Consider the following 72089-nt stretch of genomic DNA (forward strand, 5'->3'; position numbering starts at 1 on the left):
TCAGTTACAAGACCCCAGTCAACTGTGCAAAATCATCTACACTTGTATGGGATGTCGGTCACATATACTAGGTGGGTTCATCATGGTGAAGCTATGAACATCAATGTTATTGACTACGTGGAAGTAGCAGATCACCATCTTGATCTGCCTGATGCTCAGGTGGAAGAGGAGGAGGAGGTGGTGGTGGCGGAGCCAGTGAGTTTGACCAACATTGAAACAATGCTACTAAATGCTCGTGCATTCCGTGAACTTTCACCTGCAGAAGAAAAATGGTGGGCCCGCATGTTGGAACAATGCAACGTTGCTGTCACCCCAGGAAATAAGCTGTCAGTATTCTCAGCTATGGTCACCTTTCTTCAGGTGAAGACATCTGAGCGGATGACCAACAAATCATTCGATGCGATGGTGGCTGCTTTCCGCGAATCTTTCCCAGATGCGTTTGAGCTGCCACACACCTACAGTAAACTGAAGAATTTCCTTCGTGCAGTTGGAATTGGATATGATATGATCCATGTTTGTAAGAATAATTGTGTTCTGTTCTGGAAGGATTATGCCAACTTAAGTGAATGCCCGAAATGCAAATCATCAAGATGGAAAGATGGCGATGCTGTGAACAGGATTCCTCATAATGTTCTGAGACATTTTCCAATTACACCAAGATTGCATAGGTTGTTTCATGATGCTGAAACAAGAGAGGATGTACTGTGGCATTCTAGGAACCAGGAGTACAGAGATCAGAATGTAATGAGCCATCCATCTCATGGTAGTGAGTGGAAAGGCTTCAATGATAAACACAAAGAGTTTGCTGCTGACCCGAGAAACATTAGACTTGGCTTAGCCTCAGATGGATTTAACCCATTTGGCCACCAGAGCGCCACATCTAGCATGTGGCCACTGCTTGTTATCCCTTACAACATGCCTCCAAATGTCTGCATCAAAGAATCAAAGTACATGATGGCCTTGATCATCCCAGGTCCAAAAAGTCCTGGAAAGGATTTTGATATGTTCATGGAGCCTCTTGTGGAGGAACTTCAATAGCTATGGAAGAGTGTTCTCACTCGAGACCTATATAGCAGCCCACCAGCTGATTTATTTCTGCGTGCTATTATAATTTGGTGCATCCATGATTATCCGGCTTTGGGCACTATGTCAGGGTGAACGACACATGGTTACAATGCATGTGTTCGCTGTGACAGGAATCCGCTGTCATACGCAATACTTAGCAAGATCTGTTACATTGGACACCGCCGTTTCCTTGCCAAGGACAAGCCGCATCCTAGAAAATACCGAAGACATGTGTTCAATGCAAAGCATGAAAACCATGATGCGCCAAAGAGGCTCACCGCCGATGAATTGCAAGTGGAATTAGAGAAGGTCAGGCATATTACACCAGGAAACCATCCTGGTAATGGTAGCGGGAAAAGGAAGCGTGGCAGGGTAGAAGAGAGATTATTGTTTAACCGCAGGTCCACTTTGTGGGACTTGGAGTATTGGAAAGATTTGGATCTAAGGCATAATCTTGATGTGATGCACATCGAGAAAAATATATGTGACCACATTATCGGCACACTTCTTAATATTGAAGGCAAGACGAAAGATACCTTAAAATATAGGATTGATTTGACACACCTGGGTATCAGAAAGGATTTGCAGGTGCAAGATGAAGGTAAACCACGGGATATGGCACCAGTTGTGTACGTCTAGGACAAGGTAAAAAGAAAAGAATTCTGCAAAGACCTGTCACGTGTGAGATTCCCACATGGATTTGCTTCCAACCCTGAAAGGAGAGTCAGTGCAGATGGAAACAAGGTACAAGGGTTGAAAACTCATGACTGCCACGTCCTACTTCAAAGGGTTTTACCTGTTATCCTTAGAGGATTGGGTCGCCCTGACTTATACAGAGCAGTTACAGAGTTGGGACAATTCTTCAGGGAACTCTGCAGTAGGAATATCAGGATAGATGCTTTGGAGCGTCTTAGAGACAAGATACCAACTATCCTATGCGACCATGAGAAGATATATCCTCCAGCCTTCTTTGATGTGATGGTGCATTTGGCTGTTCATCTACCTGATGAGGCACTACTTAGAGGTCCAGTACAGTATGGCTGGATGTACACTATTGAAAGGCGGCTAGGCACTTTCAAGGGCTATGTTAGGAACAGAGCTAGACCCGAGGGTTCCATTTCAGAGGCCTACATTGCTACAGAAGCGTTGACATTCTGCTCAAAATACATTGAAATAGCTGATCAGCTTAGCAAAGAGGTGGGTGAAGACAATCCCGGCCTCAATGTTTTCGATTATTCTGTTCGAGTTACAAGGAAGAGTCGACAGCAGGACAAACCTAAAGATTTGGACAAAATGGTTTGGTATGTGTTGAATAACTGTCCTGAGATACTACCTTATATCAAGTAAGTGCAGTACTGCAGCTTATACATCGTAATCTACTGAACTTGCAGCACATTCTTATATATTTAGATGTTTGACGCAATCACTATGTTGTGCAACATCTACAACGAGGATTTACTGCCTCAAAATCCAACAAACATTGACAAACTGGTTATGGCAGGATTTGCGAAATGGTTCAAGAACCATGTAAGCTTTTGAAGTGCACTGTCAGTTTTTTTAATATATTGAGTACATAAGATGATCAGCTTGTCTATTTTCTAACCATAGGTTAAGAAGATGCGGTAGGATGGGCAGGCAGTTGATGATGCCCTTTACTCACTAGCAATGGGCCCTGATACTCGGGTAAGACATTATGAATCTTGCGTTGTTGGAGATGTGCGCTAAAACACCCTTGCACGAGATGAAGGTAGGAAGACACAAAACAGTGCCATCATGAGCACGGATACGTATGACAAAGAGACAACTAAAATGTATGCTAACATAACAGACATTATTTAGTTGCAGTATATCTCCAGTTTCAAGGATCATCGGTGTGTGGTTCTGTTGTGCTGTCATTGGTATAACCTGTTTTCCATGATCGCAAAACCCAGAGCTGATGATTATTTCAAATCCATCAATGTCAAGGTGGCGTACCAGACCAACGAGCCTTTTATTTTGGCAAATCAAGCAACACAGATATTTTTCTTGGAAGACACATTTGCACGTAGTGATGACCGGAGAGTATTGCAAAGGTTTGAGCAGAGGAATTCGTTTAATGAAGTTGCACAACAAGATGATGCTTACACTGCTCCTGATGTACAAGATAACACAGATGTTCCTAATATCTTTGAGAACCATCACGTCAATGACGCTGGCGAAAAGTTTGCCTGTCGTGCTGTGGACATACAAGAGTTGATCAAGAAGAAGCCAACGTTCGAGGACGTTGAGGACGAAGAAGAAGATGACACCGTGGGGAATTACGATTCAGACTGATACACATGGCGAAGATGTTGACGCTGCTGCTACGGATGATGATTACATTGCTTTTGTCGTATTTGCCTGTCAGAAGAAGTTTTTTATCTACTATGTGAAATTTTGTTTGCTATGACAACTGAAACCTGATGAACATGTTGTTTAATATTTTGCTGTGAGAACATCACTTGTTATGTATGCTAATTTGTGTTTGGTGATTGTATGACAACGAAAACATGATGACATTGTTGTTTAGTTGTACTCATATTTGGCCGTGAAACTTGAATTTGATGAGATAGTTTGCTGTTGGACTGCAATTTGCTCGACGTCTTCGAATGAGAGCAAAGCTGACTCGACACGGCCTCTGCTATTTATTTATTTATATGAGCAAAAGGGGATACCCCCTGATTTCCGTTAATAGAAATCATTATATGTTCACAACACTACGCCCAGCCTCTTACACTGGTTTCATTCATTACTAGTTTCAGCAAAGTGCTCATGTTGTAGCCACCGAATACATCACGAGTGCTACATACACTGCAAATAAAGAGACAATCATCCTATAGAGCACATCGATTTTGCCCATTATCTTCACAAGCTCTTTCATCTCCTCATTGTTGTCAAGGCCGTTCAGCAGCTGTTGCTTGGCCATGATCAGAGGAACTGCATCTTTAAGCTTTTGCTTTGCATCTTCCTCTTCTGTCGTTCCTTCAGTTACTTGTCCAACACCCCAACCTGCTGGTATTGGGATTCCTCGGTTAACCAAATAATCAGCGTAGTTGCATTCCCCCACATCAGCAACTTCCCAGAAATACAAATCACACGAATCTTCCTTTTTCTACACGAATCAAATTGGTAGATCATCAACCAAACTATTAAAAAAATCAGCAACTGAAAGCAGCAGAACAACACTTAAACATATTATTACCCCATGATTCGGACATTTGTAGAAGACTCGGCCAGGGTTGCGGATTGTGGTTGAGACGCGACGGATGACTCTGCGTGATTTGCAGCAGTGGCACCACACCAACGACAGCGGTTTGTGATGAGCAATCGACTGCGGTGTGCGTGCCGGCGAGGGTGTGATGAGACCCACAGGCGATGGTACGGGTTGCGACTTGGCGCATATCTGGTTGTTGCCTGCTGAAGAGCAGGTGGACGAGTAGCCAGCGGACATGGTTGCTGCGGCCAGAGCTTCTGATGCTAGGCAGAGTAAGTAGAGAAGAGGAGAAGCGAACGTTGGATATGTCAGTTTCATTACTTGCAAAGTAGCATAGCACCATATATAGTCATAGTCTAGGTTTGGATTCGAACCAGCTACAGGAGCATGTCTTTCTTTTTTCTAAAACTCGGCAACGTCTCATTACTGGTACACTAGCTTGTTCTGTACGCCTTCCCAAGTCTTTAATTTTCTTTCCCTTTTTTTGCAAGGAAGGAAGGAGGACAAAATTGAGAGTTCCTGGGACTCGAACCCAAGACCTCTCAGTTGAAAACTAAGGGTTGTAGTCACTTATGTGGCGAACATTCCCTGTGAGGAGGACGGCAGACGAACGCATTTTCCTCGCAGTTTTCTTCCTATATATAAAAAGTATGCTACTTGGTGTCCGCTTAGTCAACAAAACGATTGTGCCAACCTTGACCGTTGGATTGACATTCAACGTCTGTCGCGTTTCTTCAGTCTCTTCTTCCTCGAGCCGCCAAAGCCAAACCAGCGCTGGCGGGACCGCCTGCTCCCACCTCCCACGGCTGGTTGTGATCTGCCCCGGCTCCTATTCGTTCCCGTCCGAGGCCTCACCATCGTCCTCCGCCTTGGTTCGCTCGCCGCGGCGCCGCCCTCCGGTGTTGTCAACATGGTCAACAACTGAGAGGAATAAGGAGATGAATGTACATGGTGAGGATGACAGTAGGGACCCAGCAGCGCGCGCAGTAATTTTGTTTTTTCGGGATGGAGAAGGGTATCAACTGGGTTGTGCGGGACCCGTGGCCCGTCTAGCCCAGGCTTTTATTTCATATGTTTAGCAAATGGCCAGCCCAATTTGTTTTTTTTCCTTTCTGAAAATTGCTAGCCAGCTATTTTGTTTTTTGCAGAATAACCAACGTAGGCCTACTTGCTTTTCTATGCCCTGCTGGGCCGGAAATCTTTCAAGATGAGGAGGGATACATTTTGCCCAGAAAATGGGCTATAAGTAATAAGAAATGGGCTATAAGTAATAATAAATGGGTTGTAAAATGAAAAAAATACAGCAAACATACAATTAGTTCCAAAATACTGTTTTCCTTTGGATTTTGATATGTTAAATTTCATTGTTTTTGTGCGCGTAAAATTTCATTGAATTTAAATTAAGGTATATTTAGATTTAAAATTAATTTGAATTTGGCTAGAAATTTCAGGTTGTATGCTGTTTGGGCAGATTTGGAGGCTGACTTGTGGGTCTACTAGGTTGAAGTGTACTTTGGCTTTGTCAACTTAGTCCACAAACGATTCTAGCAGTAGTGATCATTGGATGTTAATCCAACGGCCGTGCTGCTTCTTCAATATCTGATCTTCTTGCTCCAGCCGCCCAAACCAGCTCCGGTGGGACTGCCTGCTCCCGCCTCCCGTGGCCGGTTGTGCTGCCGCACAGGCCGCACCGCCCCACCCTACTTCATTGCTGGCCAGGCCATTTCTCTACTCACCCACACCTCCTGTTATTTTACCGCGACGGCAGCCGGACCAGTAAACCCTCGTACTCCCCACCGCGTGGGCAACCATTGCCGAGTCTTCCCCGGCTCCATGTCCTTCCCTTCCTAGGCCTCGCCGTCGTCCACCGCCATGGTGCTGTCGGCGCGGCCTGGTCAACTTGGTCAACGGACGACATCCATCGGCCGTGGACTGTACGTGCAAAATAATGATTCCTCCACCTAACAACTGGGACCCACCGGAAGGGTGTCTGTATTTAGCGAAAAAAATGTTCCCCCCGCTGACATGTCAGACCCACCAGCTATATCTTTGCACGCAAGGAAGTGCCTCCTTATTACGCACAAAAAAATGAATACCCCCCTGCTAGCTGGGACCCACCATAGTGGGAGGATGACTTGTGGGCCAACAAAGTTGACGGGGATGGAAGGCTTTGTCAACTTAGTCAATATGAACGATTGTAGCTCCAGTGACCGTACGATATCCATCCAACGGCCGTAGTGCTTCTTCAACCTCTGGTCTCCTTGCTCCAGCCGCCCAAAGTAGCGCCGGTCGTGCCGCATGCTCCTGGCTCCCGTGGCCGGCTGTGCTGCCGCGGATGCCTCACCGCCCCCTACTATTCCCACCGCTGGCCAGGCCCTGCGGCGACGACAGCTGTCAGGACCGGATTTTCGGGATATTAATTTCCCAAAAGGCGGCCCTTGTGCTCACCAGCCCCAGGATTACTCTTAGCTGATGAGACACCAACTTGTTACAGAAACTCCAAGCAAAATACAAAATATGTAGTACAAGACCATTCTGGCCTATGGGTACAACAATTGGTTTCTAGTGGTTGATGGTGGAAGCGGTTTGCGGATCATCAGTGTCTATGGGACTCCATTTCCCATAGGAACAGCTGACCAAGATAACTCCTATCTTCGCGAGGCTGCTATCACCATTACGTAGGTTCCGGGGCTGTCATCGCAACGCTCCTTTCCACGCAAGAAATCTGGCCAAGACAATAGCCAGGGACAAGCCAGTGAGTACTTTGAATGTACTCGCAAACATTAAGAACACAGGTGTAATATAGACATTGATAATCATGTTTTGAAATATTCCATGATCACTTCGTCAGTTATGAAATAAGGTTCATGATGCACGCAAGGAGATCATTCAAATAAAACATGAGTAACAATCAGGGAGTAGAAATGAAAAGCACCGATCGGGTGTCTGAAGCGATGCCTTGAAAGGATAATAATATGAAGCGTGCCTCAGTCGGGCGTATGTGCGACACCACATAAAGGGCTTATAAGTAAATGAAATAACAAGCATGCCACAGTCGGGCGTCTGAGCGACACCACATAAAGGGCTTATAAGTAAATGAGATAACATCCATGCCATAGTTGGGCGTCTGGGCGACACCACATAAAGGGCTTATAAGTAAATGAAATAACACGCATGCCACAGTCGGGCGTCTGGGCGACACCACATAAAGGTCTTATATAAGAATAATCACGGTGAATATCCAGGAGGTAGAACCGTCCCAGGGATACTCAATAATTCAAATAACATAAATGGTTAGTCCATAATAATAATAATCATAATCATCATACATCACCGGTCATAATCAATGTTCTGGTTTAGTAGTTTTTCCTCCGAAGACCGACACTAAGACCGACACTTGACCCATCCCAGACTGTAGTCTTAACCATGGACACGGCTATTCGAATAGGTATAATATCTCTGCAGAGGGTGTACTCTTTACCCACGAGTAACGGATTTCTATAGTCCATCGGAACTAATTCCGTCTACGGTCTTTTAGTCGAAAACACGCCTGACTTGCACACACTAGCTTAACTTTATTCGTGTCTGGAATCACCCACGACACCTGTTAAGCAAAACTCTAAGTGGGGAGGCTACAACCTCGCGTAGCATGGGATCAAATTTCTATCGCGCGCTCTAAGGGGTGCCCCCCTCTCGGTCCCAACCGGAAACACCCATGCCCCCGGAGCAGGTGGCATGCCTACCGGATGCAGCCGGTATCTTCCACCATGGCCTCTCTATACGGTGTGTGCTAAGACAGGGGTTGACAACGTACTGAACTATACCCTACCTACAGCAGGGAAAAGTGGCAGCACGAAACAAGTATGGGGGTTACAGGAACAAGACTCGATCTACGGCCGACTGAGGAGGCTTAAGTATTTCCTGCTTGATTAGTATAACAAATATGTTTCAACCCAACAGACAGTATCACTACTCATCATACCTCATCTTGCCATACCGAACACAACCGTCCCGACGGGGAACCATAGATAAGCTCGTGTCTACCCAAGACAGAGACTTTCTCGACTTCCTTTCGGTAGGCAAAAAAGGCATGTGAGAATGATTACTATCGCAAACATATCAAGTTCCAATAATATGAGATCACCAATATGCACCCATGAGTATGATCATATCCTCACAAAGAAAATAACGGATACTCCATGTCACGGCGGTGTTGTAACTGTATCAAACATCACACGGTAATATTATGCCTGGGTTCAAAAATGCTTGCCTTCAAGGTGTGGAGAGGTGAGGTGCTCTCCAAAACTTTTGAAAGTTTTCTTCTCTCTCCAACAAATCCTATTTTAAATGAATTTGAATTAACACATACTTTAAAAACAGTACAAAAAAGTTGTTTGGAAAATTTTGAAATAAATATGAAAATGAACTAGACAATATTTGGGAAACAACAAAAAAAAGAATCAAGTCATTTGGATTTATATTTAAAAAGTTATAGCCAATCAAAGTTTAGTCAAATTCTGTTTTTAAGATAAAATAGAAAAAGAAAACGTTTCAAGTAAGAATACGCTTTCGGGCAGAGGAGACGTACTTTGGTCGATTGCGCTTTCACTTAAAACATGCGGGCCGGCTCGGGGTCACTGACAGTGGGTCCAGGGGGCCCACTGGTCAGGTTTGACCAGTCGCCGCGCCTCTTCTCCCTCCTCTGTCCGAGCGGGGCGGGGCTTCGGCGATGCTCGCCGGCGAACGACGGCACCGTTCGAGAAACCGAGGCCATCCGCGGGCTCAGGGGGCCGAGGCGGTCCCTTCGGTGGTCGCTAGGGTCCCTGGGGTGGACGGAGTCGCCGGCGGCGAGCTTCGCAGCGGACGATGGCTGTCGGGCAGAGTGGGTTCTTGCCTCCGGTGGTTCCTGATCGAAATCGAGCAGGGGGAAGGGTTCACGAGAGGAAGAGAGGGCTTCTGGTGAAGAGAGTGGAGAGGGGGAGGCCCTATTGGCGCTGGAATGAACCGAAACGAGGCGGCGGCCGTGGTTGCTGGAGAAGAGGAAGACGACCGTCTCCGGTCCTTCTACTGCTACGGGAGGATCAGTGAGGGAGTGAGAGAGGTTGCCTGAGGGTTTGGCGAGCTCGGGGGGGGGGTCCTTAAATAGCGATCGGGGTCGGTTCCGACGGTGGCCGTGGATAAGATCACCGGCGACCGCCATTCTGTAGCAGCAGAGGGACGTGGCGGCGACGAGTGCTTGTGGATAAGCTTGTGGATGAGCCTGAGCGGCCCCAGGGGGCAGTTGGCGAGCGCTAGTGGTCCGGGTGGCACAGTCCATGGCAGAGCTCATTGTGGTCGGCCGCTAGTCGCCGTGGCTGACCTAACGGCGGCGCTGTACGGCGCCAGGGGCGGCTTGGAGCGTTCTGGTGAGTGGATGAGGCCGGCGTGTGGCTCTGCAGGCGAGCAAGGGCCAGGGGCGCGACGCGGCGGCTCGGGCGCACGCGCATGCAAAACACACGCTCTGGGCGCGCCCAGCGCACGCACGCTGTGTGTTCGGCAGAATGCCAGCGCATGCTAAGATGCTTGGGTGGAGCTGGGGATTAGCAGGCCTAGGCTAGGGTTTGCAAGGAGATTAGTGGACAAGCTTGTTGGGTCAGAGGATCAAGTTCACAATGCAAACTAAAATTCATGCCAAATCTGTTCATGCACTCAAGGTGTTTGCTAGAATGCCAATGGCATCTAGGCAACTCTTGGGGTGGCCCAAATTTCCAGATTGGGGTCTCTTTAGATGATACAGAGGGTGGTGAGGTATAATTTCATGAACCAAAAGTGCTCCAATGAGTCCAACCTCCTGGACTTAAGGGTTTGGTATCGTGTACTACAAGCAGGAGAAATCTCATGGTCACTAGAGCAAAATTTAATAGGGATGCAGTACAAATCACCAAGCCGGACCAGAATGAAAAAGAGGTTGACTCACTCAAATCTTTCAAAGAACATCAATGGGTTTTTGCATAAAGTTGAATAATATACTCATATGAACATCCCATAATTTTGGTGGAAGTTTTAAAGAAATATTTAATTAGGTTGTAGTGCAAAATTTCCCACTGGACCAGATTTGAAAACTTGGTGTAGAGCTCAAAATCTCCAATGAACAGAATATATTTTTGCATAAAAGTGATTTAAAAACATCACATGACATCTCCAAATTTTGGTTGGAATTTTAAATAAATTTATCAAATGGTTGTAGTTCAAATAGAGCTTCAAAATTAATGAAAATTCACCTTAGGGAATAAAGCTCAGAGAAAAAATAATTATGCAAATAAATTCCACTGATAATAGAAATGTTTTTCTTGAAAGGTCAAACAAGTCCAATAATATATTTGGAAGTTTTTCCACTTGAGGTAAAAACTCCATAATAATATGGTAAAAAAAGGACCTGAAACCAAAATAAAATCCAAAAAATAAAACTTTAAATTTCCTGGCAAAATTTTAATTAATTAAAACAAGGTTAAAAATTTGGGCTGTCACAACACTACCCCCCTTAAGAAAAAATTTCGTCCTCGAGATTTGCTAAAAGCTGTTTGGAACATATTACTCTTGCCATTTCAAAAATAACCACTTTACTTATGCAATAAAAGTTCGGTTACCGAGAGAGGGCAATAAGTGGTGTAAAACTACAGTGTGGAACACTGGCGCTGCGTGGAAAAATCCATGGTTAGGTGAAAACAAGGTTTTTCTACGTTGGGATACAATAAATTTAGAATAAACTTTAAATTCTAAAATACGCTGGTCGTACCCGAGGGCACAGTGCTCTCTCTGGCGGACAGGTGGACCCAGGGCCCACTGTCAGTCTCTTCTTCTTTCTCTGGTTCTCTCTTCTTCCTCTCTCCTGCGCGCTTTCTCGCGCTTTCTCCACCGACGACGTCTAGCGCGTAGGGCATCTAGGCCATACCTGCGGTAGTGCGCAGCGTGCTAGCTGCCGGTGCAGCGTGAACTCACCTCGCGGGCCAGCGTGCTATCGGCACTGCTTGCGGATTCGCCTCCGAACACCGGCGATCGGGCGACGAGCGGCGCTGGTGGACTTCGCCCACCGTACACCGATCTCGAGCTATAAAACGGCCGAGGTGCTTCTCTCTTCTTCCTCACACCTGGCCTCGCTTCTCCTTCTCCTTCTCCATTTCCGTTTACAGAAGCTCGAGATGAGGCTCTAATGGCGGGGGCGGTGCCGGACTGGTATGTGATCCTGGTGTGCGGAGGGCTGGCGGCATTGCTGGGGCTCTCCGTGCTCCTGTGTGTGATGATCCTCGATGATCGTCGTGATGCTGCCGCTCGAGTGTTGTTTCTCCGCGGTGGCGGTGATCACGAGGAGTAGGTGTGGTGTCGGGTGCTAACTGTTGTCGGTATGCTGGGTAACTTGCACCAAGATGATTACCCACTAATCTCTCCTTCAAAGACTGTGGTGTTTTAGGGAGATGGTTAGCCAGATGCAACGCGGTTACGTGGTGTTGTGAGAAGTGTATGTGTTCGAGTGGTTGTGGTTGTGAGTCTGCTGCCGTGGTGCTGCGTGAATAAAAATCCATGTCGCGAGGAGATATATGCTGCAGCAACTCAGGGGAAAAGAAATCTCACTCCGGGATTTTTCGCGAGAGAAAGATTAGTTAGACAAAATTTACAGCAGCAAAAACTACTCACCACAATTACAACAAAAATTTATCTCATCGCACAAGATTTAGAATAACACGCATGAGTTACAACACTTAGCTAAATGCTGGAATAAAAGAACAAGGCAGTGACGTCTAGAATGAGAACGACAACTGGACGGGGTCCTGAGAAAACGTTTCTGGTACTAGGGCGCACTCTTCTTCTATCGGGGGAAGTGGTTTGGTCAGTCAATGAATGCATCTCTCCTGGTCGAGCCTCAGTGGTCTGCTGATGGCGATTTGAGGATTTAAATCAGCGAGGCTCTGCAGATAACCCATCACTCGCTGCGTCAAACTCTCTTGAGCGATGACATACTAGACAAGGTTGGCAAGTACTGGGTCTCTCTCGATTCATCCATCGGGAAAAGATGTCACTTCCCCAGGTGCTGCATGGCTCGGAAAGTAGTAATACCCTCGTTCGCTGGCATAGGGTACCGCGAATCAAAGGCGAACAAGTGCTTCGTGTGCAGCCGCTTCTATGGCCATCTGCAGAGTCGGCATAGATTTCCCCAGGAAGGAGACTTCCGTTGGGTCTTGGTTTGAGTTTACGGGAGGGATGTGCACTACTGCCCAATATTTCGAGGTGGATGAGGTGATCCTCGACTTGAGCAGCTCGTACTGGGGTGGCTGGGTAGAACCCCTGGTACTGCAGGTAAAGTCCCACAATATTTTAACAAAGCTACCCGGGGTTGCATCTGGGGTTCTCAGATAAATGCTAGGGCTCGGCATGGCAAGAAATGGTTGTGAGGGTTGCGCACAAGATGAGGGGTACTCGGCAAGGTCACGAGGTGGCCTTTTATATAGTGACTGGGCTGGGTTATTTACCGCGGTGAGGGGCACTAGCTTGCTGGTTCTACTCTCATGGGGGTCGGGGTCAAAGCCACAGATACACACATCTCACAAAAGTGACGTGTTACTGTGGGTGTCGTCGGGGTTGGTTTTGGTAGCTACGCCCGGAATTAAAAATGCAGCCGTACACCAACGCACTCATGCATGGCCACTATTCAAAATAGGGATGCACAAGCAGGTAGCATTCCAATATGGCGATACATGATCACACAATTACAGGGCGTGGGGTATACTAAGACTCGGTACTACTCGAGTGACTTAGTCTACCTCGTTTATATCCAAGCGGGCAGGCCTTGTGGATGCCGAGGCTTCTCCATTGGCCTCACCATCGGGGTTAGCTGGAGGGGGTTGAGGAACTGCAGGGTCGGGGTAGTGATGATGACCATCGCGGGGATTGTTGGCCACAATCCCGTTGGAGTGTGTTCCCAAAAGGCGACGAAGCACTTCTGGGGTCATCAAAGCACCTTGGTTGATGGCTGGGGCTGACCTCAAGGTCTCGATCGGTTGTCCGAACAGCACGACTGGATTGTCGGCGTCGGGCTCATCTTCTCTTCTTGCTGGGGTCGGCGGATCAGTTCTCCATGAGCTGCGATCAGATCAAGGGTGATTTGATCGAACAGTCCCTCTAGTGCACTTACATAGCGCACCAGATGCAATAATGCAGGATCCGTCTCGTGATCACCGTTGGCAATTTGGGGTGGTCTACCATACCCGTCACGACTGGGGTAGTAGTAGAATTAGCGACAGTTAACTCTGGGCGACAAGTGCCGGAGTTGAACTATAGCTTCTCGAGCAGCTAGTTGGATGGCTTGTGGCTCAAAGGAAGTTATCCTTCCGGTGAACCTATAGGGGCGTTCTGGCGATAGACCCCTACCATAGATGTGCACAGTGGCCCAAAATTGACGGCTCTCACCGCTCATGGACCGTTGGTACACAACATATTCTGGGGGCTCTTCTAATGCAAAGGCACGGCGGGTGAGGTTTGCTAGCACGGTCACAAAACCTCCAAGGTTGGTTGCTGTGGTCTCATTGTGAACAATGGGTCCTGGCATTTTAGCTTGGTTTGGGGTAGAGGCTGTGTTGTGCTAGGTTGAGGCTAGCGTGCCCTTTTTATAGAAAAAAGGGGGCGGAGTCTTCCTTCACACGCTTGCAAAAAAGACTATTCAAGGGCCGGTCACTGGCGTGTGATCGACAGGCTAGGCTGATAGGTTGGGCACCAACTACCAAAAGGTGTCGGGCCACTGTGTGGCTATCTTACACGAGAAGCTTGGCCGGGGTTTGGTTAAGGTCTGGTGGGTTGGTTTACCTAGGTTTTCGACCTGGCTAAGATAGGATTAGCCAATAGTCAGCCTGGCTCTGATACCAAGTTTGCCAGGACCGGATTTTCGGGATATTAATTTCCCAAAAGCGGCCCTTGTGCTCACCAGCCCCAGGATTACTGTTAGCTGGTGAGACACCAACTTGTTACAGAAACTCCAAGCAAAATACAAAATATGTAGTACAAGACCATTCTGGCCTATGGGTACAACAATTGGTTTCTAGTGGTTGATGGCGGAAGTGGTTTGCGGATCATCAGTGTCTATGGGACTCCATTTCCCACAGGAACAGCTGACCAGGATAACTCCTATCTTCCCGAGGCTGCTATCACCATTACGTAGGTTCTGGGGCTGTCATCGCAACGCTCCTTTCCACGCAAGAAATCTGGCCAAGACAATATCCAGGGACAAGCCAGTGAGTACTTTGAACGTACTCGCAAACTTTAAGAACACAGGTGTAATATAGCCATTGATAATCATGTTTTGAAATATTCCATGATCACTTCGTCAGTTATGAAATAAGGTTCATGATGCACGCAAGCAGATCATTCAAATAAAACATGAGTAACAATCAGGGAGTAGAAATGAAAAGCACCGATCGGGTGTCTAAAGCGACGCCTCGAAAGGATAATAATATGAAGCGTGCCTAAGTCGGGCGTCTGTGCGACACCACATAAAGGGCTTATAAGTAAATAAAATAACAAGCATGCCACAGTCGGGCGTCTGAGCGACACCACATAAAGGGCTTATAAGTAAATGAAATAACACGCATCCCACAGTTGGGCATCTGGGCGACACCACATAAAGGGCTTATAAGTAAATGAAATAACACGCATGCCAAAGTCGGGCGTCTGGGCGACACCACATAAAGGGCTTATATAAGAATAATCACGGTGAATATCCAGGAGGTAGAACCGTCCCAGGGATACTCAATAATTCAAATAACATAAATGGTTAGTCCATAATAATAATAATCATAATCATCATACGTCACCGGTCATAATCAATGTTCTGGTTTAGTAGTTTTTCCTCCGAAGACCGACACTAAGACCGACACTTGACCCATCCTAGACTGTAGTCCTTAACCATGGACACGGCTATTCAAATATGTATAATATCTCTGCAGAGGGTGTACTCTTTACCCACGAGTAACGGATTTCTTTATTCCATCGGAACAAATTCCGTCTACGGTCTTTTAGTCGAAAACACGCCTGACTTGCACACACTAGCTTAACTTTACTCGTGTCTGGAATCACCCACGACACCTGTTAAGAAAAACTCTAAGTGGCGAGGCTACAACCTCGCGTAGCATGGGATCAAATTTCTATCGTGCGCTCTAAGGGGTGCCCCCCTCTCGGTCCCAACCAGAAACACCCATGCCCCCGGACCAGGTGGCATGCCTACTGGATGCAGCCGGTATCTTCCACCATGGCCTCTCTGTACGGTGTGTGCTAAGACAGGGGTTGACAACTTACTGAACTGTACCCTACCTATGGCATGGACAAGTGGCAGCATGAAACAAGTATGGGGGTTACTGGAACAAGACTCGATCTACGGCCGACTCAGGAGGCTTAAGTATTTCCTGCATGATTAGTATAACAAATATGTTTCAATCCAACAGACAGTATCACTACTCATCATACCTCATCTTGCCATACTGGACACAACCGTCCCGACGGGGAACCATAGATAAGCTCGTGTCTACCCAAGACAGAGACTTTCTCCGCTTCCTTCCGGTAGGCAAAAAAAGGCATGTGAGAATGATTACTATCGCAAACATATCAAGTTCCAATAATATGAGATCACCAATATGCACCCATGAGTATGATCATATCCTCACAAAGAAAATAACGGATACTCCGTGTCACGGTGGTGTTGTAACTGTATCAAACATCACACGGTAATATTATGCCAGGGTTCAAAAATGCTTGCCTTCAAGGTGTGGAGAGGTGAGGTGCTCTCCAAAACTTTTGAAAGTTTTCTTCTCTCTCCAACAAATCCTATTTTAAATGAATTTGAATTAACACATACTTTAAAAATAGTACAAAAAAAGTTGTTTGGAAAATTTTGAAATAAATATGAAAATAAACTAGACAATATTTGGGAAACAACAAAAAAAGAATCAAGTCATTTGGATTTATATTTAAAAAGTTATAGCCAGTCAAAGTTTAGTCAAATTCTATTTTTAAAATAAAATAGAAAAATAAAACGTTTCAAATAGGAATACGCTTTCGGGCAGAGGAGACGTAGTTTGGTCGATGGCGCTTTCACTTAAAACATGCGGGCCGGCTCGGGGTCACTGACAGTGGGTCCAGGGGGCCCATGGTCAGGTTTGACCAGTCGCCGCACCTCTTCTCCCTCCTTTGTCCGAGTGGGGCGGGGCTCCGGCGATGCTCGCCGGCGAACGGCGGCCCCGTTCGAGAAACCGAGGCCATCCGCGGGCTCAGGGGGCCGAGGCGGTCCCTTCGGTGGTCGCTAGGGTCCCTGGGGTGGACGGAGTCGCCGGCGGTGAGCTTCGCAGCGGACGATGGCTGTCGGGCAGAGTGGGTTCTTGCCTCCGGCGGTTCCTGATCGAAATCGAGCAGGGGAAGGGTTCACGAGAGGAAGAGAGGGCTTCTGGTGAAGAGAGTGGAGAGGGGGAGGCCCTGTTGGCGCCGGAATGAACCGGAACGAGGCGGCGGCCGTGGTTGCCGGAGAAGAGGAAGACGACCGTCTCCGGTCCTTCTACTGCTACGGGAGGATCAGTGAGGGAGTGAGAGAGGTTGCTTGAGGGTTTGGCGAGCTCGAGGGGTCCTTAAATAGCGATCGGGGTCGGTTCCGACGGTGGCCGTGGATAAGATCGCCGGCGACTGCCATTCTGTAGCAGCAGAGGGACATGGCGGCGACGAGTTCTTGCGGACAAGCTTGTGGATGAGCCTGAGCGGCTCCAGGGGGCAGCTAGCGAGCGCTAGTGGTCCGGGCGGCGCCGTCCATGGCAGAGCTCATTGTGGCCGGCCGCTAGTCGCCGTGGCCGACCTGACGACGGTGCTGTAGGGCGCCAGGGGCGGCTTGGAGCGTTCTGGTGAGTGGATGAGGCCGGGGTGTGGCTCTGCAGGCGAGCAAGGGCCAGGGGCACGACGCGGCGGCTCAGGCGCACGCGCGTGCAAAACACACGCTCTGGGCGCGCCCAGCGCACGCACGCTGTGTGTTCGGCAGAATGCCAGTGCATGCTAGGATGCTTGGGTGGAGCTGGGGATTAGCAGGTCTAGTCTAGGGTTTGCAAGGAGATCAGTGGACAAGCTTGTTGGGTCAAAGGATCAAGTTCACAATGCAAACTAAAATTCATGCCAAATTTGTTCATGCACTCAAGGTGTTTGCCAGAATGCCAATGGCATCTAGGCAACTCTTGGGGTGGCCCAGATTTCCAGATTGGGGTCTCTTTAGATGATACAGAGGGTGGTGAGGTTAGTTTGCCAAAAGCTCAAACTTGTTAGTGTAAGTTTTGCAAAACTCCAGTTCTGGACAGAAGGAAAAGGGCATAATTTCATGAACCAAAAGTGCTCCAATGAGTCCAACCTCCTGGACTTAAGGGTTTGGAATCGTGTACTACAAGCAGGAGAAATCTCATGGTCACTAGAGCAAAATTTAATAGGGATGCAGTACAAATCACCAAGCTGGACCAGAATGAAAAAGAGGTTGATTCACTCAAATCTTTCAAAGAACATCAATGTGTTTTTGCATAAAGTTGAATAATATACTCCTATGAACATCCCATAATTTTGGTGGAAGTTTTAAAGAAATATTTAATTAGGTTGTAGTGAAAAAGTGCCCACTGGACCAGATTTGAAATCTTGGTGTAGAGCTCAAAATCCCCAATGAACAGAAGATATTTTTGCATAAAAGTGATTTAAAAACATCACATGACATCTCCAAATTTTGGTTGGAATTTTAAATAAATTTATCAAATGGTTGTAGTTCAAATAGAGATCCAAAATTAATGAAAATTCACCTTAGGGAATAAAGCTCAGAGAAAAAATAATTATACAAATAAATTCCACTGATAATAGAAATGTTTTTCTTGAAAGGGCAAACAAGTCCAATAATATATTTGGAAAGTTTTCCACTTGAGGTAAAAACTCCATAATAATAAGGTAAAAAAAGGACCTGAAACCAAAAGAAAAGCCAGAAAATAAAACTTCAAATTTCCTGGCAAAATTTTAATTAATTAAAACAAGGTTAAATTTTTGGGGTGTCACAGTAGCCTCACACCGCAGCCGAACTAGTGAACCCTCGCACTCTTCTCCTTGCGGGCTTCCACTGCCGCGTCTTCCCTGGCTCCGCGTCGTCCCTTCCTAGGCCTCGCCGTCGTCCACCGCCGTGGTGCTCTCCGCGCGGCGTGGTCAACGTGCTCAAGGAACGACTTCCATCGGAAGAGTGCTGTACGTGGAGAGGCTGACAGCTGGGTCCATGGCCACAGCCCAGTTTTTTTGTGATTTGCCAAGTAAGTCGCTTTGTCAGGCCTGTTGGGCTGCAAATCTTTCAAGACGAGGAGAGCTTTCATTCGGCTGGCCGAGAAAATGGCCCATGAGTAATGAGAAATTGGCTGTACATTTTTAAAACACATCAAACTGGCAATTAGTTTCAAATATCTTTTTTTTCATTTCAAGATTTTAAATTAGATTAATTTTTATGCGTGGAGAATTTGTTGGATTTTATATTGATATACATTTATTTTTAAAATCAGTCTGATTGTGAGTCGAAATTTTGGGATTAAAAACAGTTCGGACCACACCGAAATATGCAAAATTTCGTATAATTTTTAACCGTGGCCACAATTTGGGCTGTAATGCTAACAAAAAGAATACGGGCTAAAAAAACCTTAAAAATTAGCAAATGGGCAGAAAATTATTAGAAATAATGGTAGATGGGCTGTATGCTGTTTTCCACAGATTTGAGGCTTTCCTAAAAAAGGTTGACGCACAAGCAGTGACTGTTGGATGTCCATCCAACGGCCGTCGTGCTTCTTCAATCTCTGCTCTTCCTACTCCAGCCGCTCAAACAAGCGCCGGCGGGATTGTCTGCTCCCTCCTCCCTGCGGCCGGCTGTGCTACCGCGCAGGCCTCACCGCCCCACCGTACTCCCATCACTGACCTAGCCATCCCTCTACTCACCCACACCTGCTGTTATTCTCCGGTGACGGCAGTCGAACCAGTAAACCCTCGTACAGTCGTACCCCCCTCCGCGTGGGAAACAACTGCCGAGTCTTCCCTGCCTCCGTGTCGTTACCTTCCTAGGCCTCGCCGTCGTCCACCGCCCTGGTGCTCTCGGCGCGGCCAGGTCAACATGGTCAACGACCGACATGCATCTGATGTGGACTGTATGTGGAGAGGCCGACAGCTGGGTCCACGGCCGCATGCAAGGAAATGCCTCCTTATTACACGCAAAATATTGATTCCTCCACCTGACATCAGGGACCCACCGAAAGGGCCTCTGTATTTCGTGAAAAAAATGTTACCGCCGCTAACAGCTCGGACCCACCAGCTATATCTTCGCATGCAAGGAAGTGCCTCCTTATTACGCACAAAAAATGAATACTCCCCCTGTTAGCTGGGACCCAGTATAGTGGGAGGCTGACTTGTGGGCCTACTAAGTTTACGGGGACGGAGGGCTTTGTCAACTTAGTTAATATGCACGATTCTAGCTCCAGTGACCATACGATGTCCATCCAACGGCTGTAGTGCTTCTTCAACCTCTGGTTTTCTCGCTCCAGCCGCCCAAACCAGCGCCGGTCGTGCCTCGTGCTCCTGCCTCCCGTGGCCGGCTGTGATGCGGCGGAGGCCTCACCGCCCCCTACTACTCCCAACGCTGGCCAGGCCATCCCTCTACTCACCGACACCCCCTGTTATTCTACGGCGACGGCAGCCTCACACCGCAGCGAACCAGTGAACCCTCGTACTCCTCTACGCGTGGGCATCCACCACCACGTCTTCCACGGCTCCGCGTCGTCCCCTTCCTAGGCCTCGCCGTCGTCCACCGCCCGGGTGCTCTGGGCGTGGCGTGGTCAACGTGGTCAATGAACGTCTTCCATCGGACGTGGACTGTACATGGAGAGGCTGACAGCTAGGTCCACGACCGCAGCATGGAAGTGCCTCCTTATTACGTGTAAAATAATTATTCCTCCACCTGACAGCGGGACCCACCAGACGGGCCACCGTATTTCATGAAAAAACGATTCCCCCTGACTGTTGGGACCCACCAGCTACATCTTCGCACGCAAAGAAGTGCGTCCGTGCAAAAAAAAAACAAAACGATTCGCCCCCTGACTGCTGGGACCGACCAGCTACATCATCGCAGGCAAGGAAGTGCCTGACAGTCGGGACCCACCTGGTCGAAGCGTACGTAGCGTTGTCATTCTGGTCGCGAACGTGTACGTACATACTGGTGGATGTAGAGGCGCACACGTGTCGTAGTAGAGGCGTGCACGTGTCGTAGTAGAGGCGCGCACGTAGCATTTACACGTACGTAAAGCGGCCAGGGTGCAAGAAAGAAAATACGGCCACGTATGTGTACATGCGGGCGGGGTCTCGAAAGCCTACTCGCGCATACGTACGGGGACGGCTCGTGCACATGGCTGGATCAGAACGGAGAAACAACATCGTCGTCATGTTCATGGGGAGGCAACGGAATGCGTCGTGTTCATCGGGAGGGCTTGGACGGAACAGGCGATGGAAACGAGGCCTGGCGTACCGCAGAACGGAGGAAACGGCCTTGTGTTCGACCGGCCACGTTCGAAACGGGATCCTGTTCATCGGGAGGGGTCTGGCGTACCACAAAACGGAGGAAACGGACCTCCTATGGTCAAAACGGGGGCCCTGTTGATCGGGAGGGGTGTGGCGTACCGCAAAACAGACGAAACGGACTTGTGTTGGAGCGCTACGGTCGAAACGGGGGTCCTGTTCAACGGGAGGGGTGTGGCATACCGCAAAACGGGACTCCACGGGATACTGTTCATCTCCACCGTCGACCCCCTCCAGCCTCCACGAGCTACTATTCATCCAGCCTCCACGGGCTCCTGTTCATCCAGCCTCCACCGCGCGCTACTCATCGGCTACTGTTCAACCATCCCTCCACTCGCTACTGTTCATCCAGCCCTCCACACCACGGGGTCCTGTTCAACCACCCCTCCACGGGCACCCCTCCACCGTCTACTGTTCATCTAGCCCTCCACACCACGGGGTCCTGTTCAACCACCCCTCCACCGTCTACTGTTCATCCAGCCCTCCACACCACGGGGTCCTGTTCATCCACCCCTCCACAGGCACACCTCCATCGTCTACTGTTCATCTAGCCCTCCACCACACCACGGAGTCCGGTTCATCCAGAGGCAACGCCACCGCTCACTGTTCATCCACCCCCCCCCCCCCCCCCGCAACGCTCACTGTTCATCCCATCGATCGCCTTCAGTTAGCAGAAGTAGTGAAGGAATCGCTCGATCGGGTTCAGTTAACAGCCATCGACCGATCGCTCGGGTTCAGTAATGCGTAGCCTGTAGTGCAATCGCTCGGGTTCAGTTAGAGCCCAACGCCTCGCTCGTGTTTAGTTAGAGCCAACGCCTCGCACACACGCGCGTACGTGTACGAGAGAAACGCGCATCGCTCGGCCCCCGACCTCCCACCGTTACCAGGAACTCCCCGAAATTTTCCTCCCCCTCGCTTCTACCATGGTTTTTCCGTCATGGACGGCGCAAAGAATGTCATGCAGCTGCGTCTCCGACCCGCCCAAGACGAAAAACCCATTTTCTGTCATGATTTTTTGTCATAGAAGTAGGATCCCACCACAACTATGATGATACCGGGTTTTGTCACAATTATCATCATAGAAGTGTCATATGTATGACAGAAAAAAAATTCATTCGGCCCAAAATTTCACAGATGTGTCTTTTTTGTAGTGTTTATATGATGGAACCAAAAGGTTTTGTCGATCCTAAAGGTGCTAACAAAGTGAGCAAGCTCCAGCGATCCATCTATGGACTGGTGCAAGCATCTCGGAGTTGGAATATATGATTTGATAAAGTGATCAAAGCATATGATTTTATACAGACTTGCGGTGAAGCTTGTATTTACAAGAAAGTGAGTGGGAGCACTACAACATTTCTGATAAGTATATGTGAATGACATATTGACTGATCGGAAATAATGTAGAATTTTCTAGAAAGCATAAAGGAGTGTTTGAAAAAAGTTTTTCAAAGAAAGACTTCAATGAAGCTACTTACAAATTGAGCATCAAGATCTATAGAGATAGATCAAGACGCTTGATATATTTTCAATAAGTACATACGTTGACAAGATTTTGAAGTAGTTCAAAATGGAAAAGTCAAAGAAGGAGTTCTTGCATGTGTTGTAAGGTGTGAAGTTGAGTAAAGACTCAAAACCCGACCATGGCAGAAAATAGAAAGAGAATGAAAAGTCATTCCCTATGCCTCAGTCATAGGTTCTATAAAGTATGCTATGCTGTGTACCAGACCAATTATGTACCTCACCATAAGTTTGGCAAGAGGGTACAATAGTGATCCAGGAGTGGATCAGTGGATAGCGCTCAAAAATATCCTTAGTGGAATAAGGAAATGTTTCTCGGTTATGGAGGTGACAAAGAGTTCGTCGTAAAGAGTACGTCGATGCAAGCTTTGACACCGATATAGATGACTCTAAGTCTCGATCTAGATACATATTGAAAGTGAGAGCGATTAGCTAGAGTAGCTCCATCCAGAGCATTGTAGACATAGAAAATTTGCAAAATACATACGGCTCTGAATGTGGCAGACTCGTTAACTATACTTCTCTTACAAGCAAAACATGATCACACCTTAGTACTCTTTGGGTGTTAATCACATAGCGATCTGAACTAGATTATTGAGTCTAGTAAACCCTTTGGGTGTTGGTCACATGACGATGTGAACTATGGGTGTTAATCACATGGTGATGTGAACTATTGGTGTTAAATCACATGGCGATGTGAACTATACATTATTGACTCTAGTGCAAGTGGGAGACTGAAGGAAATATGCCCTAGAGGCAATAATAAAGTAATTATTTATTTCCTTATTTCATGATAAATGTTTATTATTCATGCTAGAATTGTATTAACCGGAAACTTAGTACATGTGTGAATACATAGACAAAACAAAGTGTCCCTAGTATGCCTCTACTTGATTCGTTTGTTTATCAAAGATGGTTATGTTTCCTAACCATAGACATGTGTTTTCATTTGATGAACGGGATCACATCATTAGGAGAATGATGCGATGGACAAGACCCATCTGTTTGCTTAGCACGATGATCGTTTAGTTCGTTGCTATTGCTTTGTCCATAACTATACATGTTCCTATGACTATGAGATCATGCAACTCCCGAATACCGGAGGAACACTTTGTGTGCTACCAAACATCACAACGTAACTGGGTGATTATAAAGGTGCTCTATAGGTGTCTCCGATGGTGTTTGTTGAGTTGGCATAGATCAAGATTGGGATTTTTCACTCCGATTGTCGGAGAGGTATCTCTGGGCCCTCTCGGTAATGTACATCACTATAAGCCTTGCAAGCAATGTAGCTAATGAGTTAGTTAAGGGATGTAGCATTACGTAACGAGTAAAGAGACTTGCCGGTAACGAGATTGAACTCGGTACTGAGATACCGACGATCGAATCTCGGGCAAGTAACATATCGATGACAAAGATCTTCATAGAATATGTAGGAACCAATATGAGCATCCAGGTTCCGCTATTGGTTATTGACCAGAGACATGTCTCGGTCATGTCTACATAGTTCTCAAACCCGTAGGGTCCGCACGCTTAACGTTCGGTGACGATGGGTATTACGAGTTTATGTGTTTTGATGTACCGAAGGTAGTTCGGAGTCCCAGATTTGATCACGGACATGACGAGGAGTCTCGAAATGGTCGAGACATAAAGATCGATATATTGGAAGCCTATGTTTGGACATCGGAATGGTTCCGGGTGAAATCAGGAGTATACCGGAGTACCGGGAGGTTACCAGAACCCCCCAGGAGGGATATGTGCCTTATTGGGCCTTAGTGGAAGAGAGGGGAAAGCAGCAATGGAGGGGGCGTCCCCCCAAGCCCAATCCAAATTGGGAGCGGGGGCTGATAATCCCCAAGCATAGCGAATCATCGTAGCAATTCCCAAAGGTGGAAGTGATAAGTATGGAGTGTCAAACCCACAAGGAGCTAAAGGTAAGATCAATATTCTCTCAAGCCCTATCTGCCACTGATACGACTCTACGTACACCGAACATTTGCTTCCAACTAGAACCAAGAAATAAAACTACATTGTGGATATAAAGAGGATAACTTTGCATGATACCAGAGAGCTAAAATATAAAAGTAGGTGATGTTATCATAAAGTTAGAATATATTACTAAATATTATAAATAGCAAGTTCGGTGTGCGGGATTGTCTTAGGCAATTGTTAACAAGACCGGTAGTTGTCATTGCAATTTCATATGAGGGAGAGGCATAAGCTAACATACTTTCTCTTCTTGGATCATATGCACTTATGATTGGAACTCTAGCAAGCATCCGCAACTACTAAAGATCATTAAGGTAAAACCCAACCATAGCATTAAAGCATCAAGTCACCTTTATCCCATACGCAACAATCCCCTTACTCGGGTTTATGCTTCTGTCACTCAAGCAACCCACTATAAGCGAATCATGAACGTATTACAACACCCTACAACGGGAATCCCTCACGCTTGCACGACACGGAGGGCACAATAGGACAACACCAAAATAAAACATACAACTCGTACCAATCTAGATCATCAATCAACCCAAAGACAAAGGATATCTACTCAAAACATCATAGGATGGCAACACATCATTGGATCATAATATGTGGCATAAAGCACCAAGTTCAAGTAGGGATTATAGCGGGGTGCGGGAGAGTGGACCGCGTAAAAGAGATGAGGATGGTGATGTTGATGAAGACGATCACCACGGTGATGATTCCCCTCCCGATGGCACTCCGGTGCCACCGAGAGAGAGGAGAGGTTCTCCCCCTTGTGCTTCCTCCTCCATGGCCTCCCCCTGGATGGGGAGAGGTTCTCCCTCTGGTCCTTGGCCTTCATGACGATGATGGTCCCTCTGAGATCCTCCTCCATGCCCTCCGGTGATGATGGCCCCCTCCGGCAGGGTGCCAGAGAGGGCCTAGATTGATTTCTCGTGGCTACAGAGGCTTGCCGCAGCGAAACTTCCGATATAGGTTATTTTCCGAAGGTTTGGGCATTTATAGGAGAGGTTGGCGTCGAGAACAAGTCAGGGGGCCCCACGGGAAGTCCACGAGGCACAGGGGCGCGCCCAGGGGGGTGGGCGTGCCCCCACCCTCGTGGAGCCCATGGGACTCCCCTCTGGTAGATTTTTGGTCCAGTCTTTTTTATATTTTCCAGAAAAACTCTCTGTTGATTTTCATCGCATTCCGAGAACTTTTATTTTTGCACAAAAACAACACCACGGTAGTTCTGCTGAAAACAGCGTCAGTCCGGGTTAGTTCTAATCAAATCATACCAAAATCATATAAAACTATTGTAAACATGGATGAATACTTCATAAATTATAGATACGTTGGAGACGTATCAGCATCCCCAAGCTTAATTCCTGCTCGTCCTCGAGTAGGTAAATGATAAAAGAAATAATTTATGAAGTGTGAATGCTAGTAGGTGCACAAGTTTGATCAATGATAATTTCAATAACCTTTTCTAGCATCATTATATGTCACAACAGTAGCTCATCTCATAAAATTTTTCATGATCAAGTAACAAGATATTCACATGTTAAAGTACAGATCATAAACTTTCCTGAAAACTAACAAATCGTGCTCTTAGTCTTCAAACAATTACAATTCATCTTATTTTCGGGAAGGGTCCACATACTCATCTATCATTTAATCTTCCACAATTGCTAACACTCACGTGATATTTATGGGTTCAAAGTTTTAATCGGACACAAAGAAAGATAGGGGCTTATAGTTTCACCTGCCAACCTTTTACCTCAAGGGTAATGTCAACAATAATAATTTATGAAAACCTACATCCAAGTGATATATATATATATCCGTATGTAAAAAGGGAAAGGTGATGATCACCGTGACTCTTGTATAAGGGTAGAAGGTAAAAGTAAAAGATAGGCCCTTCGCAAAGGGAAGCAGAGGTTGTCATGCGCTTTTATGGTTGAATGCACAAAATCCTAATGCAAAAGAACATCACTTTATATTGCCTATTGTCATAAAGACCTTTATTATGCAGTCCATTGCTTTTATTTCTTCCCTATCACAAGTTCATATAAAGCTTATTTTCTTCGCACTAATAGATCATACATATTTAGAGAGCAATTTTTGTTGCATGCACCGATGACAACTTACTTGAGGGATCTTACTCAATCCATAGGTAGGTATGGTGGACTCTCATGACAAAACTGGTTTAAGGAATGTTTGGAAGCACAAGTAGTATCTCTACTTGGTGCAAAGAATTTGGCTAGCATGAGAGGGAAAGGCAAGCTCAACATGTTGGATGATCCAAGACAATATAACGTTTCAGATATAGGAAAACATAACCCATTAAGTTGTCTTCCTTGTCCAACATCAACCTTTTAGCATGTCATATTTTAATGAGTGCTCACAATTGCAAAATATGTCCAAGATAGTATATTTATATGTGAAATCTCTCTTCCTTCAATACTCTTTCATGAATTGTTCAAGTGACCAATTCTACGTTTGCTAACTTCCAATAAGTTTACTACCTATATTTATTATGTGTGAAGCCATTACTCCCCATGTTGTAAGCATATGAAACGTATATAAATTCAGATTTATGATATTCAATTCATTCAACCATTTACTCATAGGATATATGTGAAGCACGTGAGTAAATGACAAACTACTCCAAAAAGATATAAGTGAAGAACACTGAGTAGTCAAATAATTAACTAGCAATGGGAGGATTCTTTTTCATTCAAGATTTCTGATCCAATGATTTTATTCAAACAGCAAGTAAAATTGAAAATATGCTCCAAGAAAAACACATATCATGTGACGAATAAAAATATAGCTCTGAGTAAGGTATACCGATAGTTTTGAAGACGAATGAGGGGATGCCTTCCGGGGCATCCCCAATCTTAGGCGCTTGAGTCTTCCTTGAATATTACCTTGGCGTGCCTTAGGCATCGCCAAGATTAGGGTATTTCCACTCCTTATTCTCCTCGTATCGATATCTCACCCAAAGCTTGAAAACTTCAGTCACACAAAACTTAATGGAACTTCGTGAGATAGGTTAGTATGATAAAGAGTAAACCATTCGCTTTGGTATAGTAAGACAAGGATCATAATTTTTCTCACACAATGCCTACTGTACCATATCATTTCTACAATTTATATTGAGAAATATAAGCCATAGAAACTAGAAAACAAGCAAATTATGCAATGAAAATAGAATCTATCAGAAAAAGAACAGTCTGTAATGATATGAACACCAACCATACTTCTGCTACTCCAAAAATTCTGAAATAAATTGGTGGACATGAGGAATTTGTCTATTAATCTTCTGGAAAAAATCAAGTCAATCGCAGTATTATGTAAAAAAATGGCAGCTAATCTCGTGAGCGCAAAGTTTCTATTTTTTTACAACAAGATCACATTAACTTTCACCCAAGTCTTCCCAAAGGTCTTACTTGGCACTTTATTGAAACAAAAGCTATAATACATGATTAATACAGTAGCTTAATCATGAGAACACACAAAAACAGTAAGGGTAAATATTGGGTTGTCTCCCAACAAGCGCTTTTCTTTAATGCCTTTTAGCTAGGCATGATGATTTCGATAATGCTCACATAAAAGATAAGAATTGAAACATAAAGAGAGCATCATGAAGAATATGACTAGCATATTTAAATCTAACCCACTTCCTATGCCTAGGGATTTTGTGAGCACATAATTTATGGGAACAAGAATCAACTAGCATAGGAAGGCAAAACAAGTATAACTTCAAAACTTTAAGCACATAGAGAGGAAACTTGATATTATTGCAACTCCTACAAGCATGTATTCCTCCCTCATAATAATTTTCAGTAGCATCATGAATTAGTTCAACAATATAACCAGCACATAAAGCATTCTGCTCATGATCTACAAGCATAGAAATTTCACTAGTCTTCACATAAGCAAAATTCTTCTCATTCGGAATAGTGGAATCATTACTAACTAAAGTTGACACTCTTCCAGATCCACTTTAGATTATAGTATTATTCATACTCCAAAAGATATAAGTGAAGTTCATGGAGCATTATACAATTAATATAGACTAACCAATATCCAAACTCAAAAAAATATATAAGTGAAGCACACGAAGCATTCTATAAAACCATACTCAAAAGATTTAAGTGAAGCACAAAGAGCAATTCTATAAGATCATACTTAAAAGATATAAGTGAAGCACATGAAGCATTCTATAAATAAATGAAGATCTATCTCATACTAGCATGGTTCTTATAGGAAAAGCAAAAATAACAAAGGACACAAATCATGTGAACAAAACAAAAACTGAGGTATACCAATAATTGTTGAACAAGAAAGATGGGATGCCAACTGGGGCATCCCCAAGCTTAGATGCTTGAGTATCCTTGAAATATTTACTTGGGGTGACTTGGGCATCCCCAAGATTGAGCTCTTGCCTCTCTTTTTTCTTTTCATATTGATAGCTCCTTGATCTTCGAACACTTCATCCACACCAGACTTTAACAAAAACTTTGTGAGATCCGTTAGTGTAAATAAAGCAAATCACTACCTTTAGGTACTATTGCAAACTTATTCCAATTTCATATTAGAACTATATCTACTGTATTCCAACTTCACCATGGTTCATACCCCCCCGATACTATCCATAGATTCATCAAAATAAGCGAACAACTCATAGAAACAGAATTTGTCAAAAACAGGACAGTCTGTAGTAATCTAGAAGTTTAGTAAACTTATGTAACTCCAAAAAATTCTTAAAAATATGAAAATTTTAAAAAAATTGTACATAATTAATGTGCAAAAAGTTCCACACCCATTTGACTTTCCAGTAAGAAATGTAAAATCACGCGCTACAGCCAAAGTTTCTGTTTTTGTACAACACAAAGTAAACAAGCAATCTAATCATCCTAAAACCGAAGCTTGGCACATTATTTTTATAATACAATGGATATATAAAAGGGGATAATTATTTTCAGAGAAGCTTCCATGAAATTTTTTACATTGTTTCCATGAGCATGAACACAAGTGCTCAAGGTCGACCCTCATTTCTTCAATGCATAATCTTCCAGTCACTTCTCTTATTGAAAAACTTGTTTAGGCATGAGAGGCAAGTAACTTTTTTTGTATTTTCATTCTTTAATTTTTTTTTGTATGTTTCATCCACAACTAAACAGAAACAAAAAGGAAAAACAAAATCTACTTAGGGAAGAAAATAAACAAGCACACACGAGAATATCAACCCCACGCTATTGCTCCCCGCAACGGCGCCAGAAAAAAGCTTGATAATCCCCAAGTGCAGGGAATCATCGTAGCAATTCCCAAAGGTGGAAGTGATAAGTATGGAGTGACAAACCCACAAGGAGCTAAAGGTAAGATCAATATTCTCTCAAGCTCCATCTGCCACTGATACGACTCTACGTACACCGAACGTTTGCTTCCAACTAGAAACAAGAAATAAAACTACATTGTGGGTTTGAAGAGGATAACTTTGCATGATATCAGAGAGCTAAAATATAAAAGTAGGTGATGTTATCATAAAGTTAGAATATATCACTAAATATTACAAATAGCGAGTGTAGAATAAAGGTGGATCAGTGTGCGGAATTGTCTTAGGCAATTGTGAACAACATCGGTAGTCGTCATTGCAATTTCATATGAGGGAGAGGCATAAGCTAACATACTTGCTCTTCTTGGATCATATGCACTTATGATTGGAACTCTAGCAAGCATCCACAACAACTAAAGATCATTAAGGTAAAACCCAACCACAGCATTAAAGCATCAAGTCCCCTTTATCCCATATGCAACAATCCCCTTACTCGGGTTTATGCGTCTGTCACTCAAGCAACCCACTATATGCGAATCTTGAACGTATTGCAACACCCTACAGCGGGAATCCCTCAATCTTGCTGATACGTCTCCGTCGTATCTATAATTTTTTATTATTCCATGCCAATATTATACAACTTTCATATACTTTTGGCAACTTTTTATACTATTTTTGGGACTAACATATTGATCCAGTGCCCAGTGCCAGTTCCTGTTTGTTGCATGTTTTATGTTTCGCAGAAACCCCATACCAAACGGAGTCCAAACGGAATAAAAATGGACGGAGAATATTTTTGGAATATTTGTGAAATATGGGAAGAAGAATCAACGCGAGAAGCTGCGCGAGGGGGCCACGAGGCAGGGGGGCGCGCCCCTGATCATCGTGCCCCCCGTAAGGCGGTTGCTGCTCTTCTTTGGCCGCAAGAAAGCCAATTTTTGGAGAAAAATCCGGGCGAAGGTTTCAATCCAATCAGAGTTACGGATCTCCGGATATATAAGACACGGTGAAAGGGCAGAATCCCAGAGCGCAGAAACAGAGAGAGACAGAGAGACAGATCCAATCTCGGAGGGGCTCTCGCCCCTCCCATGCCATGGAGGCCATGGACCAGAGGGGAAACCCTTCTCCCAACTAGGGAGAAGGTCAAGGAAGAATAAGAAGGGGGGCTCTCTCCGCCTCGCTTCCGGTGGCACCGGAACGCCGCCGGGGCCATCATCATCACCGCGATCTTCACCAACACCTACGCCATCTTCACCAACATCTCCATCAACTTCCCCCCTCTATCTACAGCGGTCCACTCTCCCGCAACCCTCTATACCCTCTACTTGAACATGGTGCTTTATGCTTCATTTTATTATCTAATGATGTGTTGCCATCCTATGATGTCTGAGTAGATTTTCATTGTCCTATCGGTGATTGGTTAATTACTATGATTGATTTAATTTGCTTGTGGTTATGTTGCTGTCCTTTGGTGCCCATCATATGAGCGCGCGCATGGATCACACCATAGGGTTAGTTGTATGTTGATAGGACTATGTATTGGAGGGCAAGAGTGACAGAAGCTTCAACCTAGCATAGAAATTGATGCATACGGGATTGAAGGGGGACCAATATATCTTAATTCTATGGTTGGGTTTTACCTTAATGAACGTTAGTAGTTGCAGATGCTTGCTAATAGTTCTAATCATAAGTGCATAGAATTCCAAGTTAGGGATGACATGCTAGCAGTGGCCTCTCCCACATAAAACTTGCTATCAGTCTAGTAAAGTAGTCAATTGCTTAGGGACAATTTCGCAACTCCTACCACCACTTTTTCACACTCGCTATACTCACTTTAGTGCTTCTTTACCTAAACAGCCCCTACTTTTTATTTGCGCGCACTTTATATTCTTGCAAACCTATCCAAAAACACCTACAAAGTACTTCTAGTTTCATACTTGTTTTAGATAAAGCAAACGTTAAGTGTGCGTAGAGTTGTATCGATGGTCGATAGAACTTGAGGTAATATTTGTTCTACCTTTAGCTCCTCGTTGGGTTCGACACTCTTACTTATCGAAAGAGGCTACAATTGATCCCCTATACTTGTGGGTTATCAAGACCTTTTTCTGGCGCCGTTGCTGGGGAGTTATAGCGTGGCGTGAATATTCTCGTGTGTGCTTGTTTGCTTTATCACTAAGTAATTTTTATTTGCTGTTCTAAGTTGTTCTGTATCTTTGGTTATGGATATGGAACACGAAATACCAAAAAAAATTAGGTGTACTTGCTACTCATGGAGATGGGGAACCTCCTAAAACCCTCGATGCTGGTTATGTGAAAATTATTATATATTACTTTGATAATCCTGAGAAAACCCCATTCAATTATGTAATGGGAGACACGTTGGATCAATGTGAATACTTTAGGGATTGTCGCTTGACTCAAAAAGGGAAACTATTATGGGATCAAATTCATATGTTGCATTGGTATGCTCGGGAACTATGCTTGTGATATGACTATACTTGTTGCTCTAGGATGAAGGCTCCACACCTTCCCTTTTCATGCAAATTTAATGATAATGAAACCTTGGCTTCTTATGCTAGAGGTATATATGATTACTATGATGTGGAACGAGTAGAAGAATTTTTTGCTTTTAAGGGTGCATGTGAAATTGAATCTTTGTTTAAAGAGTTTGAAGATTTTGATCATTCAGTTTATAGACCTAAAAATTTAGCTATCCTTAAATATTGCTATGATAATTATGAATACAATGCCGATATTGATGCGTTTATTGAGAAAGTCTCCGCTGTCCAAGAAGAGACTAATATTTTGCAGGAGTCTATGGAAGAAGAATTTAATGACAATGTGAGCTCATTGGATGAAAAAGATAAGGAGGAGAGAGAAGAACAAAAGGAGGAAGAGCGGATTGATCACCCGTGCGCACCTTCTAATGAGAGTAACTCTTCAACTCATACATTGTTTAATGTCCCTTCATGCTTACCAAAGGATGATTGCTATTATGATCCCGTTGATTCTTTTGAAATATCCCTTTTTAATGATGCTTGCTATGCTTGTGGACAAGATGCCATTATGAATTATGCTTATGGAGATGAACTTGCTATAGTTCCTTATGTTAAACAAGAAATTGTTGCTATTGCACCCACGCATGATAGTCCTATTATCTTTTTGAATTCTCCCGACTACACTATATCGGAGAAGTTTGCTCTTGTTAAGGATTATATTGATGGGTTGCGTTTTACTATTACACATGATGATTTTCATAGATATAATATGCATGTGCTTGCTGCTCCTACTTGCAATTATTATGAGAGAGGAACTACATCTCCGCCTCTTTATGTTTCCAACACAAAAAAATTGCAAGAAGCTATTTATACTATGCATTGGCCTTTACTTTGTGTGCATGATTGTTCTTTTATGACATGCCGATGCATAGGAAGAGAGTTAGACTTCGTTGTTGCTTGATATATGTTGCTTTGTGCTCACTACTAAATGCCAAATCATTGCTAATTCAGATTGGCTTTGATATACCTTGGGATCCAGGTGAATCCATTATTTGAGCACTATATGCCTAGCTTAGTGACTTTAAAGAAAGCGCTGCCACGGAGACAACCCGGAAGTTTTAGAGTCATTTATTTCTGTTGTGTGCTTTTATAAAGTTTAAAAACTATAACATCCCAAATTTCCAATTTGGAATGTTATACATTGATCATTCATGCATATCATATTTTATTGCATTTCGTTTTTGCGATCCTCGAAATTCTAAGCAACTCAAGGACCCATGGAGAGAGTTGGGGATTTCACCGTTTTCATATTTGAATTTTATCAAATATCGAAACAAGGATCACTTTGGTTTTAATTACTTTTCTCTCCGAACATATTTCATATTAAAAATATATGAGAGGAGATAATATGACTTCTCCAAAATAAATGAAATATTGGAGGAAAAATACCAAAATAAAATAATATATTTTATTTGGATTTTATTGCTATTTTATTTGAATTAGGAAAAAATATGCATTTTTCAAAATTGCATTTTAGGCCAAGAAATTGTTCACCCTGTTCTAAATATTTTATTTAGACGGTTAAAATTTGTTTTGGTATTTTTAGATTTTTATTTATATTCTAGGATTTATTTTCGGCGGAATATGTTAAAAAAGTTTCCCCGCCGGACCAAACTAGGCCGAGGCCCAGTTGGCCCAGCCACCTCGCGCCGCCGTCTCCCTCGCGGAGACCGCGAGCCGCACGCCGCCGCCCGCCGTGTCCTACTCGGCCATGCCTCCCCGCCCCCTGCCGCAAGCCGCGTTCCCTCCCCTCCTTAAAAGCCGACCCGGGGCCCCCCTGGAGCCCCAAGTCGCCAGCCGCCGCCTGCTGCTGTGCCGCTACCGCGCTGCCCCGCCTTGCCGCGCCACCGTAGAAGCCTCCAGAGACGCCACCGCCGATCCGATCCGGAGCCGTTCGTTTTTTTTCTTCAGTTTTTAGGTAAAATCCCGGGTTTTTTTATAAAAACCCTAGTTTTGTTTTTTTAGATCGGTTCGTTCGGTTTTTCTCGGTTCGATTAAATAGCAGACGTTCGACCATACGTTTGTTTTAACAAATGTTGTTCGTCCGTTAGCCGCAGGTAGTGAACGTTCATTCGTTAGCCGCAGGCAGCGAACGTTCGTTCGTTAGCCTGTTCGTCAGTTTTTCTTTTCCCAGGGTTTTTCCGCGATTATTTTCGATCGCGATTCCAGCCCTAATCGTCGTTTTGGTTTATCTTTTCGCTCGTTTATCCAAATCAGGTGAAACAAGCGTCTAGATCTTCGTATCGAATCCCTCTTTCTATTTAACCAACTTGAACAAGATTTTGGTTTTGTAAAATTTGACTTTAGTCCAGATTAGTAAACGGATCTTGTTTCTTTCGTAGTTTGAGTTTCGTTGCTCCGTTTGTTTTGATTCTTTTTGCAGATCGAATCTCTTCAGTTGTGTTGTTAGGATTCAATTTTCTTATTTGAGTTTTACCCGTGCATCTATGATTGATTGCTTATGCATGCTATTGTTTGATTGTGATAGAATTCCCGGAGTGCGAAACGTGCTACTACGAGTCTCTAGGTTTTGCAGATCGTCATCAAGGCAAGTAACACATTGATCATACTCTTTTCATACCCAGTTTTTATGCATTAGTATCAATCCTCAAACATTGCATGATTAGGATGTGATTAACTTGTGGGTATTGGGAAGTAGTTGTTGAGGTAGAACATATTGCCCTGTTTATTGTCAAACCCCTTGGGAGTTACTTCTACGTTATGCTTATATTGCTATGCTATGCTCATAGACGTGGTTTGGGTGAGTGAATCCATGACAGATGCGAGATTGTTAATTAATGGTTAACTTAAGGTGGCAACTTTAATACACATCTGGGTGGATTGCTTGTGGGCACTTGGACAATCCAGTGTTGTCCTAGGATATCCCGGAGTACCCGTGTGATCATCCTACGGCCCGCCACCCAGGCTCAAAGGGATCATAAGGTTATTCATGCTAGAAACTTCCGTGTGCATTCACAAGATATTATGGGCTCTAGCATAGTTGAGTATGTTGCATGACCTCTTCCAGCGGTAGGCTAGCAGATGTAGGGGATGTAGGTTGGTACTGTCTACCCGGGGTTAGAGTTAAAGCTTCTGAAAGACTGTGTCTCGGTCATCCATTTCTCAAACACCATGTAGTGCGATAAATCCAACGGAGGAGATCGAGTCTTGTGGGGAAAAGTGCGCAAACCTCTACAGAGTGTACAAACTAATCATGGTTAGTCGTGTCCCCGGTTATGGACATTTTGAGTATCTGGTTCTTGGATTATCATATGGATCTCATCACTCTAAATTTAATTTTTTTGGGTTGATAATTACTTTTAATTGGGATTTGAGTTGGAGGAACCTTCTCAATGTTGTTCAACTACCATGATAGTTAAAAATAATAATTTCCTTTGTTGTAGGGAAAATTGGTTTTTCGCAAAAACATACTAACCATACAGCCTTCACCAGCCATATATGCATGTAGTGATAGAAATTATCTGTTCATTACTTTAATGTGTTACTATGCCAGCATATTCCATGTGCTGACCCATTTTCGGGCTGCAACGTATCATGTTGCAGACTTTTCAGACGAAGAGTAAGGTTCGCTAGGCCGTTGTCGTGCACTCAGCTATGCCGTTGGAGTTGATGGACTCACTTTATCTTCCAAGCCTTCTGTTGTTATCTTATTTAGATGGCCTTAAGCCATATTTATTGTAGTAAGTTCTCTTTGGAGACTATCCATGTAATAAGTGTGTGATTGCTACTCTGTTATAAATCCTTTGAGTACTGTGTGTGTCAGCATTACCGATCCAGGGATGACACTTATGCACAGAGACTTGACCGTCTGAGGTCGGGTCGCTACAAAAACAAAAAAATAAAGAGGCGAACCTAAAACTTTTTGAAAAAGAAAAGCAAAAGTGAGAAAGACGAGCATTGTTAAAGTGGGAGATAGCCTTGAACTTTGTTCATGCCCATGGAAACTTTGTGACCTTTGATTACAGAAACTTTTCAACAAAAATAATTATCCCGTTGTACAATTCCATTGTATTATAAAAATAATGTGCCAAGGTTTGCCTTTAGGAGTTTACATTGCTTGTTGGTTTGTGCGGTGCAGGACATAAACTTCGGCTGTAGTGCGCGATTTTACATTTTTTACTGGAATGTCAAACGGTTTTGAAAATTTTTGTACTGTCTTTCTTTGCAAATTTTTTATTTTTCATAATTTTGGTAGAATGTTTGGAGTACCAGAGGTATGGTGAATGTTCAGATTATTACAGACTGTTCTGTTTCAGACAGATTCTGTTTTTGATGCATAGTTTGCTAGTTTTGATGAAACTATCGATTTATATCAGTGGATTAAGCCATGTAAAAGTTATATTACAGTAGCTACAATAGAAAAACAAAATATGAATTGGTTTTCAACAGTACTTAGAGTACTGATTTGCTTTATTATAGTAACGGATCTTACCGAGTTTTCTGTTGAGTTTTGTATGGATGAAGTGTTCAAAGATCGAGGATGTCTCGATGTGAGGAGAAGAAGGAGAGGCAAGAGCTCAAGCTTGGGGATTCCCAAGGCACCCCAAGTAAATATTCAAGGAGATTCAAGCGTCTAAGCTTGGGGATGCCCTGGAAGGCATCCCATCTTTCTTCAACAAGTATCAGTATGTTTTCAGATTCGTTTCGTTCATGCGATATGTGCAAATCTTGGAGCGTCTTTTGCATTTAGTTTCCACTTTTATTTTATGCACCATGCTGGTATGATATAGTCCTTGGTTGATTTATAGAATTCTCATTGCACTTCACTTATATCTTTTGAGTATGGCTTTATAAAATGCTTCATGTGCTTCACTTATATCTTTTGAAGTTTGGATTGCCTGTTTCTCTTCACATAGAAAATCGCCATTTGTAGAATGCTCTATTGCTTCACTTATATTTGTTAGAGCGTGGGCATATCTTTTGTAGAAAGAAATAAACTATATTGCTTCACTTATATCTATTTAGAGAGATGACAGGAATTGGTCATTCACATGGTTAGTCATAAAATCCTACATAAAACTTGTAGATCACTGAATATGATATGTTTGATTCCTTGCAATAGTTTTGCGATATAAAGATGGTGATATTAGAGTCATGATAGTGGGTAGTTGTGGATTGTAGAAATACTTGTGTTGAAGTTTGTGATTCCGATAGCATGCACGTATGGTGAACCATTATGTGATGAAGTCAGAGCATGATTTATTTATTGATTGTCTTCCTTATGAGTGGCGGTCGGGGATGAGCGATGGTCTTTTCCTACCAATATATCCCCCTAGGAGCATGCACGTAGTACTTTGTTTCGATGACTAATAGGTTTTTGCAATAAGTATGTGAGTTCTATATGACTAATGTTGAGTCCATGGATTATACGCACTCTCACCCTTCCATCATTGCTAGCCTCTTCGGTACCGTGCATTGCCCTTTCTCACCTCGAGAGTTGGTGCAAACTTCGCCGGTGCATCCAAACCCCGTGATATGATGTGCTCTATCACACATAAGCCTCCTTATATCTTCCTCAAAACAGCCACCATACCTACCTATTATGGCATTTTCATAGCCATTCTGAGATATATTGCCATGCAACTTCCATCATCATCATATACATGACTTAAGCATTTATTGTCATAATGCTTTGCATGATCGTAAGATAGCTAGCATGATGTTTTCATGGCTTGTCCATTTTTTGATGTGATTGCTATGCTAGATCATTGCACATCCCAGTACACCGCCGGAGGCATTCATATAGAGTCATATTGATGTAATATTGAGTTGTAAGTAAATAAAAGTGTGATTATCATCATTATTGGAACATTGTCCCATGTGAGGTTATCAAAATAAAAGAGGCCAAAGAAGCCCAAATAAATAAAAGAGGCCAAAGAAGCCCAAATAAAAAAAAGAGGCCAAAGAAGCCCACCAAAAAAACAAAAAAACAAAAAAAATGAGAGAAAAAGAGAGAAGGGACAATGTTACCATCCTTTTACCACACTTGTTCTTCAAAGTAGCACCATGTTCTTCATATAGAGAGTCTCATTGAGTTATCACTTTCATATACTAGTGGGAATTTTCATTATAGAACTTGGCTTGTATATTCCGATGATGGGCTTCCTCAAATGCCCGAGGTCTTCATGAGCAAGCAAGTTGGATGCACACCCACTTAGTTTCAGTTTGAGCTTTCATATACTTATAGCTCTAGTGCATCCGTTGCATGGCAATCCCTACTCCTCACATTGACATCAATTGATGGGCATCTCCATAGCCCGTTGATTAGCCGTGTTTATATGAGACTTTCTCCTTTTTTGTCTTCTCCACACAAACTCCACCATCATATTCTATTCCACCCATAGTGCTATGTCCATGGCTCACGCTCATGTATTGCGCGAAAGTTGAAAAGGTTTGAGAACGTCATAAGTATGAAACAATTGCTTGGCTTGTCATCGGGGTTGTGCATGATTTGAATATTTTGTGTGGTGAAGATGGTGTATAGCTAGACCATATGATTTTGTAGGGATAACTTTCTTTGGCCATGTTATTTTGAAACAGACATGATTTCTTTATTAGTATGCTTGAAGTATTATTGTCTTAATGTCAAATGATAGACTATTGCTTTGAATCACTCGTGTCTTAATATTCATGCCATGATTAGATATATGATCAAGATTATGCTAGGTAGCATTCCACATCAAAAATTATCTTTTTATCATTTACCTACTCAAGGACGAGCAGGAATTAAGCTTGGGGATGCTAATACGTCTCCGTCGTATCTATGATTTTTGATTGTTCCATGCCAATATTATACAACTTTCATATACTTTTGGCAACTTTTTATACTATTTTTGGGACTAACATATTGATCAAGTGCCCAGTGCCAGTTCCTGTTTGTTGCATGTTTTATGTTTCGTAGAAACCCCATACCAAACGGAGTCCAAACGGAATTAAAACGGATGGAGAATATTTTTGGAATATTTGTGAAATATGGGAAGAAGAATCAACGCGAGAAGCTGCCCGAGGGGGCCACGAGGTAGGGGGCGCGCCTGCCCCCTGGGTGCGCCCCTGACCCTCATGGGCACCCCGTAAGGCGGTTGCTGCTCTTCTTTGGCTGCAAGAAAGCCAATTTTTGGAGAGAAAAATCTAGGCGAAGGTTTCAATCCAATCGGAGTTACGGATCTCCGGATATATAAGAAACGGTGAAAGGGCAGAATCCGAGAGCGCAGAAACAGAGAGAGACAGAGAGACAGATCCAATCTCGGAGGGGCTCTCGCCCCTCCCATTCCATGGAGGCCATGGACCAGAGGGTAAACCCTTCTCCCATCTATGGAGAAGGTCAAGGAAGAAGAAGAAGGGGGGCTCTCTCCCCCTCACTTCCGGTGGCGCCGGAACGCCGCCGGGGCCATCATCATCACCGCGATCTTCACCAATACCTATGCCATCTTCACCAACATCTCCATCACCTTCCCCCTCTATCTACAGTGGTTCACTCTCCCACAACCCGCTGTACCCTCTACTTGAAAATGGTGCTTTATGCTTCATATTATTATCCAATGATGTGTTGCCATCCTATGATGTCTGAGTAGATTTTCATTGTCCTATCGGTGATTGGTGAATTACTATGATTGATTTAATTTGCTTGTGGTTATGTTGCTGTCCTTTGGTGCCCATCATATGAACGCGCGCGTGGATCACACCATAGGGTTAGTTGGATGTTGATAGGACTATGTATTGGAGGGCAAGAGTGACAGAAGCTTTAACCTAGCATAGAAATTGATGCATACGGGATTGAAGGGGGACCAATATATCTTAATGCTATGGTTGGGTTTTACCTTAGTGAACGTTAGTAGTTGCGGATGCTAGCTAATAGTTCCAATCATAAGTGCATAGAATTCCAAGTCAGGGATGACATGCTAGCAGTGGCCTCTCCCACATAAAACTTGCTAGCGGTCTAGTAAAGTAGTAAATTGCTTAAGGACAATTTCGCAACTCCTACCACCAATTTTCCACACTCGCTATACTAACTTTATTGCTTCTTTACCTAAACAGCCCCTACTTTTTATTTACGTGCACTTTATATTCTTGAAAACCTATCCAAAAACACCTACAAAGTACTTCTAGTTTCATACTTGTTCTAGGTAAAGCAAACGTTAAGCGTGCGTAGAGTTGTATCGGTGGTCGATAGAACTTGAGGGAATATTTGTTCTACCTTTAGCTCCTCGTTGGGTTCGACACTCTTACTTATCAAAAGAGGCTACAATTGATCCCATATACTTGTGGCTTATCACTTGCACAACACGGAGGGCACAATAGGACAACACGAAAATAAAACATACAACTCGTACCAAACTAGATCATCAATCAACCCAAAGACAAAGGATATCTACTCAAAACATCATAGGATGGCAACACATCATTGGATCATAATATGTGGCATAAAGCACCATGTTCAAGTAGGGATTACAGCGGGGTGCGGGTGAGTGGACCGCGTAAAAGAGATGAGGATGGTGATGTTGATGAAGACGATCACCACGGCGATGATTCCCCTCCCTATGGCACTCCGGTGCCACCGAGAGAGAGGAGGAGAGGTTCTCCCCCTTGTGCTTCCTCCTCCATGTCCTCCCCCCTGGATGGGGAGAGGTTCTCCCTCTGTTCCTTGGCCTTCATGACGATGATGGCCCCTCTGGGATCATCCTCCATGCCCTCCGGTGATGATGGCCCCCTTTGGTAGGGTGCCAGAGAGGGCCTGATTGATTTCTCATGGCTACAGAGGCTTGCGGCGGCGGAACTTCTGATCTAGGTTATTTTCCGGAGGTTTGGGCATTTATAAGAGAGGTTGGCGTCGAGAACAAGTCAGGAGGCCCCACGGGAAGTCCACGAGGCACAGGGACGCGCCTAGGGGGGTGGGCGCGCCTCCACCCTCGTGGGGACCACGGGACTCCCCTCCAGTAGATTTTTGGTCCAGTATTTTTTATATTATCCTGAAAAATTCTCCGTTGATTTTCATCGCATTCCGAGAACTTTTATTTCTACACAAAAACAACACCACGGTAGTTATGCTGAAAACAGCATCAGTCCGGGTTAGTTCTAATCAAATCATACCAAAATCGTATAGAACTATTGTAAACATGGCATGAATACTTCATAAATTATAGATACATTGGAGACGTATCAGGGCCGGCCCCCCTTTCCTTCCTTCTCTCTTAGAACCAACAAAGGGAAGGGGGGAATCCTACTCCCGGTGGGAGTAGGACTCCTTGGGGCGCGCCTAGAGAGGCCGGCCCCTCCCCTCCTCCACTCCTTTATATACGGGGGAGGGGGGCACCCCATGGACACACAAGTTGATCATTGATCTTTAGCCGTGTGTGGTGCCCCCCTCCACCATAATCCACCTCAATAATATCATAGCGGTGCTTAGGCGAAGCCCTGTTCCGGTAGCAACATCATCACCGTCATCACGCCGTCGTGTTGACGAAGCTCTCCCTCGAAGCTCTACTGGATCGTGAGTTCGCGGGATGTCACCGAGCCGAACATGTGCAGATCACGGAGGTGCCGTATCTTTGGTGCTAGATCGCTCGATCGTGAAGACGTACGACTACATCAACCGGGTTGTCATAACGTGTCCGTTTACGGTCTATGAGGGTACGTAGACGATACTCTCCCCTCTCGTTGCTATGCATCTGATCTTGCGTGTGCATAGGAATTTTTTTGAAATTACTGTGTCCCCCAATAGTGACATCCGATCCAGGTCTATGCGTAGATGTTATATGCACGAGTAGAACACAAAGGAGTTGTGGGCATGGGTATATACATATTTCTTGCCGTCACTAGTTGATTCTTGATTCGGCAGTATTGTTGGATGAAGTGGCCCAAACCGACATTACGCGTGCGCTTACGCGAGATTGGTTCTACCGACGTGCTTTGCACACAGGTGGCTGGTCGGTGTCAGTTTCTCCAACTTTAGTTGAATCGGATTCAATGAAGAGGGTTATTTCTGAAAATCAAAAAGCAATCACTATACCGTGTTGTGGTTTTTGATGCGTAGGTAAGAACGGTTCTTGCTTAGCCGTAGCAGCCACGTAAAACTTGCAACAACAAAGTAGAGGACGTCTAACTTGTTTTTGGAGGGCTTGTTGTGATGTGATATGGTCAAGACGTGATGAGATATAAGTTGTTGTATGAGATTATCATGTTTTTGTTGAAGTTATCGGCAACTGGGAGAAGCCTTATGGTTGTCTCTTTATTGCATAAGATGCAAGCGCCAAATAATTGCTTTACTTTATCGCTATGCGATAGCAATAGTTGCAAGACAAATAGTTGGCGAGACGACCATGTGATGACACATTGATAGAGATCAAGATGATGGAGATCATGGTGTCATGCCGGTGACGATAGAGATCATGACGGTACTTTGGAGATGGAAATCAAAGGCGCAAGATGATCATGGCCATATCATGTCACAAATTTTGATTGCATGATGGACCGACTTTGGTAATAAGCTAAACAGAGAGTTGGTCACGCAAACTCGGTGGGACCGATTCGCTCATTTCGGTGAGACCGAAACGTTATGAAATGGAAACAGAGAGTTTGCTTTGCGAACTCGGTGGGACCGATCACTAATCTCAGTTGGGCTGAAACGCTACGAAGGGAAACAAAGAGTTTGCAATCCCATCTCGGTGAGACCAAGATCCGTATCGGTGAGACCAAAGTGACCAGGGTTTCTGGCAGTGGCTATGTCAAGTGAACTCGGTGGTGCCGGATAGAACATTTCGGTGGGGTTGAGTTTGACTTTTGGTTTGGGACATATGTGGATATGAGAAAGTGGTTGAGGGTTTTTGGAGCATATCACTAAGCATTTTGAGCAAGTAAGCCATTAAGCAACACCTCATCCCCTTTTAATAGTATTGGCTTTTCCTATGGACTCAATGTGATCTTGGATCACTAAAATGAAAATGTAGAGTCTTGAAATTGAGCCAATGTGTGTCCTTAGCATTTTGAGGGGTCCACATTCCTAATCCATGCCATGCCAATCATTGAACTTTCTGAAATGATCATCTTGAAATAGTATTAGTTCAATGAGCTATATGTTCTTAGTAATTACCAAAACCACCCAGGGATAGATGCACTTTCACATGCACCTCGTGCATCCGCAATATCCGTGGCACACCTAGCCGGAGAGATAGCCGTAACCGAGATATTCCTGCACCGTCGTGATCAGCGCGGCTCTCATGTAGAAATACTCTCCTATGCTTGCATCCCATGTCTTGGCCGGCGTTGTCCATAAGGTCTGTAGCGCCTCTTTCAGTAACCCGAGATACATATTTATATCATTTCCCGGTTTTCTCGGCCCTTGAATAAGCATAGCCATGTGTATGTATTTTTCCTTCATGCACAACCATGGGGGGAGGTTGTACATCCATACAAACACGGGCCATGTGCTATGATTGGTGTTCTGGTTGCCAAACGGATTCATGCCATCACTACTAACGCCAAGCACGATGTTCCTTGGAGCATTTGCGAAAAAAATCAAATTCAGCATTTAATGCTCTCCACTGGCTATCATCTGCGAGGTGTCTCAGCTTCGGATCATTTCCGTCATCTGGCTTCACACTCTCCGTGTGCCAGCGCATAATCTTTGCTTCCTTAGGATCTATGAAATACCTCTGTAGACGCGGAGTGATCGGAAAGTACCATACAACTTTCTGTGGAGCTTTGTTTCCGGCCTTTTTATATCGTGAAGCATTGCACTTTGGACAGATGGTTTTTTCCGCGTGCTCGTTCCGATATATGATGCAACCATTGATGCATGTGTGATATCTAATGTGTGGCAGATCAAGAGGGCACACTATTTTCTTTGCCTCCTCAACACTAGTAGGACACATGCTTCCCGCAGGAAGAACCTTCTTTAGATACTTCAGAAGCTCATCCAGTCTTGCATCTATCCATTTCTTTTTTGCCTTTGTCTTTAGAAGTTCTAATGTGAAACTCAAGCGGGTCACCTCGGGATTGAAGGAAATATGCCCTAGAGGCAATAATAAAGTTATTATTTATTTCCTTATTTCATGATAAATGTTTATTATTCATGCTAGAATTGTATTAACCGGAAACTTAGTACATGTGTGAATACATAGAAAAAACAAAGTGTCCTGCTACCTCTTGAGCACTGCGTTGGATTTCCTTGAAGAGGAAAGGATGATGCAGCAAAGTAGTGTAAGTATTTCCCTCAGTTTTTGAGAACCAAGGTATCAATCTAGCAGGAGGCTACGCATGAGTCCCTCGTACCTGCACAAAGCAAATAACTCCTCGCAACCAATGTGATAAGGGGTTGTCAATCCCTTCACGGTCACTTACGAGAGTGAGATCTGATAGATATGATAAGATAATATTTTTTTGGTATTTTTATGATAAAGATGCAAAGTAAAATAAAAGCAAAGTAAATAACTAAGTATTGGAAGATTAATATGATGAAGATAGACCTGGGGGCCATAGGTTTCACTAGTGGCTTCTCTCAAGAGCATAAGTATTTTACTATGGGTGAACGAATTACTGTTGAGCAATTGACAGAATTGAGCATAGTTATGAGAATATCTAGGTATGATCATTTATATAGGCATCACGTCCAAGACAAGTAGACCGACTCATGCTTGCATCTACTACTATTACTCCACTCATCGACCGCTATCCAGCATGCATCTAGAGTATTAAGTTCAAGAAAATAGAGTAACGCTTTAAGCAAGATGACATGATGTAGAGGGATAAACTCATGCAATATGATGAAAACCCCATCTTGTTATGCTCGATGGCAACAATAGAATACGTGCCTTGCTGCCCCTACTATCACTCGGAAAGGACACCGCAAGATTGAAACCAAAGCTAAGCACTTCTCCCATTGCAAGAAAGATCAATCTATTAGGCCAAACCAAACTGATAATTCGAAGAGACTTGCAAAGATAACCAATCATACATAAAAGAATTCAGAGAGGATTCAAATATTTTTCATAGATAATCTTGATCATAAACCCACAATTCATCGTTCTCAACAAACACACCGCAAAAAGAAGATTACATCGAAAAGATCTCCACAAGAGAGGGGGAGAACATTGTATTGAGATCCAAAAAGAGAGAAGAAGTCATCTAGCTAATAACTATGGACCCGAAGGTCTGAGGTAAACTACTCACACTTCATCGGAAGGGCTATGGTGTTGATGTAGAAGCCCTCCGTGATGGATGCCCCCTCTGGCGGAGCTCTGGAACAGGCCCCAAGATGGGATCTCGTGGATACAGAAAGTTGCGGCGGTGGAGTTAGGGTTTTGGCTCTGTATCTGATCGTTTGGGGGTACGTAGGTATATATAGGAGGAAGGAGTACGTCGATGGAGCAACAGGGGGCCCACGAGGGTGGAGGGCGCGCCTTGGGGGGGGGGGGGGTAGGCGCGCCCCCTACCTCGTGGCCTCCTCCTTTGTTTCGTGACATAGGGTCCAAGTCTCCAGGATCATGTTCGGTGAGAAAATCATGTTCCCGAAGGTTTCATTCCGTTTGGACTCCGTTTGATATTCCTTTTCTTCGAAACCCTAAAATAGGCAAAAAAACAACAATTCTGGGATGGGCCTCCGGTTAATAGGTTAGTCCCAAAAATAATATAAAAGTGGATAATAAAGCCCAATAATGTCCAAAACAGTAGATAATATAGCATGGAGCAATCAAAAATTATGGATACGTTGGAGACGTATCAAGCATCCCCAAGCTTAATTCTTGCTCGTCCTGGAGTAGGTAAATGATAAAAACAGAATTTTTGATGCGGAGTGCTACTTGGCATAATTTTAATGTAATTGTTCTTAATTATGGTATGAATATTCAGATCCAAAAGATTCAAGATAAATGTTCATATTGACATAAAAATAATAATACTTCAAGCATACTAACTAAGCAATTATGTCTTCTCAAAATAATATGGCCAAAGAAAGTTCATCCCTACAAAATCATATAGTTTAGTCATGCTCCATTTTCGTCACACAAGAATGATCTCATCATGCACAACCCCGATGACAAGCCAAGAAATTGTTTCATACTTTAGTAATCTCAAACCTATAAACTTTCACGCAATATATGAGGGCGAGCCATGGATATAGCACTATGGGTGGAATAGAATATGATGGGGGTTATGTGGGGAAGACAAAAAAGGAGAAAGTCTCACATCAACGAGGCTAATCAATGGGCTATGGAGATGCCCATCAATTGATGTTAATGCAAGGAGTAGGGATTGCCATGAAACGGATGCACTAGAGCTATAAATGTATGAAAGCTCAACAAAAGAAACTAAGTGGGTGTGCATCCAACTTGCTTGCTCACGAAGACCTAGGGCACTTGAGGAATATACAAGCCAAGTTCTATAATGAAAAATTCCCACTAGTATATGAAAGTGACAGAACAACAGACTATCTATCATGAAGATTATGGTGCTACTTTGAAGCACAAGTGTGGCAAAGGATAGTAGCATTGTCCCTTTTTTTATTTGGCCTTTTTTGGACTCTCTCTTTTTTTATTGGAACAATGCTCTATGAATGATGGTCATCACACTTCTATTTACTTACAACTCAAGAATTATAACTCGATACTTAGAACAAGATATGACTCTATATGAATGCCTCCGGCGGTGTACCGGGATATGCAATGAACCAAAAGTGACATGTATGAAAGAATTATGAATGGTGGCTTTGCCACAAATACTATGTCAACTACATGATCATGCTAAGCAATATGACAATGATGAATGTGTCATGATAAACGGAATGGTGGAAAGTTGCATGGCAATATATCTCAGAATGGCTATGGAAATGCCATAATAGGTAGGTATGGTGGCTGTTTTGAGGAAGATATAAGGAGGTTTATGTGTGAAAGAGCATATCATATCACGGGGTTTGGATGCATCGGCGAAGTTTGCACCAACTCTCAATGTGAGAAAGGGCAATGCACGGTGCCGAAGAGGCTAGCAATGATGGAAGGGTGAGAGTGCGTATAATCCATGGACTCAACATTAGTCATAAAGAACTCACATACCTATTGCAAAAATCTACAAGTCATCAAAAACCAAGAACTGCGTGCATGCTCATAGGGGGATAGATTGGTAGGAAAAGACCATCGCTCGTCCCCGACCGCCACTCATAAGGAGGACAATCAAAGAACACCTCATGTTTCAAATTTGTTACATAACATTTACCATATGTGCATGCTACGGGACTTGCAAACTTCAACACAAGCATTTCTCAAATTCACAACTACTCAACTAGAACGACTTTGATATTATTACCTCCATATCTCAAAACAATCATCAAGCATCAAACTTCTCTTAGTATTCAAAACACTCATAAGATTTTTTTTTACTAATCTTGAATACCTAGCATATTAGGATTATTTAAGCAAATTACCATGCTATTTAAGACTCTCAAAATAATCTAAGTTAAGCATGAGATATCAGTAGTTTCTATAAAACAAATCCACCATCGTGCTCTAAAAGATATAAGTGAAGTACTAGAGCAAAACTATATAACTCAAAAGATATAAGTGAAGCATATAGTGTATTCTAACAAATTCCAAATCATGTATGGCTCTCTCAAAAGGTTTGTACAGCAAGGATGATTGTGGTAAACTAAAAAGCAAAGACTCAAATCATACAAGACGCTCCAACCAAAACACATATCATGTGGTGAATAAAAATATAGCTCCAAGTAAAGTTACCGATAGAAGTAGACGAAAGAGGGGATGCCTTCCGGGGAATCCCCAAGCTTTGGATTTTAGGTGTCCTTAGATTATCTTGGGGGTGCCATGGGCATCCCCAAGCTTAGGCTCTTGCCACTCCTTGTTCCATAATCCATCAAATATTTACCCAAAACTTGAAAACTTCACAACACAAAACTTACAGTAGAAAATCTCGTGAGCTCCGTTAGCGAAAGAAAACAAAAGACCACTTCAAGGTACTGTAAATAACTCATTCTTTATTTATATTGGTGTTAAAGCTACTGTATTCCAACTTCTCTATGGTTTATAAACTATTTTACTAGCCATAGATTCATCAAAATAAGCAAACAACACACGAAAAACAGAACCTGTCAAAAACAGAACAGTCTGTAGTAATCTGTAGCTATCGCAAGATCTGGAACCCCAAAAATTCGAAAATAATTTGCTGGACCTGCGGAATTTATATATTAAGCATCTGAAAAAAGAATTAACTACATAGAAATTTCCAAATAAAAAGGGTAGCAGTTCTCGTGAGCGCTAAAGTTTCTGTTTTTTACAGCAAGATATCAAGACTTTCCCCAGGTCTTCCCAACGGTTCTACTTGGCACAAACACTAATTAAAAACCAAAAACACAACCTAAACAGAGGCTATATAAATTATTTATTACTAAACAGGAGCAAAAAGCAAGGAATAAAAACAAAATTGGGTTGCCTCCCAACAAGCGCTATCGTTTAACGCCCCTAGCTAGGCATAAAAAGCAAGGATAGATCTAGGTATTGCCATCTTTGGTAGGCAATCCATAAGTGGCTCTCATAATAGATTCATAAGGTAATTTAATTTTATTTCTAGGGAAGTGTTCCATGCCTTTCCTTAACGGAAATTGGAATCTAATATTTCCTTCCTTCATATCAATAATTGCACCAATCGTTCTAAGGAAAGGTCTACCAAGAATAATAGGACATGAAGGATTGCAATCTATGTCAAGAACAATAAAATCTACGGGTACATAATTCCTATTTGCAACAATAAGAACATCATTAATTCTTCGCATAGGTTTTTTAATAGTGGAATCCGCAAGGTGCAAGTTTAGAGAGCAATCATCAAAATCACGGAAACCTAACAAATCACACAAAGTCTTTGGAATCGTGGAAACACTAGCACCCAAATCACATAAAGCATAGAACTCATGATGTTTAATCTTAATTTTAATAGTTAGTTCCCACTCATCATAAAGTTTTTTAGGGATAGAAACTTCCAACTCAAGTTTTTCATCATAAGATTGCATCAAGGCATCAACGATATGTTTAGTGAACGCTTTATCTTGACTATAAGCGTGAGGAGAATTTAGCACGGATTGTAACAAGGAAATATGTAACATCCCAAAATTCTAAATTTTGGAATGTTATATTAAATAAATAGTTTTGATTGTTTGTTTGATTGTTGTGTGAATGATTGTGTGAAATTGAGTGGCGTTTGGAAATTTCTGAGGCATTTGAGTTTTGCTTGAATTTGGATTCAAATTGGCATTTGACTTTCAGTTCAAAAATCCCTGACAAATACTTGTTGAAAAGTAAGAGAGGAGTTAAAATGACACTCCAAAAATATCAGAAGAAAATAATGCCAAAAGTTTGAATTCAAATTAGGTTTTATTTGGAATTTTCTAAAAAAATTCTTTTATAAAGTTTTATTTTCGCCTCTGAAAAAATAGTTCATCTTTTAGACTTTATTTCTTTGGGAATTTTGATATGTATATATATATATATATGTCCTATACAAAAGTATTTTTATTTTCTCCCTATATATATATATATATATTCTCTTTCTGACTTTATTTTCAAAAAAAATGCCTTAGCCGGGCGCCGGGCAGCAAGCCCAGCCACCCGGGCCGCAGCCCACTAGCCAGGCGCCAGCCAGCCGCCCACGGAGGACACCACCAGCGCCGCTCCCCACGCTCGTTCAATCTCTCTCACGTAACTCCCTCTCCCTCACGTAACTCTCTCTCTCTCTTCTCTCTCTTCTTTTTTCTTTTTTTCCTCTGACTGCTGGACCCCACCGCGTTATCTCCTTCCAACCAAACAACCTGCGCCGCATATCTCGCTTCGCCGCCTCACGTACGCCTGCGTCCGCGCCCTCGCAAAACCCTAGCTAAACTCTTCCCCTCGCCCAAGTAACACGTCCTATAAGTACACCTACCCATCCTCTCGTGATCCCCTTCAAAAACCCTCTCTAAAACCCTCCACCACCGCCGCCAACTCCATCCTGATCTCGTTCTGCTCCCCGCCGTTCATTGTCGCACCCAACGCCGGTGAGCACCCCTTCGACCCCTCCTTCCATCCATGCACTGTCGTCACCCAGGCGCACTCCCTTGACATGTTTTTTTCCCTCTCTTGTCAACTACAGGGGGCAAACCGAGCTCGTACGCCGACCACCGGAGCTGCAGAGCGCCCAACCACTGTCACCATCGACCTGCTCGTTTCCGTCATCTCCAAGGGCGAACTCCACCACCCCGCGACGCCCTCACTTTACCGCATCCATTCAGCCACTCCACCGACGCCCGCGACCACCGGAATCGCCGCCCCGTTCGACGCAGACCGCCACTCCGTCGCCCCTGTACATCATCAATGTCGCTGTAAGCCACCTTCCCCTTCATCCATTAGATCAATATCCAACGCTCCAGATTAGATCTAGCCAAGTGTTAGGTTTTTTTTAGTAGATCGGTTTAGTTACGGTTTATTCTCGGTTTAGTTAGATTAGATGTAACCGGTCGTTTTATTTGTTAGCCCGTATGAGTTTTATTTTTTTCTGCCCGAGCATTAGATAGCTACAGATCGCACCTCCAAGCCCAGTAGCGCATGTTTTCTTTTTGGTTTTATTTTTCGTCCCTATTTTTCTAAAATAGAAAGTTTCAATCTTGTAAAATATGTTTCTCTTAAGTTATTTAATATTTTTAGTTGATTCTTTTTGCTCTAGTTTCCAAATTTCCTAAAGATTCTGTAGAAAATAGTTCTGGCCATGTTTTAGTTTTAAAAAATTGTTTTATATTAGTTTTAGTCAGATTAGTATTTCTGCTATAATATGAGCTAGAATTAATATTTTAGGCGATTATTTTTGTCGCTGCTTTGTTTTGACCTTGCCTAGAAGTAGGATTACATTGGGTATTTATAGATTTTATTAATATTAGTTTTTCTCGAAAACAACACTGTGCTAGTTATTTTTAACTTGCCGCCGTTTTCTCTTATTTTAATTATTTTAAAATTTATTTTCGCCTATTTTATACTTTATTTCAGGTTTGTTTCTGTAGTTATAGAGGGTGAACTTTTATTTACAGAAAAATAAAATGTTTTATTTCTTTTTCTTACTAGTTTTGTTTTAAGCATAATTAGAGTTTTAATTTAGCTTTTTATGCGTTTCCTTTTGCTACTAAAACTTTATGAAAAATACTTTCTGTTAACTTAGTTTATTTAAATTTTATTTCATATTAAAATTATTAGTTTAGTATTTTCTTTGTTAAGTTTTACTTAGGACAAAACTATTTTTGTGTTATGTGATTTTTCTTTAGTAGTTTCGTCGTGTAGTTTTCCTTGGTTTTTATTTGGTATCCCTTGTTGGTTTGCATTTTATTTGTTGATGAGTGTTAGAATTGCTTGCTAGTATGTTTGCTTATATGAATGCTATGTTTGACTATATAGATTTTCAACGAAGTGACGAATAGTTCTACTAAGTCATTATTCTGAGAGCGTTGTTATCTTCATCAAGTAATACCAGGCAAGTTCACTTTGACCATGTTTTCCATACCTATGTTTATTTGCATGTAGTAGCACCCTTTCAACAATCTCTCCAGTAGTGTTATTGAATCTTGTAGTTGAGTAGAATGCATGAGGTAGAAACCCATCTCCCAGTTACCAAACCCGGGACGTTATATAGTTTTAATGCTACGCTATAGTAGACGGGGTTTGGTATGAGTGCATGAGAGTGGTGTGAAGAAGGAGGACCCTACGTCAATGGTGACAACTTCATGATGGCACCGGCAAGGACTGCATCTTCCGGACTCCTCAAGACTTCGAGACTCGAGACAAGAATTCAATACACACTACTGGGTGAAGGGCGGTTGACGGGCACCCTGGAGAAACCAGTGGTTGGCCGGGATGCATGGAGAAGCGCCATGACACCTTGGGGAAAGCTTCACCCAGACTCAAAGAGACGGAAGAATACTTCATGCCCGGAAGCTTACCTATGCAACCGCAAGTCACTATGGGCTCTGGCTTGGTTGACCTTAGTTGTGATTCTGGCTGGGACAGTGCTACCAGATGTAGAACTACGGTAGGATTGGATGAGCACCGGACAGTGGTCAGAGGAACTCTTCGGAAGACCATGTTTCGGTCATCTTGTTCTCAAACACCCTGAAGTGCGAGAATGTAAAGAGAGGGATCGAATCTTGCGGGTAAAGTGTACAAACCTCTGTAGAGGGTTTAAACCTAATCGATTAGCCGTGTCCCCGGTTACGGACAATTTGAGCCTCTGGACTTGGATCTATCTCGGAACTCTCAACACCGGACTGATAACATAATTGTGGGCAACTTATGATGATTTGGGTCTGAGATATCGGTTGGCGGAACCATGTCATGACAGAAAACTCTGTAGTACAGACTCCTGATATTCCTTTGTTGTAGGGAAAATAAAACCAGCTTTTACGCAAAAAACATTAGACACAGAGCCACAAGGCCATATTGCATATAGAATAGTTTTATCATCTTCTTTCTCATATTGTGATCTTGCCGGTACATTCAATGTACTGACGTACACGGCTGCAACGTCTCATGTTGCAGATATGTTCCTTCCGATGAGTAAGAGTACGGTACAGGGTTATGGTCTACACTCAACCTGCCGATGGCGTTGATGGGACTCCACACCCGATTGTTTTTTTTTGCTGAGACTTATGAGGTATATATATCAGTTTTACATTATTTATACATGTTATTGCACTTTGATATATACATTGATGTACTGTGTGTGCCAGCATACCGATCCAGGGATGGTCCAGGGATGGCACAGATACACAGAGGCTTGACCGTCTGAGGTCGGGTCGCTACAGATATGGTATCAGAGCACATGTTGACTGTAGGACGTGACCCTAAAAATCGGAAAGCCCCTAGGACAGGATATCTATAAAACTTTGTTTAAAAAAATCTTACTTCTCATCTTTTCTGATATTACCACAAATTCCCTTTTACCTTGGATAGTTAGAATATACCCTTTTCCCTTTTGACCACATGGAGGATCAACTGAATCCGCTACAAGAAGGACAAGATTTTGGATAACTGATGGCCTCATCGGTGTAAAGAAGATTTCACCATGCGTTGGAAGAATTGTAGCTGCAACAACAGAAGACTCCGAAGACTTGAAGAATTGGAAAACTCTGAAGATTTATTTGACCCTTAGAAGACCAAAACCCCTGTTATATACTTACATTAGATGCAACGATTTGTGAGCTGTCATTTGATTGATGTTTTTCCGACAGCCAGAAAATAAACTCCATTTTTAAACTATTGTTTGTATTGTGTGTATATCCCTCCATTCTTCTCTCTTATCTCACCCTAAAACCCTTGGACCAAGTAGATGATGAATGAAGTTGGATTGGTATTCTCTGGACTGAAAACCCAGCCGGAGGCAGAGCTATGGATTCAGAACATGGAGGACCACTTTGGGAAAAAATTGGTTTCAAGGAAGAATGAAGTATCATACGTTCTTCAGTACTTTGAAGGAAGTGCTGCAACATGGTGGCAGATACGTTCTTCAGTACAGGGATGGAATGGAGCAAGGACTTGGGAAGAATTCAAGAGGACTCTGACAAGATCCCGTCTTATCCGGAAGCACCATGATACCCCAAGAAATAAACCTTGTGCCTGCAAGATTTGCAGAGAAATAGGACACACCCAGGAGGAACACAAGGATGGATGCCCTCATTGTGAGGAGAAACACCTAACTGAGGAATGCCCAACTAGTCAGGTGACTTGTTTCTTGTGTGAAGGAACCACCCACTACCCAGCTCAGTGTCACATTTACCCCACGGTGCAACAAACTATTCAGAAGCAGGAAGAAGGAATGAAAGAAGCCCTCCTAGAAGTTATGGAAGAACCTGTGATTAAGGAAAGTGTTGAAGACCCTGATGGAGAAAGCCTCAACAGATTTTACTCCAATGCCTGTTATTCATGTGGAGAAGAAGGACATTTTCACAGTATTGCACCAAGGAAAGAAAAGAGTATCTGGGATACTTCCCAACAGAAGCAGTGGAGTTTGATCCACAGGGAATAGAATGTTTGATCAGAACAAAGAAAACCAGGAAGAGAAAACAAAGACACCCTCAGAACAACCCAATTTCTACAAAGAGGGACAAGAGTCATATTACCTGTTTTGAATGTAAGGATGTCGGGCATTATGCCAATGATTGTCTCGAAAGGAATCAAGGAACTCAAGGAGCAGACACCATCACCAAGAAGCCTCGAGACATGCCGGAAGTTATTTGTTTCCGTTGCAAGGAAGCAGGACATTTTGCTAGGGATTGTACAAATCATGAGAAACCTGGAGCTGAGTAGTGGAGATGTTGATATCAGTAATAAGGGTAGTATGGAAAACACTTTTTCATGAGAATGCGGGGTTGAGTTATGTAATAGATTACTCAGATATTGTAATAATTCATGACTCAATAAAGTTGATATGTCATATGCTGAAAGGCTTTAAGGAGTTGTTATGTTTTATCTTGGAAATTAATATTCTGGGTGAACATGGAAGAAAATGAGTTGTGATGCATAAACTAGATTTTGGAAATTGAGTTTGAAGTTTTGTTTGGATGATATGAATGTGTACCCAAGGAGATATGTACCTTATTCTGAGCACCATTTTGTTTTACAACTGCAGATGACGACCCTTTATGAGTCTTTCCTTAAGGGCCCGGAAACGATCATGACCCTGACAAGTGATCATGATTACCCGAAGATCCTGAAGGACATGATGAAGCATATTCACCTTGAAGGAGATGCAGTCTACAAAGGCTACCCCTTCATGCAAAAGGGAGTGGAACTTTGGTATGTGGAGGTACACCTCCACCGTATGAAAGGAGTTTGCCCAAAGACGATGGGGCAGTACTTTTTCATCTCACGTGTACCACAAGAAACTTTCTTCGACGCTGTTCGTGAAGCAGCCATGGAAGCCATACACCAGATCAGAGAAATACTTGAAGCAAGATTCCGTTATACTCAGGAATACCGAAGAGAAGTGCATGTAGAGATGATGGAGATGAAGCTCAAGGCCACCATGATGAAACAGAAGATTGAAGATTTCAAGGAGCATGTCGCCCAATTCTAGTGGGACTGAAGGATTCTCAAGGAGGAAAAATGAATAAAGTGGGAAGTAATGCTTGACCATACCAAACCATGTGGGTGGCAGCATTTGTAATAAAGTACTTTTTTGGAATTTGAATTTATGAAAAATGGTTAAGGAGGTAATAAAAGATTTGATATGAAAATAATATGATTTATGGATGAACTAGTGCATTTCTTTAAGTGTGGTAGTACTTCGTAAAGCCACAGAATCAATGAAGAAAGAAAGGTGTTGTTCATGACGGTCCATAGAAGGGAGCTGGACCAAATAAGTTGGAGTTTTGTATGATCGTCACCACAAGGGTATGAGGGAAGAAGTACTATTGGATTTAAAGAAGATGTAATATTGGAATATGGAATGATAATCCTCAAATAGATGAGTTAAAATTGTACAAGAGTTGAAGTGGGCCATAACCCTCAGGCCCAGGAGTTAATAAGAAGCAAGCACACTCTTGCTGAAGGAAGATATTTTGGAAGAAAACTCTGAGATAACCAGCCAACATTTTTAGGAAGATACGAAAACCCAAGAGTTGTGAAGAAACGTTAGATGTCTTGTTCACCTTGTAGAAGCAATGGATTTATTCAAACTCAGTTCGTTGACAAGAGAAATTCTGCAATGCTTGTGAGTATGCCCAAGTGTTAGAATACATGATTCGATGTCTGCATATGTAGTAATGGTTCAAGTACGGGATGGATTGGCCCCCATACCGGATACTTCTATCATGAACTATCATATGTTGATGGAAAATCAGAGAGCCTTGAAAACCCTAGAAGAGTGTCGACACGATAAGCCAAAACCATTGAATGGTAGGATGATTGATCCATGTACCAGGCACCCGTTGCCAATCGTAGGACATACGGTGAGATTTAGCCTAGACACATTTTCTGCAGGAGAAACCATTAATTGTTGACCACCATGAGATTTTCGATAGTTGTCTAGTACTGGCGACAGACCCGTCAGCTGAGAAGACTCATCCTCGGAAGAACCTCACCATGATTGAGATGACACAAGATTTTGAGAAAAAGGGGTTATGCCCTTATTGGAAGAGCACCAGTAAAAGAGTTATTCCGGAGAATATAAGAAGACCGACACCATCAACCCAAAGGAATGGAGTACATGAGATTTGTTGGGATCATAGCCCCGCTTTTAAGTGTGGTAGCACCCCAGACCTTCCCGGTCAATGGATTTGCCGGAAGACCCCCAAACCCTAACCTTCTCTGTCTAGCCTCTTCAAATCTCGAGGACGAGATTCATTTTAAGTGTGGTAGGTTTGTAACATCCCAAAATTCTAAATTTTGGAATGTTATATTAAATAAATAGTTTTGATTGTTTGTTTGATTGTTGTGTGAATGATTGTGTGAAATTGAGCGGCGTTTGGAAATTTCAGAGGCATTTGAGTTTTGCTTGAATTTGGATTCAAATTGGCATTTGACTTTCAGTTCAAAAATCCCTGACAAATACTTGTTCAAAAGTAAGAGAGGAGTTAAAATGACACTCCAAAAATGTCAGAAGAAAATAATGTCAAAAGTTTGAATTCAAATTTGGTTTTATTTGGAATTTTCTAAAAAAAATGCTTTTATAAAGTTTTATTTTCGCCTCTGCAAAAATAGTTCATCTTTTAAACTTTATTTTTCTGGGAATTTTGATATATATATGTCCTATAGAAAAGTATTTTTATTTTCTCCCTATATATATATATTCTCTTTCTGACTTTATTTTCAAAAAAACGCCTTATCCGGGCACCAGGCCGCAAGCCCAGCCACCCGGGCCGCAGCCCACTAGCCAGGCGCCAGCCACCCGCCCACGGAGGACACCACCAGCGCCGCTCCCAACGCTCGTTCAATCTCTCTCACGTAACCCCCTCTCCCTCACGTAACTCTCTCTCTCTCTTTTGTCTCTCCCTTCTTTTTTCTTTTTTTCCTCTGACTGCTAGACCCCACCATGTTATCTCCTTCCTCCCGAACAACCTGCGCCGCGTATCTCGCTTCGCCGCCTCGCGCACGTCTGCGTCCGCGCCCTCGCAAAACCCTAGCTAAATTCTTCCCCTCGCCCAAGTAACACGTCCTATAAGTACCCCTACCCATCCTCTCGTGATCCCCTTCAAAAACCCTCTCTAAAACCCTCCACCGCCGCCGCGAACTCCATCATGATCTCGTTCTGCTCCCCGCCGTTCATTGCTGCACCCAACGCCGGTGAGCACCCCTTCGACCCCTCCTTCCATCCATGCACTGTCGTCACCCAGGCGCACTCCCTTGACATGTTTTTTCCCTCTCTTGTCAACTACAGGGGGCAAACCGAGCTCGTACGCCGACCACCGGAGCTGCAGAGCGCCCAACCACTGTCACCATCGACCTGCTCGTTTCCGTCATCTCCAAGGGCGAACTCCACCACCCCGCGACGCCCTCACTTTACCGCATCCATTCAGCCACTCCACCGACGCCCGCGACCACCGGAATCGCCGCCCCGTTCGACGCAGACCGCCACTCCGTCGCCCCTGTACATCATCAATGTCGCTGTAAGCCACCTTCCCCTTCATCCATTAGATCAATATCCAACGCTCCAGATTAGATCTAGCCAAGTGTTAGGTTTTTTTTAGTAGATCGGTTTAGTTACGGTTTATTCTCGGTTTAGTTAGATTAGATGTAACCGGTCGTTTTATTTGTTAGCCCGTATGAGTTTTATTTTTTTTCTGCCCGAGCATTAGATAGCTACAGATCGCACCTCCAAGCCCGGTAGCGCATGTTTTCTTTTTGGTTTTATTTTTCGTCCCTATTTTTCTAAAATAGAAAGTTTCAATCTTGTAAAATATGTTTCTCTTAAGTTATTTAATATTTTTAGTTGATTCATTTTGCTCTAGTTTCCAAATTTCCTGAAGATTCTGTAGAAAATAGTTTCGGCCATGTTTTAGTTTTAAAAAATTGTTTTATATTAGTTTTAGTCAGATTAGTATTTCTGCTATAATATGAGCTAGAATTAATATTTTTAGGTGATTCTTTTTGCCGCTGCTTTGTTTTGACCTTTCCTAGAAGTAGGATTAATTTGGGTATTTATAGAATTTATTAAAATTAGTTTTTCCCGAAAACAACACTGCGCTAGTTATTTTTAACTTGCTGTTGTTTTCTGTTGTTTTAATTATTTTAAAATTTATTTTCGCCCATTTTATATTTTATTTCAGATTTGTTTCTGTAGTTATAGAGGGTGAACTTTTATTTACAGAAAAATAAAATGTTTTATTTCTTTTTCTTACTAGTTTTGTTTTAAGCATAATTTGAGTTTTAATTTAGCTTTTTATTTGTTTCGTTTTGCTAGTAAAACTTTATGAAAAATACTTTCTGTTAACTTACTTGATTTAAATTTTATTTTATATTAAAATTATTAGTTTAGTATTTTCTTTGTTAAGTTTTACTTAGGACAAAACTATTTTTGTGTTATGTGATTTTTCTTTAGTAGTTTCGTCATGTAGTTTTCCTTGGTTTTTATTTGGTATCCCTTGTTGGTTTGCATTTTATTTGTTGATGAGTGTTAGAATTGCTTGATAGTATGTTTGCTTATATGAATGCTATGTTTGACTATATAGATTTTCAACAAAGTGACGAATAGTTCTACTAAGTCATTATTCTGAGAGCGTTGTTATCTTCATCAAGTAATACCAGGAAAGTTCACTTTGACCATGTTTTCCATACCTATGTTTATTTGCATGTAGTAGCAACCTTTCAACAATCTCTCCAGTAGTGTTATTGAATCTTGTAGTTGAGTAGAATGCATGAGGTAGAAACCCATCTCCCAGTTACCAAACCCAGGACGTCATATAGTTTTAATGCTACGCTATAGTAGACGGGGTTTGGTATGAGTGCATGAGAGTGGTGTGAAGAAGGAGGACCCTACGTCAATGGTGACAACTTCCTGATGGCACCGGCAAGGACTGCATCTTCCGGACTCCTCAAGACTTCGAGACTCAAGACAAGAATTCAATACAGACTACTAGGTGAAGGACGGTTGACGGGTACCCTGGAGAAACCAGTGGTTGGCCGCGATGCATGGAGAAGCGCCATGACATCTTGCGGAAAGCTTCACCCAGACTCAAAGAGACGGAAGAATACTTCATGCCTGGAAGCTTACCTGTGCAACTGCAAGTCACTATGGGATCTGGCTTGGTTGACCTTAGTTGTGATTCTGGCTAGGACGGTGCTACCAGATGTAGAACTACTGTAGGATTGGATGAGCACCGGATAGTGGTCAGAAGAACTCTTCGGAAGATCATGTTTCGGTCATCTTGTTCTCAAACACCCTGAAGTGCGAGAATGTAAAGAGAGGGATCGAATCTTGCGGGTAAAGTGTACAAACCTCTGTAGAGGGTTTAAACCTAATCGATTAGCCGTGGCCCCGGTTACGGACAATTTGAGCCTCTGGACTTGGATCTATCTCGGAACTCTCAACACCGGACTGATAACATAATTGTGGGCAACTTATGATGATTTGGGTATGAGACATCGGTTGGCGGAACCATGTCATGACAGAAAACTCCGTAGTACAGACTCCTGACATTCCTTTGTTGTAGGGAAAATAAAACCAGCTTTTACGCAAAAAACATCAGACACAGAGCCACAAGGCCATATTGCATATAGAATAGTTTTATCATCTGCTTTCTCATATTGTGATCTTGCCGGTACATTCAATGTATTGACGTACACGGCTGCAACGTCTCATGTTACAGATATGTTCCTTCCGACGAGTAAGAGTACGGTACAGGGTTACGGTCTACACTCAACCTGCCGATGGCGTTGATGGGACTCCACACCTGATTGTTTTTTTTCGCTGAGACTTATGAGGTATATATCAGTTTTACGTTATTTATACATGTGATTGCACTTTGATATATACATTGATGTACTGTGTGTGCCAGCATACCGATCCAGGGATGGCACAGATACACAGAGGCTTGATCGTCTGAGGTCGGGTCGCTACAAAATACAATAAATCAAGGAGCAATTTTCATAATTAAATTCCTTGAAATCAAAATAGTGGGTTTAGCAACATCTAGGGTTTTATTTTCTTCAACCCCACTTTTATCAATTTTAGCATCAAGATCTAAAAACTCTGAATTTTTGGAACGCCTTCTAGCTAAAGGTGGATCATATTCAGTTCCATCATTATTAAGATTCATATTGAAAAACAAAGATTTAATAGGGGACACATCAATAACTTTTAGATCTTCATCTTTATTTTCATCGGAACTAGAAGAACACGCTCTAATAAAGGCATCTTTCTTAGCACGCATCCTAGCGATTCTTTCTTTGCACTCATCAATGCAAATTCTCATGGCTTTGAGAGACCCATTGATATCATGCTTAGGTGGAATAGGTCTAAGTTTCAAAGAATCAACATTAAGAGAAATTCTATCAACATTCCTAGCCAACTCATCAATCTTAAGCAAATTTTCTTCAATCAAAGCATTGAAATTCTTTTGCGAAGTAATAAATTCTTTAATATTGGATTCAAAATCAGAGGGCATCTTATTACAATTTCCATAAGAATTTTTTTAGGAATTACCATAATTATTAGAGGATTACTAGGATAAGGCCCAGGATAAAAATTTCCTCTATACGCGTTGTTACCAAAATTGTTCTACCAACAAAATTCACATCCATAGATTCATTATTATTCTCAATCAAAGTAAACAAGGGCATATCATTAGGATCAGAAGAAACACTTTTACTAGCAAATAATTTCATAAGTTCATCCATCTTTCCACTCAAAACATTAATTTCTTCTATCGCATGCACCTTTTTATTAGTAGATCTTTCAGTATGCCACTGAGAATAATTAACCATAATATTATCTAGGGGTTTAGTAGCTTATCCTAAAGTGATTTCCATAAAAGTGCCTCCCGCGGCCAAATCTAAAAGATTTCTAGAGGCAAAATTCAATCCGGCATAAAAATTTTGTATAATCATCCACAAATTCAAACCATGAGTAGGGCAATTGCGTATCATTAATTTCATCCTCTCCCAAGATTGTGCAACATGTTCATGATCAAGTTGCTTAAAATTCATAATATCGTTTCTAAGGGAGATGATCTTAGCAGGAGGAAAATACTTAGAGATAAAAGAATCTTTGCACTTATTCCAAGAATCAATACTATTTTTAGGCAAAGACGAAAACCAAGCTTTAGCACGATCTCTAAGCGAAAAAGGAAATAGCTTCAATTTAACAATATCATTATCCACATCTTTCTTCTTTTGCATATCACACAAATCAACGATGCTATTTAGATGGGTTGCGGCATCTTCACTAGGAAGGCCGGAAAACGAATCTTTCATGACAAGATTCAGCAAAGCGGCATTAATTTGACAAGATTCAGCATCGGTAAGAGGAGCAATCGGAGTGCTAATAAAATCATTGTTGTTGGTATTGGTAAAGTCACACAATTTAGTGTTATCTTGAGCCATCGTGACAAGCAAGCAATCCAACACACAAGCAAACAAAAAGCAAGCGGGCAGAAGGAGGTAAATAGAGAAAGAGAGGGAGGATAGAGAGAGAGAGGGCGAATAAAACGGCAAGGGTGAAGTGGGGGAGGGGAAAACGAGAGGCAAATGGCAAGCAATGTAATGCGGGAGATAAGGATTGTGATGGGTACTTGGTATATTGACTTCTGCGTAGACTCCCCGGCAACGGCGCCAGAAATTCTTCTTGCTACCTCTTGAGCACTATGTTGGATTTCCTTGAAGAGAAAAGGATGATGCAGCAACGTAGCGTAAGTATTTCCCTCAGTTTTTGAGAACCAAGGTATCAATCCAGTAGGAGGCTACGCGCGAATCCCTCGTACCTGCACAAAGCAAATAACTCCTCGCAACCAACGCAATAAGGGGTTGTGAATCCCTTCACGGTCACTTACGAGAGTGAGATATGATAGATATGATAAGATAATATTTTTTGGTATTTTTATGATAAAGATGCAAAGTAAAATAAAAGCAAAGTAAATAACTAAGTATTGGAAGATTAATATGATGAAGATAGACCCGGGGGCCATAGGTTTCGCTAGTGGTTTCTCTCAAGAGCATAAGTATTTTATGGTGGAAGCCTATGTTTGGACATCGGAATGGTTCCGGGTGAAATCGGGAGTTTACCGGAGTACCGGGAGGTTACCGGAACCCCCCGGGAGGTATATGGGCCTTATTGGGCCTGAGTGGAAGAGAGAGGAAAGAAGCAAAGGAGGGGGCACCCCCCCCCAATCCCAATCCGAATTGGGAGGGGGGCCGCCCCCCCTTTCCTTCCTTCTTCCCTCTCCTTCCTTCTCTCCTAGAACCAAGAAAGCAAAGGGGGGAATCCTACTCCCGGTGGGAGTATGACTCCATGGGGCGCGCCTAGAGAGACCGGCCGCCTCCCCTCCTCCTTGGGGCACCCCTGGACACACAAGATGATCATTGATCTTTAGTCGTGTGCAGTGCCCCCCTCCACCATAATCCACCTCGGTAATATCGTAGCGGTGCTTAGGCGAAGCCCTGTTCCGGTAGCAACATCATCATTGTCATCAAGCCGTCGTGTTGACGAAGCTCTCCATCAAAGCTCTACTGGATAGTGAGCCGAACATGTGCAGATCGTGGAGATGCCGTATCTTTGGTACTAGATCGGTCGATCGTGAAGACGTACGACTACATCAACCGCGTTGTCATGACGCTTCCGCTTACGGTGTATGAGGGTATGTAGACGATACTCTCCCCTCTCGTTGCTATGCATCACCATGATCTTGCGTGTGCGTGGGAATTTTTCTAAAATTACTGCGTTGCCCAACAGCGATTGCAACAATCATACAAAGGAGTCATTGAGTCTACCTCCAGTTGCGCCAGTTTGGCCTCCTCTCTAGAAGCAGCTCTGTCGCTAGTCATCTTCTTGCGAAGCAGGTCTCGAACATGCGGGTCCCGCATGGCTGAACTTAGTAGCGACAAAGACGGCGGCGTGTCCGCGCCTTCTCTGCCTATTCGCCATCGACATTTCTGAGGCCGTCTTCCTCTTTGGGCACATATTCGGTCATCTCAAAGTGGCACTAACCTATGGGGACAGGCATACATGAATCACACCGAGCATGTCGGTCAGCAGCGTGTGAATCCGGGGTGTAGCACTGGGCTAACAGGAACCCGGGCTGTAGCAGGCTAGGCAGGACTCTGGATGTCACCGCGTGACATTTCCCCGAAGGGACAGACACAGGAACAAAGTGAAACACATGCCGGCCAGTCAAGTGTCCTGAGCAGTAGTGCTGGGCTAGCAGGACTCCGGTGAACCGGGCTGTAGCGGACTACTATGTCTCATGGAAGCACTAGACTACATTTCCCCATAAGAGAGGCTGCCAAGGATAAACAACTAGATTGTCAGATCCCACACATACCAAGCATTTCAATCATACACACAATATGCTCGATATGTGTAAATACAACATGGCATCACAACATAACTCTACGAATCAAAGTATTTATTCATTAGGCTCCGAGGAGCGAGATATTACAAACATGGGTCTCATGACCCAACAATCATAGCATACAAATCAAAGCACATGCGGAAGCTTAACATGTCTGAGTACAGACATCTACAAATGAAAAAGGCTAAGAAGCCTGACTATCTACCAGATCCTGCCGAGGGCACAAGATCGTAGCTGAGGTAACAAGCTAAACATCGAAGTCCACGTGGAACTACTAGCGAGACTGAAGTCTCTCTGCAAAACATAAATTAAGCAAATGTGAGTACAAATGTACCCAGCAAGACTTACATCAGAACTAACTACATATGCATCGGCATCAATAAAGGGGTAGTGGAGTTTAACCGCAGCAAGCCAGCTTTGACTCAGTGGCTAACCTGAACTACAACTGCAAGCAACTCTTTTGAGGTGGCGCACACGAGTCCACATATTCACCATATCAATACACCACTATGGATCCGCTCCCGTCTCCCTACGAGAACGCCATCCATAGCACTCACGCTTATCTTGCGCATTTTAGAGTATCCACTTTCACTTGTCTATGAACTATATAGGCAACCAAGCAGTCCTTTACCGCGGACATGACTATTCGAATAGATGATGTTAACCCTGCAGGGGTGTACTTCTTCACACACGCTCTCACCACTTACCGTCGTTTACATGACATGTACTCGGCAACCTTCAAGCGGAAGCCCAATGAGGGTGTCGGCCACGGCCTACCAAAACACTCAAGTCTCTAGTCCAGGTTTATCGCCTATCCAGGTTCCATCCGCAGGGAGTCCGGCCGAGGTTTCCACATACGGCCCTGAACGATGTGTACAGGGTCCCGAGACACCAAACGGGGGCCGGGCATGCCCGACCATGGTGTATCTACCGCATCATAGCCCACCCCTGGGGTCAGCGCTACGCACAGCCGCCAACACATATCCTACAAACACCAGAAACTAGTTGCAACTCCTAGACAGAGGACTAGGGTGGTTAAGAAGCCGAGAGGGTCAATTAAGGATCACAATGCATGGTAGTAACTGGTTCTTAAATCACACATACAGATCTCGGTGCTTAAGGACGGTTCCAATGAAACAACCCACCATGTACTCCTACATGGCCTCTCATCGATACCTTTACCAAATCATGTTCAACACACTTAGCTCACACACAGTAGGACATGTTCACAACTTTCCAATTCATCCTCGATGAATCAGACCTGACACAACTCTAAGCAATAGTAGGCATGAAAAACAAGCATGAATGAGTAGGCACATCAGGGCTCAAACAACTCCAACTCATGCTAGTGAGTTTCATCTATTTACTATGGCAATGTCAGGTCATGCAGAAGAAAGGGGTTCAACTACCGCAGCATGTAACAGTTGAATCGTTGTTGTCCTAATGCAGTAAAAGAGAGCAGGAGCGAGAGGGTAGGATTGTATCGGAATGAACAAGGGGGTTATGCTTGCCTGACACTTCTGAAGATAGTATAGTTCTCCATCGGTGTCATCGATCACATCATCGAAGCAACGTCTACTGAGAGGGGAAAATTACCGGCAATAGAGAGAAAACACAATCAATGCAATGCAACAATATGATGCATGATTATTACATGGCAAAATGAGTGTGTTGGGCTAATGCATTTACAACCAGGGTGGTTTGAGCCCATTTGAATCAAAGATTCAAATACAAACTCAAGTTATGGGTTTATAAAGTGCATTAACATGTTTTGAGCTAAACAGCAAATTTAAGTTGCTTAAACTTGCATGAAACCAGTACAGATGGATAGATTGGATTTTTCTGATAATTTTTCATATATAACTTATTTCCATTGGAGTTATAGTTTATTTTCTATGATTTTTCCAAGTTTTAACTATTTTCTGGAATTTCTGAATTATTTTAAATACAGAAATTATTTACTGCGTTGGCATTGCGTCATTGTGACGTCAGCAGGTCAACTGCGACTGAACAGGTCAAACCTGACCAGTGGGGTCCACTGGTCAGTCACACTGTGCCGTCTGGGTCACCAACAGGTGGAGTCAGGTCAACAGCCACGTCAGCAAGTCAGCACTGACGTGTGGGGTCGGTCAATGTGTGACGTGGCCGGGTCAAACTGACCTATGGGGCCCGTGTGGTTAGCTTAAACTAAACAGGGGTTAAACCGTGGTTAGTTATGGGCGTGGGGCCCATAATTCATCGACACACGACACCGACTAAACGCGATTAGCACCTAAACTAATGGTGCCACATCAGCCACCGGAGACCAGCCGGTGGCGACCACAGGACACGGCGGCGGCACGCCGGACTTGCATTAGAGGCATCAGCTTGGCGCGCTGAGGGCACCAGGGGATAGCCCTTGCTCTCGCGCATCCAGAGGACCAAGTGGGAGGTCGCAGGGTCACCGAAACTCATGCCGGCGATGAGCTTTGGCAGCGGTGGTGTTCGGTGGTGCACGGGCGCGTCGCTACGGTGCATCAGTGAGCAAATGGAGAGGCTGGGCAGCACCTGCTAGACACGAGGAGCACTAAGAGCAGCACGGTAAGGCCAGGGGAGCTTGGAGGCTATGTGTGCAGCAGCAATGGCGGACGGCGGCTCCGGTTCTCGTGGGGAACGGTGCTACGGCGTGGGGGCGAGCATGCTGAGTTAGGGGAGAAGGTCAGTGGCTCACTGCGATGACGATGGGATGCTCGACGAGGTCGGGGACGGTCCGGAGCCGACGAATTTGACGGAGATAGCCGGCGGTCCCGAGGTTGAAGAAGGCGTCAGGGATGGCGATGCGGTGCTTCCCTAGTTTCTTGGCTCAAAGTGGAAGAAGAGGGCGACAATGCGGAGCTCGGGGACGCGTTGGAGAGGCGAGGGGGTGGTTGTGGCTACGGCGACGACGAGCAGCAGCGACGGTAGCGTTCGGTCGCGGGAAAGAGAGGGCGGCAGAGGAGAGGATGAGCGCAGGAGAGAGTGAGAGCGGTCCGGGGGGTGCGTGGCATCCTCTAGGCGCTTCGGGGCGGCGAGGAGACAGGCAGGCAAGGTGGAGGTGGCCGGCGCGCGTCGGGCACGCGCCCGGCGTCCTTCTGGCGCAAGGAGGAGGATGACTGGCACATGGGCCTGGTGGGCTGGCTTCTCTCGTGGGCCAGGTAAGTTACATGTACTCCCTCCTTCTCTGTTTTCTATTTTAATTATTGTTTTCTATTTTATTTCCTCTCTATTTTGATTTAGTTTTAGCCACTAAATCATTTTCATAAATTTTGTAGGTTATTATATGGCTTGCTAAACTATATACAAAGCCACTCACAAACTTCCAGAATTATTCAAGTTATATTTAATATATATTAAATATAAATCCAAAGCAAATAATTATTGGATTAATTCAAATGGCCAAAATAAATGTTTCTGAGCTCATAAAAATATTGGTTTGAATTTTAGCTCTTGCCAATAATTCTATGGAATAACAGGAACATTTTATTGGACTCATTTGAGAAGATTTTTAAAGTTGGTTATTTTTGAACTGATTTCTGAGGGTTTCAATAAACCTCAATTCAACTTTCAGAAATTAGACATGATGCATGGATGCTCTCTTATGCAACTATTGCAAACAATTCTAGGGTTGTGACAACTCACCCCCACTAAACAAGAATCTCGTCCCGAGATTCAAGACGTGAGGTAAGAAGACAGAGGGGACACAAATCTAATGCAATCCTCATGACCCAACTGCTCTTCTCGAATATATTGATCCATTGCATCATATTGATCTTGGCGTCTTTCTTTGAGAACTACGTCCAACATGACAACGAGTAGAAAGGGACAATTTTTAGAAGAATCGATCTTCTTGAGGTTCGAGCAACTTAGGATCATCTTGATGATCACAAGATCAACTCACGGAATGAGGCATAGAAACATCTCTGGAGCTGAGAGGCAAAACTTGCATCAGGAGCGATAGAAGAAACAATTTGACGAGGGTTTCAAAGTAACAAGGGAAATTGCCATGATTCCAAAACGGGGCACCTCGGCGAAGGTGACTCGAAGAACTATTCCCTTAAGTGGCAAAAAGAATTACTTTTGACACAAGATCATTGAAACTCTTTATACCAGCCTAAGGCATTCAAAAATGATCGTGTGAACGAGTTCGAAAGAATGGCATACCCATACCAGAATGGATGATGTGGACTACCTTGTTGAAGACAACACAATGGATGATTTTGCTTATCATCGGAGATGGATGGGACCCATAGTAGGGCCACTTTTGAAGATGATCCTAAACAGTAATTACTGAGGTGCAAGCTGGGAACAAAATGCAAATGCTGGGAATGATTCTGGTAACTAGGAATAACTCAGCGAGAGTGATTCCACCGTTTGAATGGTCATAGCTTAATCGAGGAAACCAGGAGCACAAGAATCCCTAAGGAACAACTTATAGGATAAGCCGCATGAAATCCTCGCGGAGAAGATGGACAAATTGCCCAATCAAGATACTATAGTGATAGATTCTCTGGCTAGGTGCGTCCAGAACATCAACCTTGTGGGGACCTACATCATAGATCTTGGAGAAGTTCCAACCATCATATCTGCCTGAGATTCAGACCTGGTTGGTAACAGGATATTTCAGATAACATGTCTGGAGAAGGAGCAGTTGCAACTCAAATTAACGAGATAATGTTGCGAGATTCTCGAGAAATAAACTAAGATAGCAAGCTCCAAAACATGAGCTGGTTTTGCTAAACACATGTGAACACGCTGTCCCAGACAAGCATGACCATATAGTAGTCTTATGATAAAATACTACCGAGTTCAAGTGGGGAACCATCATCCAGGTAACGAAGTCTTGTGCATGACCTAGGATTGGCACAACAAATCCTTTTCTTTGAACAAATCAATCAGTGGCTTGGTGTGCTAGGGACACATATAGAACGAAGGTTGCAAGTCTCCGAACCACAGAATACTTCGCACGTATGCATGACCGATTTGGGATGATTCCAAAAGAAGCAACATTGACTTTCTCGAATCCACGGCGGCAACTTGCATCAGATCACATGAATTAGAGGAAGTCACTACTTTCATCCAAACATATGCTTCGTGAACGAAACATGAAGAAATGCTTACACATGTTTCCAACACTAAGTTGATGTTCAACATGAGTCATGGGGGAAGACAAAATGCTGCTGATGAGTTCAATAGCAACTCATCGGAATTTCCATATCACTGGACTTCCACCATCATGTGAACACGGTGATAGCATTGGTCAGACTAAAAGATGTAATGGTGTATGCTTGAGGGATCAACCACGAGTAAGACAACATTACGAACATCGTTGGTTCTGATTTGACTTGACGATAGCCCATACTCGAGTCAAAGTTTTGACAAGGCAATAGATCCAACAACTGATCACGAGGACCAATTGGTGAAGATATCATCTTCCTTCAACACACACACACAAACACAAAGATAACCCTTCAGAAAGAACCAAATTCCGCAAAGCTTTTTATCTTCCAACTCTCCAAGTTGTTTTTTAGCTTAACCAACTAGCTCAGGGGTATCCAACACAGATTCTTGGCGAAGGGGTGGTTTACAAGAAACCAACTTGATCACGAGCTCAACATAGCGGTCAGATGACAACCTGGTAACACTTCCGAGAAGATATCCAGAAAATCATGAACCACTGATATGTTACTAAGCTCGAGAACAATCTTGCTTTTCAGAGCAAGACAATATGATCAAATAAGCAAGGGTTGACACTATCCTAACTCATTGATCGAAAAGTGCACCGGAAATAAGGACTAGGTAGCACAATAAACCTTAGGGTGATGATTCAATAATCAACACGCTAAGGATAAGATTATTGTCCATTATCTACCAAGCAACAGGGTTGCTAGGAGTATTGATCTCACACATCCCAGTTTACTTGTCGGCATTCCGGTTACAACAACATGGGACCGAGGAATGAATAATGATGGCGAGAAGTATCACTGTATCAAGAGTTCATATGAGGTTGTGCAATTCCTATGATATTTCTGACATAAAGAGGGCAATACTTAGGGGATGAACAGAATCAAAAGCTGGATTGGCACTTTGATCTGCGGAATACAACTGCTTTGACCCAATCCTGGATATGGATGAGGTACTGGAGTTTGTTTCTCCTAGTCATTCCGGAATGGAATGGTTTGACGGATCACATGAATAATAGGCATCGATAACACCAATGCACAACTACTCTTGACCAACAATTGATGGACGAGGTTCAGAATACAACTAAAGAGGGACAACTCGAAGGAACATATAATTTTTCTGAGTTATGGATGCATGGATTAGCATGTTATTTCTTCCAGATAACCCATGCAGAAATGTTGAACTGGCAGAGTCACAATATAGAATGGAGAACTCATCGAGAGCACTCCCGTTGTGATCTTTTGGTTCAAGAGAACTCCTGCCATATTGGTTCATGGTATTGGAAGAACGTTGTACCACGGACCTCGAGAACTATCACGAAGGTTACTAATATCCTAAAGGAACTATCAACACTATCAACATGAGGTAAGTAGGGTGATTCTCGGGTTCAAGAACCCATGGATAGAATACCTACTACTACATGGCATCACGGGATGCTTCCGAGAATAATGGCCAGAATCACACACTGGGGATACAAAACATGGCTAGATCACTAGGTGACTCCCTAAAACACCTAGGGTCATAATAATAATAGCTCCAACCTATAAACCGAGGCAATAGAGTACATCAATGCACCGGTTAGTGTGCTTATTCTGACCAAAGGAACATCGAAAACGGGAAGAAGGAATTTACAAATGTATCAGATTGTTTAGAAACCTGGGATGACTCGGACAGCATAACAGCTATAAATGCTCAAAAAGATTTCAGACATCCTACAAAAATCGTGGCATAACCACTCAACATCACAATATCAAGGTTCCGAGGCCAGCTATGAACATATGGAAGTAGTAGGAACTGAACTGAGGCTTGAGCTCAACAATCCTAGGCAACTACGGTTTAGTAACACGTCATCCTGAGAGATAGAAGATAAGCCTAGTTATTAACCCCGTAGAAAAGATAAGATGACTCAGATCAGAAGGTCATGAGGATAAGGAGTAAAAAGAGCCTTACGTTCCCATCCATAATCAATTCCCTTATATAACTAAAGCATTTCTAGACACGACTTCGACCAGTTGGCTTGGTAATTCTACAGGCAGTCAGGCTCTGATACCAAAGCTGTCAGGACCCCGATTCCAAGTCACATCGATCTAGCCGGTAACACCTCATATCACTTTGCGGCCTCACGCACGGTATACCCACGGGTGTCGCCTTACCATGGCCCGGGACCGTTTGCGCATTTTGGCTCACGTATATGATAGTGTCGCTAGCATCCATATGACAGAGAACCCTTGGCGACATGGCTAGTCATGAACCCAAAGCGGCACTAACCTACGGGGACAGGCATACATGAATCATACCGAGCATGTCGGTCAGCAGCGTGTGAATCCGGGCTGTAGTACTGGGCTAACAGGACTCCGGGAACCCGGGCTATAGCAGGCTATGCAGGACTCCGGATGTCACCGCGTGACATTTCCCCGAAGGGACGTACACAGGAACGAAGTGAAACACATGCCGGCCAGTCAAGTGTCCTGAGCAGTAGTGCTGGGCTAGCAGGACTCCGGTGAACCGGGCTGTAGCGGACTACTATGGCTCATGGAAGCACTAGACTACATTTCCCCATAAGAGAGGCTGCCAAGGATAAACAACTAGATTGTCGGATCCCACACATACCAAGCATTTCAATCATACACACAATATGCTCGGTATGTGTAAATACAACATAACTCTACGACTCAAAGTATTTATTCATTAGGCTCCGAGGAGTGAGATATTACAAACATGGGTCTCATGACCCAACAATCATAGCATACAAATCAAAGAACATGCAGAAGCTTGACATGTCTGAGTACAGACATCTACAAATGAAAAAGGCTAAGAAGCCTGACTATCTACCAGATCCTGCCGAGGGCACAAGATCGTAGCTGAGGTAACAAGCTAAACGTCGAAGTCCACGTGGAACTACTAGCGAGACTGAAGTCTCTCTGCAAAACATAAATTAAGCAAATGTGAGTACAAATGTACCCAGCAAGACTTACATCAGAACTAACTACATATGCATCGGTATCAACAAAGGGGTAGTGAGTTTAACTGCAGCAAGCCAGCTTTGACTCAGTG

The sequence above is a fragment of the Triticum urartu genome, chromosome 7A, assembly GCF_056163025.1.
Source record: "Triticum urartu cultivar PI428250 chromosome 7A, HENAU_Tu73, whole genome shotgun sequence".
Lineage (NCBI taxonomy): Eukaryota > Viridiplantae > Streptophyta > Magnoliopsida > Poales > Poaceae > Triticum > Triticum urartu.